This window comes from Apodemus sylvaticus, chromosome 7, assembly GCF_947179515.1.
Source record: "Apodemus sylvaticus chromosome 7, mApoSyl1.1, whole genome shotgun sequence".
In the NCBI taxonomy this organism is placed as follows: domain Eukaryota; kingdom Metazoa; phylum Chordata; class Mammalia; order Rodentia; family Muridae; genus Apodemus; species Apodemus sylvaticus.
The window spans coordinates 24,166,058-24,236,730 of record NC_067478.1 but is presented as its reverse complement, the minus strand read 5'-3'; the positions used below and the strand labels follow the sequence as shown (position 1 = coordinate 24,236,730).

The window sequence follows — 70,673 nt, the reverse complement described above, 5'->3', positions numbered from 1 at the left end:
AGTGTCTTACAGGCAGTGGTGCAGGTTTCCATGTGATTTGGGGGGCTGAATTAATACAATTAGCATGAGACCCAATCCACAACATACATGTATAGACAACACTAAGTGAACTCAGTAGACTAGACCAAAAAAAACAAAACAAAACAAAACAAAACAAAACAAAACAAAAAAAGGATGAGAAGCTGGGAGGGGCATGGAGAGAAAGTTGGAGGGAGGAACAGAAGATTAATATAATCAAAATACTTATATCTTATGTATGCATACAATTCTCAAATAATTGAAGAATAGACATAGTAAAAATGATCCCTTCCCAGATGGTGCTTCGTTGGGACTGCCAGGTCTGCATATGTACCTCACTGTCACCTAAGTCTGTATTTTTTTAAAAAAATGATTTACATTGGCGTTCTGTCTCTATGTCTGTCTGTGTGAGCATGTCGGACTCCTTGGAACTGGAATTGCAGACCATTGTGAACTGTCATGTGGTTGCTGGGAATTGAACCCAGATCCTTTGGAAGAGCAGCCAGTGCTCTTAGTCTCTGAGTCATCCATCTCTCCAGCCCCTTCCTAAGCCTGTATTAGGGTTTACAGTTTACTGTGTATGCTAGGGATTCAGACAAATGTACAGCAATCCTTATCCAGTACATAGCATCATGCAGAATTATTTCTCCAATCAAAAAATCCTCTGTGCCCTGCCTGTTTGTTCTCCTATCCCTCAAGCCCCGACAGCTCTGGAGTTCTTCATTTCCTCTGTATCTCTGTCTTTTCCAGAAGGTCATGTGATTAGAACTAGACACTGGGCAGACATATTCAGGTGTGCAGAAATGTTTTGTTTTGTTTTTGTAGCTGTTGTTTTTGAGACAGGGTTTCTCTGTGTAGCCCTGGCTATCCTGGAACTCACTCTGTAGACCAGGCTGGCCTCAAACTCAGAAATCTGCCTGTCTCTGCCTCCCAATTGCTGGGATTAAAGGCTTGTGCCCCCTCCCCCTCCCTGCAGGTGTGCAGAAACGTTGACATAAGCATTCAGGTCCTATGGGTGAATATCAAGTGCATAATCACTAGACCATGTGTAACAGCCAACTGCCTTCCAAAATGACTGTTCCACTTTCATATCCAGCATCATACTCAGCCACCTTCCATATTGTCAGTGTTCTGGAATCTGGCCATTCTAATTGTCATGCGGTGGAGCTGATTATGGTTCTTTAAATTTTATTTGTTTCGAGACAGCGCCAACACTGGTTTCCTGTTACTTTCCTGCACTTTCTCACTGGTATCAGTCATACGCTTTGCGTTTTCCCCTCTTTACGGTCTGGTCTCTGCTTTCTGCTCTCCCTAGAAGATCTGGGAGCTGGGAGTTCTTGGGGGCTTTGGCGGTTTGCTGACATCCACTTGTATCTGGGGTCTACAGGGATACTCTGTCACTTAGTTTTGTTGCAAATGTTGCTGGTGGCAGTTTGGTTTTGCAGTTTAGTTATTCTGCCTGTTCTGATATGTTGATTTGGATAGATTAAATTAAAAAATATCCTCTTAGGATCTTTCAAGTGAAATGTATATGCATGTCAAATCCTGATTTTGGACCAGTGTCTTTCACTAATGGTTTGATCTCTTTGCTCCCAGATTTTTGATCTATGCCCTGGAGTCCTCTCTTCCTGCTGTTCATTTCCCACTTTCACTCCCTTTCTCCCTTTGCACTTTTCTCTCCCTTTCCCTTTTCTTCTTTTTCCTTTTTAAAAATTTCTGACAAGAATATGTTGCATCCAGTCACAGTTTAAAAAAACTGTTTCCTAATGCTTCATTCATTTCTCTTTATTCCAAGGCTAGGGAAGTCTTTGGAGTTGCTTCTGCCTTCAGTCGCCATTGCCACCATCTGAAGCTGGTATGAAAAGCAAAATGAATGGCATAGCTATCATGGCAAATGCTGAAGTCAGGTATGAGTGACCTCAGCGGCCCAACAATGACTCCTACCTCCCTGTGGCTTCTGACTGTCCCAATTGTCAGAGAGAGAGATCAACTCTAAGTCCTCGAAATGCAAGTATTTATTGAGGAAACCAAATGGTTACTTAAGGGCAAAGGTTGGTAATTACTTTAGGTCTCTTCTGTTAGTTATTTGTTCTCCAGAGAAATAGGTCTAATGGTTGATAGGCATGTGGGTAGATAGATAGATGATAGATAGGCAAACTATAGATAGATGATAGATAGGCAGACAAACATACAGACAGTGATAGATAGATGATAGAAGATAGACAGACAGACAAACATATAGATGATAGGCAGACAAACATACAGATATATGATAGAAGATTGATAGATAGGTAGATAGACAAATATACGCATTGATGATAGATAAATGACAGATGATAGACAAACATACAGATAGAAGATGGAAGATAGATGATAAAGAAGAGGGGACTATCTCAGAAACATGTGGAAATCAAGAAGTCCCACAAACCTTCTGTCTGCAAGCTTTCTAGAATACCTATATGTAATTCAGTCTAAGTAAAATGGACCAACAGTTATGGTACTGAGCTATCTCACTGGTCCCCAGGCTATTTCTTAGAAGCAGTTTTAGCATCCTCTAGAGCTAAAAACCAGACTTTCACAAAATAGATGGAGGCTTTCTGCCATGGCTCAGTCTGTACAACAAAATACCACACACTGGGTGGCTTAAACAGAAGACACTTGTTTCTTAGTACTTTGGAAGTGCGCGTGCCTCCCAAGTGCTGGGATTAAAGGCATGCGCCACCATTGCCCAGCCCTCATAAAGATCTTAATCTGGTTTATACTCTGGGCCCATGTGGAGGATCAACAGTGTATCTCCCCTTTAATCTGTGTAATTATTTCACTTCAAATAAAGTCATTTTGCTACTTTTACAAAAAGAAAAAATAGGGAAATTTAATCTGAATCTAAACACCTCCCCCAAGTTTGACCTCCAAACACATCACATTGAGATTAGGCAAATTTGGGGTGGGGTGCTTTGGACAGAATAGTAGCCTGAAACAGTTTCTGTCAGCGGTATTGAGGTACGTTCAGTCCCTCACACAGTTGTGCTAGGTGGGCGGTGCAGGTAGGTCTAAGATGCTCCCCACTTCCCTTGTGGAAGATGGAATTCAACTCTGAATCAGAGGACTTGGGCCACAAAACCTTAAAAAGTGGTGTCAGTCGGAGAGAGTGACTCTCCAGGGAATTTATTTTATCTTATCTCCAGGCAGCTGTTTTTATCTGCAAATAAATGTTAAAGGAGTGGGGGATAATTACATGCATTGTTAGAACAGTCTCTAAAACAAGCCAAGAAACAGTCTTGATTGCTGAGGAGGGTTTTGTGCACAGGGGCAGGTTAGACATAAAGAAGAGAGAACTGGAAGCACAGGACTAGGACCATTTTACTGAGAGTCTGAGGTAGTTTAAAATACATTGCAAAGGATGGTGGCATTATACACTGACCTCATGACATCATAACTCTTTTTTAAAAAAATATTTATTATATGTAAGTACACTGTACCTCTCTCCAGACACTCCAAAAGAGGGTGTCAGATTTCATTACCGATGGTTGTGAGCCACCACGTGGTTGCTGGGATTTGAATTCAGGACCTTCGGAAGAGTAGTCAGTGCTCTTAACCGCTGAGCTATCTCGTTAGCCTGACATCATAACTCTTAAGTGTGCATCACTTCTCTCATTATTTCTTCATGGGTTTCCAAGCACTATGCTATCTGGTTGTTTCTCACTCCGTGGCGAGATGAGGTCTATGTCCAGACATCGCTACTCCCATCCCACCAAATAGACTTCTGTGGGCTTTGTTTGGGTGAGGAAAGTAATTGACCATGTGGACAAGCTATCGCCTTGGATAATTTGTTTTACACTGCTGGTAGTCAAATGTTTTAACACGTTTATCGGTCCCACTTGCTTAACAAATATGTTAAAAACCGGAACCTTAGCGATAAAAGCCAAAGCAAATAGGACAAGTACTGTTGGCTTAAACATTTCCTTCTCACAATAAATCTGAGTTCAAAGAAGCTACTGAAAGGCAAAGTGTACTTTTTAGGGGCAATTCAAATCAATAAACATTTACTGTTAAAGATCCTTTTAACACTCCAGGCCTGATACAGTGGCTTCTTTATTCAAGAGGGTGCTTAGCTCCAAATCCTGAACTATTTCTAATTGAGATTATCAAAGAGCATGCAGAGGGACAATGAATTGAAAAAGCTCCCTTTTGATTCCATGGTTTTCCTTCTTACTTTGCCTTAAAAAGGAAAAAGAAAAAAGAAAAAGAAAAAAAGAAAGGAAGGAAGAAAAAAGAAAAAAAATAGCTTAAGATCCAAGAAACAGCCTCACAAATAGGAATAGAATTAACAATGTATTCAGATTTATTTTCCTATCTGGTTAATATATTTGGGGTCATACTGATCTACGTTTCCCAAGACTGTTACTCGGGCTCTGTAGTCTGCTGGGTTGACTGGATCTGGCTTACACGCTCGCTAACGGAGAAAGGATTCTTTTACATAAGGCAGAAGTTCCTAGGAAGGCACGTAAGAGCCAGATCCATATGTGACTCTCACCAGGATATCCCAACATATCTGCTGCTCAAAGCCCAGGAGATCTCTGGACACTCTGGACTGGACATCTCTTTCAGATGTCCACACTGGGGGTTCTAGGGATGACTTGCAAAGTTTGAGAAAGCCTGAGATTCTGTAGTGAAACAAATCGAAGACATTTTGAAAACAGTGTCTGGGGACAGGGAGGTTAGTCTCAAGAGCACCTATTTTTGGTGGTGCTGGTGGGGGTGTTAAGTGATAAGTAGGAGAGTCTTGGTAAGTGACATCCAAGTTTAATGCCAATTATAGCCCCCTGGATGACCTCCTAAAACCCATCCTTGCAGATGTTAGGAATCCGTGAAGGTGAGCTATGAGCCTCTGCTGTGTCCTGGGCCTGACTAGACAGACAGACAGACACTGGCTATGAGTGACTAGACGGACACTGGCTGCGTGTTGGCTAGATGTGTTGTCTACTCATCCTTGGAAGTTCCATGGACTGTGACTGACAGGAGGCCTTCTCAGGAAGATGCGGAAGGACATCAAGCAGTGATATAAACATTTCCCAGGAACCTGTGATTGGCTTGTTGGACACACGGCAAGGTTTTTTTTCCCTGAAAGGCTCACTGGGATGCAAATTTCATTCATAAATTAAATTTTTTTAATGCAGCTAGGAGACCGCTTTATGTTTTTATCAAGGAGTCCAAATACCATCTACATTAGTTTTTGTTTTGTTTTTTGAGGCAGGGTCTCATGTCTCTCAGGCTGGCCCCAAACTTGCCTCATGGCTGAAGCTAACTCTTAACTCCTGATCCTCTTGCCTCAACTTCCTCAGCACTGGGATCAGACTCCATCTTCATTAACATTGTCTTTTCTCTTCTCCCTGGTGGGAGTTGCTTCTGTAACCATTTCATCCCTTACAGCAAGCCTGACGTAGGTTATTTTCTGTACTTCCTACCGGTCCTTTTGCTTGTCCTAGAGTCAGCCTGTGGTAGATTAAGACGTCTGTCACTCTATCTGGTTCTTGGTCAGCAGGTCCTACTTTCGAGGCTTGGGACTTTCCTGCATCATTCAAACTCATCTCCATCTCCCGCTGGACAGACCACCAACCACAGTGCTTTACGCCTTGATCATCAGCTCTTTCGTTTAAGCCTCTGTACCAGCTGCTAGATAGATCTACACAGACAGACACAAGGAATATATCACTTCCACAGACCCAGCTCTCTAGTTCTCCCGAAACAAGTAGCAGGAACTCCAATCTTCCTTCTTGTTTGCAGGAAAGAACAATCACTTTTGTACAACTCCAGGATTTCTTGAAAGATGCCAGAGTACCTTAATTCCAGAGCTTAATAATCAGATCCACAGAAGAAATCCACTCCCCAGAGGAGGAGCATGTGGAGATCCAAGAGCTAGTCTTGGGCATGCTCAGACAAAGAAACCTAGACATACAAAAAAATAATAATAAATAAATAAATAAATAAATAAATAAATAAATAAATAAATAAATAAAAAGCGATAGCTTCAGTTCTCTTAATGTAGGACTGGATCCACATTTGGTCTAGTAGGACACCTTCCCAATCATACTGTGGCATCCATGGGGGCCTGTTTTTGCCCTAGAGAAAGCTCTGGACTGAGGGCAGGTGATTCTATGAGCAGAGAATAGTTTAGAAGAGGCTTTTAGAACACTCATGTCAGGACCATGGGGCTAGACAATGGAGGCTGAAGATATCTTGAGGGAGCCCACACTAGTTGTGGGTGATCAAGGTGACTTGTGAGAGTAAGAGGAGGATTCTACTCCACAATGGAACATCAAGGGAAAAAGAAAGACTTCCCCCGCAGCCACTGTAACAGACACTGGAGGAGGTCCGTTCTCATTGTATATCCCTAGGCCTTTAGGCTACTGGAGTTTGTCCATTGCTTTGATGGCACAAATGGTCTTTCTTTTCTTTTAATCAAACCCTTTTCATCATGATTGCAAAGGAGAAATCTTGGTCAAATTACAGATTGTCCCGTGAAGAATCTTTCACATCTCTGCTCGTGAGTTTGATTCTGACTGAACTTGAGCAGGTACAGGATGTGCTGGCACCAGCAACAAGCTCCCAGTTTCCTCCACCTGAGAGGATTCTCTTGGAGCCCCTATGATAGAGCCCCAAGCAGGCTTGCCAAGTGTGTGGTTTATCTAAGAGTTCTTGTGTACTCGTATTGTCCCCACTTATCAACTTTAGGGTGTGTGGTGGTGGTGGTGGAGGGGAGGAGCTTAGGGAAGGGAGGGGCTTCCTAGGGAGTTCTGATGCTTAGTCTTAATCTTCTACCAATAATTTACTCTCCTCTGTGTGGCTGAATTGGGAGATTGGGCAGTGAGTTGTCAGAATGTATACAGGAAAAATGTGTCCTTACTTCTAAGACTTCAAATACTGGCGAACTGCAAGTCTCTGGCTGAAAAGTAAGTTCTGAGCTCTTGGAGCTGAGTTTTCTGAAAGAGTTATGTGGAAGCAAAAAAAGGGGGGGGGGGCTTTTAGGAATTGAGATTCCAGCTGTCTGGGAGTCGTCTTGAGCTCAAGCTACCTTGTGTAGGGGGGTTGGGAGGGGAAACCACTGCAGCCCTACCTGGAGCCTGGACTCTGGTGGCAGATGGTCCAGGTCGGAACCACAACATCCCTGCTCGCAATTTTCTTCTGAATTCTGTTGATTTTGGAACATATACTATATTTAATTTTCTCCATCTGTAGTCATGGTTGGGAATCTGGTGATACTTTGGCCTCCTCTATAGTCGTGATTTTTATCTCTTTTTCTTTCATTGACTTGGTTAGATTTGTTAGAGGAGTATTGACTAACTAAAGTGACAACAAGCTTTATAGGAATACCTTGTGTGAAGAAGGCTGATCGCTCTCTACTGTTATCTATAATATCTTTATATTACCATCTAATTCCATCTGTATACTACCTTTATAGTATCATCTATGTGTTGTTATGGCAGGTAACATTTGTCAGATTAAGAAAGCTTCTTGAATTTTTTATTTCAAAAAAAAACGACGAATGTGTGTCAAATTTTCCCACGTGTCTGAATACTCCAGTGATCTCTTTCCTTCTCTTCTGTTAAGACAATCGAGTGTTGCTAGCATGTATATTAACCATTAATTGTCGGCTTTTATAAAACTAAATCTAAGATGAATTTGCTTTTAATATTGTCAGGCTTGACTTGATTATATTTCACATGGGATTTTTTTTTCATCTTAATCGGTAAGTGATATTCGTATTCATTTTCTTGCAGGTTGTCTCTGTCAGGATCACCGGAGTGAATTCTAATGAACTCTGTTGCTTGAAGGAGAGGCTGGAAGGGCGGGAGGACATGCTGAGGGAACTTTATCTCTCCCTGTCCCTGGTCCTGGTGTTTGCCTGTGGCCTGCTCTACCAGCTGACCCTGAGGTCTCAGTGCTTCTTTGCTTGTCTGCCCCTTTTCACATCTCCACAGGGGCTGGAAGGCCTCCCGAGGAGTGGACGAAGCATCGTGTTTATAGAGACCTCTGAGAGAATGGAGCCACCTCCACTGGTCTCCTGTGCTGTGGAGTCTGCTGCGAAGATCTACCCTGAGCAGCCCATCATTTTCTTCATGAAAGGGCTCAGCAACTCCACACAGTTGACTTCAAACACCAGCTACCCAGCCTTCTCCCTCCTCTCGGCCATTAACAATGTTTTCTTTGTGCCTTTGGACATGAAGAGACTGTTTAAAGACACACCCTTGTTTCCGTGGTACACCAAAGTAAGTATTAAAATCATCGAGAAAGTCTGTGTTTCGAGAAAGTCTGTGTTGGGAGGGAGAAACAGAACATAATGGGTCCAATACACTCACTGTAGACAGGCAAACTGAGGGCAAGGACTCAGAAAGAGTCGAGCCTAGCAGTCAGACTACCGGGTTCCTACTTGCCCTCTGTTCAGCCTGTGGCGTTCTGGTTCAGGTAAATGTCAGTCTTGCTGTTGATTGGATTGGTTCCCTTTGCATAGAGGCGTCTTTCTTTGAGGCTCTTTGGTATCGGAGGCTTTTTTTTTTTAAACTGAATGAATTTTTAGTCTTTTCTAGGTATATAGAGACCTTACTTTCCACTATAACTTAAAACCCATTTATGTTAAACCTTTTTGACACCAGAGGCAGAAATGAAGCAATATTTAAAATGAAAGTGATGTAGGTGGAGAATTCAGGAAGGATTGGTGTCATGGTGTTCCATGGGATTGGGTTGTATTGAGATAGAATGGAGAAGCCCCCAAAATCCCTAGGAATCTGATGACCCTCCTCTTAGCAGTATGCTGTAACAAGAAAATAATATTTCAGTGTGATGTTGGTCTCACAGAGAATGCCCAGTTGGGTGGTGCTTAAGAGAATTAGAGAGCAATTCTCCATTAGACAGAGATTAGCTGAACATTTAACTGACATCATGTGGACAGTATAAGACAACCCAGAATGAGAAACTCCTCTCCATTCAGCTGTTTAACCGAGTCCAGCATTAAAAAGGTCTGAGAAACCCCTCGTGGGGGATGCACCAGTAAACCCATTACTTGAGAGTCAGAAGCATGGAGACCAGGGATTTAAAGTTATCTTTCACTTCATAGCAAGTTGTAGGCTAGCCTGGGCTACTTGAGACTCTGTCTCAAAAAGCAACAACAACAATAAAAAATTATAAAAACCAAAGACAAATCAAGCCCCCCACCTCTGTGCTGCAACAAACAAACAAACAAACAAAAAAACTAAAGAGACTGTATGCTTACAATAGACACTCAAATATGATTGAAATAGAAGCGACTTTCAAAAATGTTGAGCTCATAAAGAAAATTATTCATAAAAACAGAAATATTTTTAGACATTTGGGTCATAACAACTACTTGCCCTATGAAATTCTATCTAAATTCTAACACACCCTGGACCAAATGTCTGCAAATATTTAATCTTTGTGAGCCACGTAGCAAAAGAGAGATTATTGTGTCTGTCGCCACGTTAAAGTACAAGGGCTCCTCTAACAATTGATCTCAGACTTGTATTTACCCTCTCAGCTCTGGAAGCCACAGTCCCAGCAGGGCCTGTGCAGAAGGACAGTTCCTTGTTTCCCCTAAGCCTCTGGTAGCCAAGCCATTCCTTGGCCTGCAGCTCATCAGTCCACTAGCCTCCTTCTTCAACCCTCCCCCATCACCCCACCCCCCACCCCCGTTTGCCTTTGTCTGTGTGTAGAGTCTCCGTCCACCTCACTCTTTAGCTGACATCTGTGATATTTCCAAGGACCCATTAGGGTAACCCAGGGTCATCACCCATCTCATTTGCAAAGATTCTCACCCCATATTTGCAGGTTCCAGGAATCAGGGTCTGATGTCTTTGGGTGGTCATTATTCAGCCCACAATAGCATAATCATAATAGGGGAGAAAACCCCCTCCTCTCCCCTGCCCTGTCTTTCCCCGATAGCTGGGCTCTGGTGAGTGGTATGTGGCTGGCAGGCTTGAAGCTAGATGCTGTCTTTTGGAAGCATTTGTCAGACTAAGCTGTAAGTTTGTTGGGACCCTTCTAGTAGATTAGGCTGGCAGGGGTTGGGGTGGAGGGCAGCTTCTGGGGGCCAGTTTCTCTTTAGACTCTAGTGACTTTTAGATGCTAAGATCCCATCTGTTTTAAGAACCTGGAAAGGTCAAACTAAAACTGGCCAGGAGGAAGTGGATCAACTCTAATGTATTAAGAGCTCTTCTGTTGCTAGTCTTGGCAGTTGCCTGCAGCTGGGGTTCCTGGAAAGTAGGTATCATTGTCCTGGCAACAGCAGGGTATGTAATAGGCCAGGAAGGCAGGTGCCAGGAATAGAGGAGACAGACAGCTTGGTCCCTGTGGCTCTAAGCTGCTGGAGGATGCCCCAGGACTGCACAACCTGCCCTTTACCTCAGCTAGACTGTTTTCATCTGAACTGTACTTTGCTCCTTGGGAAAAAGAAATCTCAAATCTTGTTATTTTGGGGACTGTTGCACACTACATCTTCTTCTCACAGATGAATTACTCAATAAAAATAACAAGCCAGACGGTGGTGGCACATGCCTTTAGTAGCAGCACTTGGGAGGCAAAGGCAGGCAGAGTTCTAGGCAAGTCTGGTCTACAGCTTGGGTTTCAGGACAGTCAGGGCTACATAGTGAGACCCTATTGTTAAAAGGAGGAGGAGGAGGAGGAGGAGGAGGAGGAGGAGGAGGAGGAGGAGGAGGAGAGTAAAATCTCATGATGCAGGCTGAAGAGATGGCTCAGTAGCTAAGAGCACTGACTGCTCTTTCAGAGGTCCTGAGTTCAATTCCCAGCAACCACATGGTGGCTCACAACCATCTGTAATGAGGTCAGATGCCTTCTTCTGGTGTGTCTGAAGATAGCAACAGTGTACTCATATATATCAAATAAATTAATTGAAAAAAAAAAAAACCTCATTATGGTTCTGAACCAGGAAATCTTAGCTCTATTTAGAAACTTCTTTCAGTGTGATACAGAATTAACATCTTGGAACTAAAATCCCTTGGAGCAAACCTTGGGTTGTGCTAAACTAAAATGGACCTAGAGTTTGTGTCATGTTAGATTTTTAGGAGCAAAGTGAGCCCTGAGGTGCAGAGCCTTTAAGCATCCACTCCATCAGAGTCTGTAGGGCTCTGTACTGGAGTGTGTTACCTTAGCATTCACGCCATGATACTCTTGAGGGAACTGGGTCATGGCATGCTCTGTCCCAGGTGAGCCTCCACAGGAGACAGATGGGGGTGCACGTTAGAGCAGATCCCTCATGCCATGGTTTCCTAAGGGCCGCTGGGTTTGCTATGTGAACACTTCAGGCACTTGGAACTCTTGAGGAACCAGTCCGGAACCAGCATGGCCGCTGCTCTCAGCCCTTCCTCAATTACACTATCTCAGGTGGACGGCAGTCTAAAGCTCACATCCAGGCAGAGGTCCTCTTTGGCCTCTCTGAGGCTTCTGGTGTCCTATGTCTCTTTGTCCAGCCACAATCCTTACAGTTCCAAGTTATACTGATTTTTACCAAAATGTAGTCTCTGTGAATGAGTGAATAGCTAAAGAGAAGATGCTCAGGCTCAAGTTCACCCCGTGACCCCGTGACCCCGTGCCTAGAAACAGATGACAAGAGCATCAGATCCTTCAGTTTCTCATTTGAAACTTAGAATGAGCATGCATCCCATCTGTGAGGATTTGCGTAGATGACAAAGTGCTCTCAGAATGATCGTTGATATGTGCTGGCTATTACTGTTTCTGAGGTTTCAGGAATTGTAAATGACCAGATGGTTTTCAGCAGCTGTGAGGTTTTCTACAAAGATTTTAGTTTGCTTCTGTTCTTCATAGTAGAATCTCTTCATTCACTAATTAGTTAATTATTTAATGAATTCAGGCTACACCCTGATGATAACTCCCCTCCCTCCTCTCTTCCCAATCCCACCCTCATAACCCTCTTCCTCCATTTCCCCCTCCCCTTCTCCTCAGAGTCATGGAGCCCCCTCCCCCCTCCATGGGTACCAGCCTGTCCTGGCACGTCAAGTGTATAACCTCTCTCACTGAGGCCTGACCAGACAGCCCAGCTAAGGGAAAGAGACCCAAAGGCAGGGAATAGGGTCAGAGACAGCTCCCACTCCAATTGTTAGGGGATCCACATGAAGACCAAGTTGCCCATCTGCTACATATGTGTACGGGGTCTAGGTCCAGCTCCTGCTTGCTCTTTGGTTTGTGGTTCAGTCTCTGTGAGCCCCCATGAGCTCAGGTTACTTGACTCTTGTCTCCTGTGATGCCCTTGACCACACTGGCTCCCCAACTCTTTTTTTTTTTTTTTTTTTGGTTTTTGAAGACAAGACTGGCCTCGAACTCAGAAACCTACCTGCCTTTGCCTTCCAAGTGCTAGGATTAAAGGCATGCACCACCGCTGCCCAGCCCCCTCTTCCCAGCAACTCTTCTACAAGACTCCCATAGCTCCGCCTAATATTTGGCTGTGGGTCTCTACATCTGTTTCCATCTGCTAGTGAATGAAGCCTCTCAGATGACAGTTGTGCCAGGCTCCTATCTGCAAGCTTAGCAGAGTATCATTACTAGTGTCAAGGGTTGACTTTCTCCATGGCATGGGTCTCAACTTGGGTCAGTCATTGGTTGGCCATTCTGTCAATCTCTGCTCTGCTCCATCTTTATCCCTGCACATCTCATAGGCAGGACTAATTTTGAGTCAAAGGTTTTGTGGGTGGGTTGGTGTCCCCACTTCCTCCACTGGAAGTTCTGACTGGCTGCAGGAGGTGGCCACTTCCGGCTCATAGTAGAATCTTAACAACTCAGTTTTTGATGAAGACCAAAGGTCCTTGCTTATTTTTTTTATTTGATATACTTAAATTCAGAAAAATATATTTGTTTTTTTTTGTATTTGAAATCTTAACATGCCAAAGAGAAACACTATTGACTTATATTGATTTATTTTTATTCCTCTGGGTTCCACCTCCGTTTTCCTTGTATCTTAGCATTTGCGCTCATTCTCTTTCTACCCACTCATCCATCTTTGCTAAACTTAACCCATTTTTATCTGAAATATGGACCATGACCACTTCTGTCACCCCTACCAGATTATCACCCTGGTCCAGGTCTGGACTAACTCAACAAGCTCCTAGCTTTCTTCTTTGGCCCTGTTCTCCTCCATTCCCACCATCATCCCAGATTCTTGTCCACACAGCAGCCAAAGGGAACCTTGGAAAACTCAATCAGATGACATCACTCTTTTCTCTTCAACCTTCCAAATAATTTTAGATCTTGACCCCAATGGACATGATCTGATGCCCTTTCCCGTACCCTGCTCCGTTCTCATTGCCTACCCTTCTCTCTGCCACTCTGCTTCTGCCTTAGGCCCCTTGCACTTGCTGACTGATTCACTTAGAACTTTCTCCCAGATGTGTCTGAGGGGCAAACATCTACATGAAAGTTTTCCCTGAAACCGAATGTTACATTGTGCACCCTCTCACCCCTCGATCATCCCCTCCCCTGGTCTATGTTCCCTTCATAGTCCTTATCAACACCAACACAGTATGTGTTGTTCATTGTGGATTTCCTCCCAGTGGGGATGCTTGCCCGTCTGTGTGCTGCTGTGTTTTTAGCAGTGCTCCGTGCTCAGTAAAGAGTGCTCAGTGAGCTTTGTTGAAGTTTCAAGCAAGCAAAGACACATGCATGCATCTTCAGATTTTTCCTTTCATCAATTTCTAAACTAGTGTGTTGAGTTTCTTCCCCCTAAGTACCAATCTTCAACATTTTGAGGACTTAAAAAAAAAATCCATCCTTCTAGAGGCTGGAGAGATGGTTCAGTAGTTAAGAGAACTGACTACTCTTCCAGAGGTCCTGAGTTCAATTCCAGCAACCACATGGTAGCTCACAACCATCTGTGATGGGATCTGATGCCCTCTTCTGGTGTGTGTCTGAAGACTTACATTAAATAAGCGAACAAACAAACAAACAAACAAATAAATAAATCTTTTTTTTTTTGAGAGAGGGTTTCTCTGTGTAGCTCTGGCTGTCCTGGAACTCACTCTGTAGACCAGGCTGGCCTCAAACTCAGAAATCTGCCTGCCTCTGCCTCCCAAGTGCTGGGATTAAAATAAATAAATCTTAAAGAAAAAAAATCCACCCTTCACAGTTTTGTATTTGTGGAAGAATGGCTCACGCTGCTCTTTGTGAAGTTCTCACCAAATTTTGCCTCTACTTTCCACTGCTTTGATGAAAGAGAACCATTTTTTGAAGTCTTTAATGGCTGCTAAAAGTCTTTGCTGTACTGATTGCTACAAACTCTACCCTTCAAGGATAATTCGGTGGGTAGCGCGGTAAAGGTATATTGAGAGTCTTACAATTTGGCTTGCAGTCAAATAGGTTTTGGGGAATCAATTGTCATATTCCTTCCTAGCCAACTTTCATGCTTGGGGGCTCATTTGTTACCTGTTCCTATAGGTCAACAGCAGTAGAGAGAAACACTGGCTCCATGTCAGCTCTGATGCATCCCGCCTGGCCATCATCTGGAAGTATGGCGGCATCTACATGGACACTGACGTCATCTCTATCAGGCCCATCCCCGAGGAGAACTTCCTGGCAGCCCAGGGCTCCCGACAATCCAGTAACGGGGTATTTGGGTTCCTTCCCCACCACCCCTTTCTGTGGGCCTGCATGGAGAACTTTGTTGAGCACTATAACTCAGCCATTTGGGGTAACCAAGGTCCCAATTTGATGACGAGGATGTTACGGGTGTGGTGTAGACTTGAAGACTTCCAAGGGTTGGGTGACCTAAAGTGTTTGAATATTTCCTTCCTTCATCCCCAGAGATTTTACCCCATCCCTTATCATCTTTGGAGGCGCTACTACCAAGTGTGGGAGACAGAGCCGAACTTCAATGACTCCTACGCACTGCATTTGTGGAACTATATGAATCAAGAGGGCAAGACTGCGGTTAGAGGAAGCAACACTCTAGTGGAAAATCTCTATCAAAAGCACTGTCCTAAGACTTACAGGGTTCTGATTCAAGGTGCGGGAGGGACAGTGTCCAGGGAGCCAGGCACAGGTACCAGATAGAGAGCTGCTGCTGCTGCTGCTGCTGCTGCTGCTGTAAACTAGGTGTTTCCTGGGCTGTCTGACTCTCTCTTGGTCTACATTGTCTCTAGGGGATAGGTGCTAATCTACATCTTCAGGATTAACTTCCTCTGGTTATAACAGCAAGCTTCCAAAGGAAAGCAGCTGTAAACATAGAAGTTGATTTATCCTTTATGGAATGGCAAGTCTGAAGGCAGATAATTTAGGACAGGTAAATTAACAGTGGCCATTAGAAGCCCATGCTAGAAACTGTTTTTTTCTGCTATCTGTAGTCCATGCTCATGTGACTACTGGACCTACAACCCACGGCCATCATCTCACTATTCCAGACAGTAGGATGGCAGAAGAAGGAAAGAAAATGCATTTCATATGACTTTATGCAAGTACTGTATAAGTGCAAATACCATGTATCCTTGTATCTCCTTGGCTAGATTGTAGCTGCAAGAGAGGCCCGGAGTTAGCTAATAGGTCTGTTTACTGTTCTGCTTTAGTAAATATTGTTAAGATTAATTTTAACACCTGTCAGTCCGAAGGGACCTGGTTGCTGTTGTTGTTTTGATTTCTGAGACAGGGTCTCACTATGTAGTTCAGGATGGCATCCAGTTCCTAGAAATCCTCTTGCTTCTGCCTCCCTCATGCTGGGATTAAAGGCATGTGGCATCATATCTGGCCCTTGATTTTGATATTAATATATTAATCCACTTTCTGTCACTGTAACAAAATACCAGAACTGGGAAACGTAGTAAGAAAAGAAATTTATGTATCTCATAGATTTTGACTCTGCTTGGCATCTAGAGAAACCATCATGGAGAATGGCATCACCATGACAGGAAACAGGTAGAATATGATCACATGGTGAATCAGAAAGACAGAGAGGTTCAGGAGCCAGTCCCTTCCCCCCATCCCTAAGGGGGCTTGGTGTCAGCAGGAAGGTCTTGCTGTGTCTCAGTCAGGTCTCAAACTCTCAATCCTTTTTCCTAAGCCTCAGAGGGCTGGGATTACAGGTATGTACCACCATAGCCCACCCAGGCTTCCTCTTTTTATAGAACTAACTGGAATCCCATCAAAAGCACATTAACTCCTTAGGATGGAATCCTCCCACAACCCAATTACACTCCACTTCTTTAAATATCCTACTATGTCTCCAGATTGTCACATGGAAACTGGGCTGGGAATACAAAAACCATGTATAAATTACAGACATGTTCATTAATGCATTGATGCAGTAGATACTAATTGATCTTCCTGTGTACCACTAATTTAAGGGCCAAAGATACAGGTACACCAAGCAGTCTTGGTCCCCCACATGTATCCCAAGTACTGGCCAGTTGTCTTCAGGATACTGTCCTCTCCCCACAGCCTGCCTTTCCCACACTGCCCCTTTCCAATGCACACATTTATCCTACTACCCCAGCTGTTGGTTAAGAGCAAATTTTAAGCTCAAGCTATTTTAAGCTGCTTTGTCCATAGATTCAAATGAAACTGACCTCCTCCAAGCATCATGTTGTACACCATAGACACATGTGATTTTTATTTTTAAATTATAAATAGACTCATTTCTGATTTTCAGGAGGCATGAAAATATTTTTTTTCTGTAAGCAGTTTTCAGCCTAGATTTTCTAGAACGTTTCCCTTGGTTGTTTGCTTTATGGAAAAATTTACGTTTTTTTTTCCAAACACAAAATTGAGATGATTTCTTATGAAACTATGTCCATCTGCTGCCTTTCATTCTTAAATTTTCCTTTTCAAGAATCATGGTTCTAATAGTCTGATTAAAACAACTGGCGATCTAGGGTATGCAGAGAAACCCTGTCTCAAACAAACAAAAACAAACAATTAAACCCCCCAAAGAGAACAGCCCCTTCCTCCAAAATCCTTTGGTGAGATGGCTCACTGGCAAAGGTGCTTGCTGTCAAACCTGAGGGCTGAGTGTGAGCACTGGACACAGACACTGGAAGGAGAGAACCTACTCTTGCAAGTTGACCTCTGACCTCCACATGTGTGCTGCGGTGGTGTACAGGTGCACACACACACACACACACACTCCACACACACACTCCACACACACACTCCATACACTCCACACACTCCAAACAATGCCAAACACTCACAAGCCCTGTGTCCTGGCTCCGGCTTGTTTATTCCATTACATGCTGGACTCTGGCTCCTCTGTCGGGCCGCATGCCCCTCTCCCCATGATGTCTCTGAGACACTGAACCCTGGCGTTCAGCTCTTCACAGATGAGAATTTCTCAGTGAGCCCTGTTGGGAAGGAGCAGGGTCATATATGTTGACTCTTACTGCTGTATCTTAGGAATGTTTTCCAACGAACATCCCTGAACACAAAAGTCTGAGGGACTCAAGGGAAAAACCACTTTAAACTTCTCAAAAATCTATACTGTTTCCAGGGAGACCAAAGAGGTCAACAGCAATGTCATATGAATTTCTTTATACTGAGTTGTACTTGTATAGAGTTTTAAGGCAATAATGATAATTCGATGTTTATAGAGAGTCCTTTGTTTTGCCGTAAAATGAGTTTTTGATTAATAAGTATAGAAAATAAACTGATAACTTAAATAATAAGTACATACAGTAGAAAGGAGTGAATTTAAAATGCTGTAGTGATGGTTCTGAGGAAAACTGAGCAACGCAAATTTCCTTGTTCCTTTTGGAAAGGTTGATTGTCACCTATGTTTAACAAGATATATATTCTTATTCTTATTATGTAATAGCATGCAATAATAGGTTTTTTTTATGTTGGAGTATTTTTCTATTTTTATTAATTTGTAACCACTCTATATGTTAAGAACAACAATACTTTAATATTATGCTGCATTTTTAGTCTGTTATTTTTGATTTTACTATTTATTTAAAATTAAAAAATTATTCTTCAGTAATTTCACACTTGAATACAATGCATTTAGATTATATCTACCCTCTGTTGTTCTCCTCTTCTTCCTCCTTCTCATCCTTCTTCCCCTTCTCTTCCTTCTCCTCCTACTCTTTCTCCTCCTCTTCCTTCTCGTCTTCCTCCTCCTCCTCTTCTTGTTTTTCTATCCCCTGAATCCAATTAGCGCTACCCATACGTGCATGGCTTTGGGTGGCATCCACTGAAACATGAGCAACCTGTTACAGGTCATACGCTGAAGAAAACAGACTCTTCCCTATCCCAGAATCCACCAACTGACAGTAGCTCCTCAGATCAAGCTGAGGCCTCACGAGGTCTTGGACCAGCAACTGCAGTTCCTGTAAACTCATGAATGCTTTGGCCCTGTCATATCCAGAAGACATTATTTCACAGCAATTTTCCCTGATCTCTGGTTCTTAAAATCTTTTGGTGCTCACGAGGCAGAGGTGGGTGGATCTCTGTGAAGTTGGAGGGCAGCCTGCCTGGTCTACACAGTGAGCTTCAGGTGATCCAGGGCTACATAATTAGACCATGTCTTAAAAATTAAAGAAATGAGCCGGGTGGTGGTGGCGCACGCCTGTAATCCCAGCACTTGGGGAGGCAGAGGCAGGTAGATTTCTGAGTTTGAGGCCAGCCTGGTCTACAGAGTGAGTTCCAGGACAGCCAAGGCTATACAGAGAAACCCTGTCTCAAAAATCAAAAAAAAAAAAAAAAAAAAAAAAAAAAATTAAAGAAATGGGGCTGGAGAGATGACTCAGCAGTTAAGGGCACTGACTGCTCTTCCAAAGGTCCTGAGTTCAAATCCCAGCAACCACATGGTGGCTCACAATCATCCATAATGAGATCTGATGCCCTCTTCTGGACTGCCTGAGGACAGCTACAGTGTACTTACATATAATAATAAATAAAGCTTATAAAAAATGAAAGAAATGAAAAAGAATTAAGTATTTGCTTAAAAGACATTCTGATACTATGACCCTTTAGCAAAGTAATCGTAGTCGGGTGTTACTTCTTAGCCAAGTTTGCAGTGCCAGGTGTGAGTGCCCTCCTCTGGAGTGTATCTAAAGCATACTAAATCCAACTGAAAAGTTGTTGGCTACTTCCAACATGATATATTCGTGCCATTATTGCACCAATGGGCATATCTTGCCAGACTGATCATTATTGCAATTCATAGAGCTACCATAGGCATAGCTGGGTAAGACGATTGAAGGGTTTTCTTCCCCAGCAGTCTGAAAAGCACCTTCTGGCACTCTGAAGTAGCCAGCAGGCAGGATTCTTCAGATCAGTACTTCCTGAGTTCCCCTATGCACTAGGATTAGATTGTGGTGTTGCAGCAATTGTGTCTTTTACTATCAAGTTCTGGTGGGTAACCAAGAGCGCTGTCAAGCCCTTCCACAGAGGCCTGGCCAGGCTATGCTCAAACATAGACAAGGTCCTAAGTGTAATTTCTGAATTAGTAGTAGGTTTGGTATGGTCTCCTTGATCATGCTGGCACAGAGATTCTTGATTTGGGAGTTTAAGACACAAATGTCTTTATTTTTTATTAACTTTTAGTGTTTATAATTCTTTACAATTATGAATATAGACCATAAGACAGAGCAGTATTGATAGCATTGGGGCATCTATATCTTGTCATTTAACATCCCTGCCACTTTGATATTGTGTCAAAGTCATAGATATATTGAAATATCATTTACACTCTTAGAAATTTTCATCAGATGCATTTAATGAATCAAATGCTATATTTGCAATGCAAAGCCACCCTCAAGCTGGAAAAGATGAATTTCCACCTAACAGACAGAAGTTCTATGCGGGAGGTCACTGAAATGGGTCTGATCTCATCTCCATCACAGGTCAGTCAGCACTCTTCCTGGTCTTTTAGGCTTCTTTGAACCCTGCACTTCCATTGTTCTTTCAGAAGACACCCTTTTCCCTGAGAAAAGAGGTCTCTCTTGGAAGGGAAAGAATCTCTTCAAAGTGATGTTTTCAGGGAAAGAGCTGGAGTATAAGCTCTATCTAAGGAAGAGGGCCCCCCCTCAGCTCCAGCCACTCCAGACAGGTGAGCATGCAGGCCTATTGTCATATTTTTTGGATTCTTGTTTTTTGAGACTGAGTTTTTTTTTTTTTTTTTTTTTCTGCAACAGACCTGGTTCTCTTGGAACTCCCTCTGAAGATCAGACTGGCCTCAGACTCACAGAGGTCAGCCTGCCTCTGCCTCCCGAGTGCTGCGATTAAAGGTGTGCACCACTACTGCCTGGTCAGATTCTCAAATTTTTCAAGAGAAATGACCAAACTAGGGTAACCTCTCCCTCTGACCACCTGTCTCTACATCCCTGCATCAGCAGTATGTCACCTCAACAAAGCACCTTTGACCTAAAGCAACCTCATAGATCATTAATGGTCATGCTAGAGGTTTGGATGGGTGCTGGCTTCTTTGTTATAATGGCGGCAATTTTGGGGGCTGCTCAGGCATTCCTTACTGTTTCCTGCGACCCCTGTGTGAGGTGTAGGGCAGGGTATATCTGTGATAAGATCTAAGTTGGGCCAAGCTCTAGGCTGAGGAAATAAGAGCTGCAGAGCAAGGTGGGGATCACAGATTTTAAAACCCACCCCTCTTCTCTTCAGTCAACAGTCATGACCCCAGCAGTTGAGGGTGGCAGTGATCTCGATTGAGTCTCCTTTCCCTGGACCTAGTCATGGACTAACCAAGGTCCCCACTGAGGCTGTCATATTGGATGCTGTGGCAGCAGAAGGTGACAGTTATTCACTGCTTGTGATTTCTCACCAAACAAGCAAAAACAAAGAACCAAACCTCACACATGCTGTGCAGTCAAGACTTTCCTGTATCAAATGTTGAACTGAGACCCAAGGAAAAGAATATAAATGCCTGAGCATCTCCTGTATGGGTGCCTTGGTCAGCTGAAGATGGGGCTTTGCCTCTTAGTCAAGGTTAATCTGGATGCATATCAAGTTTGCCTTAGCAAAGGAAGGTAACTGGTTTATACACGGGGAAACTGAGGCAGGTGGAAATCACACACACACAAATGTACACACAGGCACCATCAGCTACGCTCTGTAAACTCTGATGATTATAGTGAGAAGATAGCCAAGAAGCCGATGTGAGCCCAGAAGGACATATCACAAATTGCCCAGGCCTGAGCTGATCCTAAGGATATTTTAGCTAATTTGATGTTCATTAACAACCCTGCTAATTTGAGTCTATTTTTCCTACTTTACAGCTAAGAAAATGGAAGGTCATCGAGGTTAAAGGTGACACTTCTGGGGTTACACAGTTTGGGGATGAGGAATATGGACTTGTCTTTAATTTCAAAGCCTGGACCCTTCACTTTCAGCTAGTGAAGAGGGTATCCTGGTCAAAATAGAGGAAAAGTAAGATGTCCCATTGGAGGACCTGACTTATAGACAGCCTTACTTGTTCCTTTTGTCTGATCCCATTTCCCCACTTACATGTAAAACATTGTGGTAAAATATATGCGATATAAGATTCACTGTTTTAACCATTCTAGTATAAAATTCAGGACAGTAAACATTTGCATTGTCATGTAGCCGTCCCTGCTGGCATCTCTGAACGCTTCTCACCATTTCTTCCCACCTGCAACTTCTCGCTCATCAAGAGCCTCCTTAGCCCCCATCTCTATGGTTTCCAGTAACCATTCTCCAACATTTGTCTCTGTGAGCTGACTCTTTTTGGTGAAGCCCTGTAAGTGGAATCACATCCTTTTCCCTTTTATGAGTAGCTTCTTTTATTTTGTATATCGATTAGCTTTCTATGAAAGAATCTCCTGACATTTTTTTCTTGAAGCAGGATCTGGGATCTCACTATCTGCCCTCAAGGTCTGTATCTAATAACTGAAGTCTCCCTACTAGGCCTCATCTCTTAAAGGTCCCACCAAACTCCCATAGCACCATCTTGGGGACCAAGACTTTACCACATAGACCTTTGGGGACTCTTAACCAAACAATAGCAGTGATGTTATTAAGAATGGGGACTCCAGGAAGTGATGCAGCTATGAGAGTAGAGCCCTCACAGCTGGATTCAGAGCCAGAATAGAAGCGTCTTTTGAGAATTACTAGATCCGTCTACCATGTTGGTCAGGAAATAGGTGCTCAACAAAGTTGGAATCTGCCGATGCCTTGATCTTAGGCTTCCTAGCTTCCAAAGCAGGAGGAAGGGGTTTCTGTTTAGTCTGTAGTATTGTATCACAGTAGTCTAAATGGACTAAGATAAACCTGGTGTAATGACACACGTCAGTATTTCATCATTTAGGGTGAATGATATTTCATTGTATGTGTTAACGACTATGTTCTTAGCCAATCAGCTGCCAATGGGCACTTGGATTTTTTCCACATTTTGGCTGTTGTAAATAATGTTATTTTATTTTACATTTTTGCGTTTGTGTGTGTGTGCGTGCTCATGCATGCACACATCTGTATGCACAGCTGTCAGAGGACAGCTTTCAGGAGTTGTTTCTTTCCTTCCACCACACCGTTTGGGTTACAGGAATTCAACTCAGGATATCATACTTGGTGACAAAGCCCTTTACCTGCTGAGCCATTTGATGCCTCATTAAACACAAGTGCCCAAGTGTATGTTTGGAGTCTTGCTTTAAGGTTCCTTGGATATAGATATAGACCTGTGTCTTATTTATTATTCTGCTGCTGTGAAGAGACCCCATGGCTAAGGCAACTCTTACTGAAAAAAAGTACTTAACTAGGGGCTTGCTTACAGTTTCAGAGGCTCAGTTCATTTATTACAATGGCAGGGATCATGGTAACAGACAGGCCTGGTGTTGGAGAAGTACTTGAGCGCTACCTGGTTCATAATGGTGGGTGGGGAGACTGGGTCTGACATGGGCTTTTTGGAATCTCAAAGCCCACCTCCAGTGACACACTTTCTCCAACAAGGCCACACCTCCTAATCCTTGTAATATTTTCAAATAGTGCTGAATCGGGACAAACCATTTTGTTTCCTACGGTGGCAGTACCGGTTTGAATTTCCATAAACAACGTGCAGAAATTTGAGTTTCACCCCACCCTTGGCCAAGCGTATTCCCAGTAGTTTTGTCCTTCCTGTCCCAAGATGCAGAGCTTGGCATATTGAAGCGGGTGTTGAGAGAAAGGCCCTAAGATACAACAAAGTCTCACAGAACTTAAAAATTATGAGAGATGAGACTCCCAATGAGAAGGGAGCGGGGACCTATAATCAGGAGAGAGAAAATAATACCCCCAACTCCTACCCGAGCTTTCTGGGCAACGTTAACGAATTAGGGAAGCTGGAAGCTGATTATTGTTTGATCAAATCTGAGCACAGCTATGGGTCTCCTAATGCGGCTCGGGTCAAATTCCTTTAGTTTTGCGGGCTTGCCGACAGCGGTTGCATCCTGCCACGGGCGAGACATAGAGTGAAGGGATGGCGACAGAGTCTGTCCGGCCGCATCAAGGCCTGGGAACTCGGATGCTGGATTTCCTTAAGGGATTCAAAGCAGCACTCCCTCCTTTTCACCCCCATCCCTTGCAGCTCTAAAAATAGCTGTTCCCGGGCGCTGGGGAGAGGCTCCGCCTCTGCTGCGGGTGGATGTGTTGGGGGTAGGGGTGGGGGTGGGGGTGGGAAGTACCACAGACCCCAGGCCTGAGCTACTGGCGCGGAGAGAGGCGAAGGGTCCGCGTGGCTGGCTGCATCCCCGGGCTGCACTGTAGGAGACGGAGTGAGTCTGGACTTGCGGATGGGGTGAGTCGGGGCATGGGGACCCTCAAGACCTCCAGTCACCAGCCCTTGCTCTGGGTGACCCCCCGAGACTGACCCAGGCCTCCCAGGAAAACTATGTCTGGAATCCAGCCGGGAGCCGCGGGAGGGAGCGCGGTTCCAGGCGGAGCTACTCGGCCGCTGCGCGCGCAGGTTAAACATTAGTGGCTGCGGTCGCCAAGTGAGGAACCGAGCTGCGTGGCTGAGGGTGCCTCACGACGTCCCACTCCCTGTGCCTCCATCCCAGCGGCTTCGGATTGTTCAGGACTGAGGTACCCTGCGGGGGAAGAACGCATGTTTGGAGGCACGGAGGCGCGGAATGGGGGGTGTCTGACACCCAACCCACTGTTTGTTCAGCAGTGTGGTCTTGGGAATGCAGTTTTTGAAAACAGTAAAGCGATCTAAGGGACTGCAGATCTGAGTTCTGTTGGGAATTGGGGTTCGGTTGCTAACAAGATGATTTTTAAATAAAGATTGGCGTTTCTAGGTTCCTCCGCTTCCGGTCCCGGGCTGAAGTTTAACAGGGGCACACACAGCATTAGGGGTGGATGTGATTAGAAGTCCACAGGGCAAGAATGTACGAGGCAGGAGCAGAAGACAGGGCCCCCGGTAGGACTGTGTTCACAACGGTCTTGAAGGGCCCAGGGCCGGTACTGTCCTGGCCATGACTCCAGGAATTGATTTCTAACAGGATTAGGAGAGGCCTAGGGTGTGTGAGATGTTCTAGCCCTGCTCTTCCATCTTTAAGTGTTCAGCAAGATGGTTACTTCTTCCTTCGTCCTTCTTCCCCAAGGTGTGGTCTGGAAGGTGAAAACCCTGCTGAGAGAGGGTTGTCTGTCTGTCTGCTAGCACCAAGGGTCTGCTTTCTCCTGTGGATATGGCTTTAGATAAGAGATCTAAAGTACAGAACCTTCCTAATTCTGCAGGCCTTTAAGACAGTTCCTCATGTTGTGGTGACACCCCCCACCACCATAAAATTATTTCATTCTACTTCATAACTATAATTTCATTACTGTTACGCGTTGTTAGTGTAAATATCAGAAAAGATATCTGATATGCAACTCTGAAGGGGTCGCGACCCACAGGTTGAGAACCACTGCAGGCCTTAAGTTGGCGCAGAAACCTTGTGCACTTGGGAGCTGAACTTTTCTCACAGGGTCAGTTGTGCCACTCAAAACACCAAGCGGAGAAGGGGGTCACTTGGTAGGCAGTTCTGAATGTTCTGTGGTCACTTTGCAGAAAGGGGCAGTTGTGGCCAGCAGGGCTAACCAATCACTTGCCCCAACACTGGCCAATCACGTGTCTGGTAATTAAAGTGAGGGGTCTGGCCCGGAATAAAGACGGAGAAGCTCTGTTAGGAAGCAACAGTGCTTTAATAGACAAGAAACACCAGTACAGTCTCTCGGTTTTCTTTCCGATGTGAAGCAAGTTTTGTTTGTTTTTGACACTTCTGGGCCTGGGGATGATTATAATAGGTTATGCTAGGCCATATTCTCTAAGATAGTCCCATGAGTCACCAGTCAAAACCCACCTCCATATTAGTTTTAAAGAAAAAAAAAATTTGTGACACTAATTCATAATAAGCGTTTATAATTTTTTAAGAATTCTTTGAGAATTTCTCCCATGTAATCTGATCATACCCCGGCCTTTAATTCCCTACCTCCAAACTTTGAGACCCCTCCCCCAGTCCAGTTTTCTTGTCTCACTACTTTGTTAGTTTGTTTGTTTGTTCTGATGTAGACCTGGCTGGTCTGGAACTCACAGAGATCCACCTTCTGCCTCCCCAGTGCTGCAATTGCCACCACTGCCCAGCTGTCCTAGCACACTGTGTGTAGGGCCTGCCCTGGAATGTGGTTGATCTACCAGGGGTCACTTAAGTCCTTGGAGCTGGAGATGTAGCTCAGTGGTAGGACTCATACTTAGCGAGGCCCCGCATTAGGTCCCCACCAGCACTTCCCCATGAACAAGCAGTCAAGAGGAAGCTGTTTTAAAGTCGCTAGGCAGAGCGGGACTCCACACAGCGGGACTCCGAGTGTGAATCTCTCTCTTGCTGCTTGGAAGTTCTGAGAGCAGATGCAGGTCACAGACTAGACAGTCAGGAGTAGAAATAGATCCTCCTTTTTAATTTTTAAAACCATTTATTCAATCAAACAAGAAGGTCTAGAATCAAGACCAGGGTCCGGAAAAGAAGTGTTCTGGAACATCCCAGATTCCTCTCATTTCCTGAAGTCCCGTCAGGGGCTCCAGGGCTCCCTTGCCTCTGCTGTGTGGAGAGTGTGTTTGCAAACTGTGGGAAGGTTTCCTTGGCAGCCCTGACAATTAGCTCTAATGACGAGCCGGAGTTCCCCAGGGCAGGAACTGTGAAGGGAGCTGGGAAGCCAGGGCAAGTCTGTAAATGATTGCCCACAGCCCCTTAGAAAGAAGGCTGGCACCTTCCAAACTTTCCTCTTAGTTTCGTTTTTTGAGGAAGAAAAAGAGACAGTAAAATATGGAGATGCAATTTAAAGGAGAGGGAAAAAAACCCTCCAAAACAGATATTTGGACGATGTTATCTTTGGCAGGATTCAGGTGAGCAGAAGAGCCGGGACTTGTTTCCCCATGGGGCTGGTGACTTGGGAGGTAGGGACACTGCTGCTTTTTTTTTTTTTTTTAACACTGAGTGCGGAGTCGCTGCAGGGGTAAATGAAGGATCTCAACAATGGTGCTCGCTCTCTCAGTAGCAGTAAGCTCCATTTGAATCACTAACTATACCAAGTAAAACAGGATTAGGGAGTTCCCCTGGACCCCATCAGAACCTGTAGAGGCAGGTAACACAGCCTCAGCTTTCTTAATGATGGTGAATCATCTCTGCCTTGTGTTTCTAGTCCCAGATGTGGGAAAACAGTTTGCTGATAACGCATGTCGGGAGAAGGCTTGCGTTCCTGCCCCTGGGGTTCATGGTTTCTTGGTAACCAGCAACACACTCTCGTGGCTTTTGTCTTCTGCCTATTCCTACCAGGAAGCCAGCTTTGTAGCCGAGATACCTTGAGGATTTATGGTCTCCAGCACTGACCCTGTCATGATTTGCTGTGAACCCCGGCAGCCCTTCCATTCTGCTGGAGAAATCTCAGGTACCGTATTTCCACAATCACACAGTCTTGTTATCATTCCTATGCCACCTCAGCCATTGTTGGGAGGGCGGTCAGTCGCTGTGACTCGGAATTGTGGAGTCAGACAGAAATAGCATCTTTTAGGTCTGGTGCTGTGCCTGGCATGTAGGTGCTTGATAAATAATAGCTGCTCTCATCAGATCATCACCTTTAGCAATTCCCACCCTCCTAATCTACCCTTTGAAGCCAGAAGTCCCAGACATGGAGGAACCAGACCTAAGCTGAGGCTTAGGATTCATTGGCTGACATTGGCCAGAGTGCTCCATGCTCTGGGCTTCCAGAGAAGACCCAGACAGTCTGGACACTGGTCATAGTCAAAAGGAACAGAGCTTTGAAGCATGTGTCTATCTTCTGAGGAGGAGCAGAACGAAACACCAGGGGGCTGTCTACACTGAGGGGCAGCAGAAACAGTGGCTGACAGCCCAAGGGCCGGGAGTTGTGTTGCTTGGGTTTGAATCCAACTTCTAGACCTTGGACAAACATTTTTTCCCCCTCTGTGACTCAGAATGTGATGGCAGCTCTTTAGGAACTGTTCTTTTTAAATACATTTTTATTTTATGTGTTATATAGGTATGTGTACCACATTTCCTGCCTAAAGCCTGCAGAGGCCAGAAGAGAGTTTTAGATTCCCTGGAGCTGCAGTTATAGACAGTTATGAGCTGTCATGTGGGTGATGGGACTCGAACTCGGGTCCTCTGTAAGAGCAGCCACTCCTCTTAACTGCTGAGCCACCCCTCTGGCCCCTGGGAATTGTTTTGGGAAATAGTCTCCCCATTGCCATAATCCTCAGCATGCTACTGCAGAGGCTGCTTTCTTCTATTGCTCTCTGCCGTGGTGTTTGGTGTGTGTGTGTGTGATATGTAGATGAGGCGGTATATGGCATGCCGTGGAGGTCAGAGGAAAATTTCATGGAGTCAGTTCTCTGCTCCCACCTTTATGAGGGTCTTTGGTCATCAGAATTAGGTGGTATATACTTTCCCTGATGAATGCTCTTGTACGCTCTCCACCTTGGTTATTTGGGACCGAGTCTTTTGCTGAATTCAGAGCTTACTAATTGGCTAGATTGGCTGGCCATTGCACTCCAGGGGTCTGCCTGTGTTTGGTCCCCTACCTAGTGCTGGGGTTACAAGCAGGTTCCACCATGCTTGGCTTTTATGTGGGTTCTAAGGAATGCAAATGCAGACCTTTATGCATCTGGGGGCTGGCACCTTGCCAACTGTACTGCCCTCTAGCCCTGGTCCTGGCTTCCAACCCATTCTTGGTGACGCTACTGTCGCTGGCCAAGGAAGTGGAGGTCTTTGAGAATCTTGGTTTTACTGAGTCCTAGACATAAAGGCAGAGAATCAGTCTGTCATCGAGCACGTGCTGAGGTTTCTGTCCTACCTGGCATTTCATGTATTTAATGCTACTTTCTAGGTACTGTTGGAAGTTGGGTTTGAAATATAAGCCGTTGTGGGACTCAGAGTTGGGTCCAAAAGTCTCAGGAGGCAGAAAGGACCTGAGCAAAGAAATTTGGGGGTAGTCAAGGCTCAGTCAAGAGCAGGCCCAGAGCAGCTGAAGCAGTGGGTATATGAGCTCATCCTCAGGAGATTACAGGAGGGAGAAACGGTCCACAGGTGAACAGTGGATGAATGTCAGACGGTGCCTGGATCCCTGCCTTAAAGGAAAGGAGGAAGAATAGTCATTGCTTATGTGAAGGCTGGCAAGAGCGACCAGAGGTAGGGGGAGCGTGGAGCGAGCTGGTGATGGAGAGCTGTGGCCTTATCATTAGAGGGAGAATGGTTGGCACACACTGGAGGCCAAAGCTTAAATAGTTAAAGAGCGAGGTTCTCGGGCCCATGGGGGCAGGAAGTGGGTGTCCTGTTACCCTTGTATGCAGCATGCCTGGTTACCTGCTGTTGTCAGAGGCATGGCTTGTTGTGAGCAACTGTCTCTGAGGCTCTGGTGGTGAGGCTGCAACCTGGAGCTAAGCATGGTGAGTGCCGTGTCAGCCAACTCCTGTTTTGTTGGCTACCTGACGCTTTGGATGGGGTAGAAATGTACTTGTCTTCTGCTGACCACGCGGCATGCTTATGGTAGATGGCGTTGTTTTGGGAGGAGTGTCTGAGAAAGGAAGGAGAGGGTTAGAAACTGACAAGCTAGGCTTAGGGCAGCTGAGCATTCTGAACTGGCCATTCTGAGGAGCATCCAAAGAAGTCTGCAGTCAGTACCATGGCAGGAGTTACACTGAAGCCCAAAATGGGGGGTAGGGGTGTGGTTAATACCTCACACAGACCTACAATACAGACAGCTGGGCTAAGTCCAAGCAGGAATACAGTAAAAAGGGAGATTTTTATGAATGGATGAATTAGAGGCTTAAGGGAAAAGGGACGGGCCTCTGGTCAAAGCAAATCTTCCAAGAGGAGAGGCTTACCACAGCTGAATAGTCCAGGTCTACAAACTTTGGAGGCAGGTGCTTGCTTAGCTGCAGTCAGCTCTGGTCTCCCTAGTGGGGGAAGACCATACTCCCCATCCAGATTCCGGTTTGGTTTATGGAATTGGGATAAAGGCATTGTATCTATTTGTAAATGCATACTTAGAGATTATGTGTAGTATGCCAGTGTTCCCTCTGAGCCCCTCCCCTGCCCCCACTCACTCCTTCTCACAGTCCCCGGGAAGCAGGCAGAGCTGGCCTGGCCATTGCCACTGTCTTTTCCTGAGGAAGGCAGTTCAGAGGGGACAGGGCCTTTCCTTTCCCCTCTCCTCTGCCTACCTAGACCCACTGTTTCTTCAAGGCTTTTTTCTTTCGTGAGTTTTGTGACCTTTTTATGTTCTTACCTTTCTCATTGTTGTACTAACTGACAAGAGCAAGGGGTTGAGGGTCTCTTTTGGCTGATGACTGAAATATAGTCTGTTATGCTGGTGGGGGCATGATGGTGGTAGGGGTGTGAGGTAGCTAATCACTGCTTCCACAGTCAGGATGCAAGAGAATTCTGCCTTACTCAGTCCTGGGACTCTAGGGTCTGGGATGGACCCACATCTGGGCAGGGCTTCCCTCCTGGGATAATCCTCTCTGGAAACTCCCTAGTAGATAAACTGAGAGCTGTGTCTCCTAGGTGACTCCAGTCCCAGTCAAGGTGACAAGGAAGATAAACTAAGACACTTTTCTTCTCTGCCTTTGGATTGAATTTAAGTGACAGGGTTGTAGAGGCTGGGAAGAACTTGATAAATGGGGAAGTGTGCACCTTTTCTCATCCTAAATTCAGTCTGTAAGGGCAAAATCTATTCTTGGGGGAACACTGCTTACTGGCTTGCTCCAATGGCTTGCCGAGTTTGTTTTCTTATACACTCCAGGACCACTTGTCCAGAAGTCGTACCACCCACAGTAGGTGGGGCCCTTCCACATCAATCATCAACTAAGAAAATGCCCTACAGGCTTGCCTCCAGACCGACCTCATGGGGACATTTTCTTAATTGTGTTGTTTCCTTACTCTCAGATGATTCTAGCTTGTGGCAACTTGACCAAAAGCTATCAAGCGTATCTACCTAGCGTATAGGAAATAGAATCTGGGTCTTTTGGCAACAATAAGAACAACAACAACAACAACAACTACAAATCAAAGCTCTTTTTTCTAGTCCAGTGGTTTCCAACCTTCCTAATGCTGCAACCCCTTAATACAGTTCCTCATGTGGTTCCCCCAAACATAAAATTATTTCATTGCTACTTCATAACTATAATTTTGCTACAGTTATGAATTGTAATGTAAATATCTGATATTCAGGATATCTGATATGTGACCCTTAAAGAGGTCATGACTAACTGGTTGAGAACCACTGCTCTAACCTGTTAATGGACTTGGAATGAAACTTCCCATTAGAACATTTGCCTAGCATGCATAAGGCCTTGTGTGTAATCCACAATGCAGGGGGAAAAACAACAGATAAACAAACAGGTCCATCATAGACTGAGCACAATATGTGTAGAGATATAGCAGCTTTCTTAAGCCACTCTTGACTGGACTGGACTTTGTTTCAGTTATGATAGTCCAGAAATAGCTTAGTCATGTGATCACACTTTGCTGCAAAGGATGCTGGGAAATGTAGTCCACACATAGTCTACTAGAATGGGGTATACCAGAAGGCACTGCTGTGGTCATTGGTGGCTCTGCTATTCCCGGAGAGTTGTTGGACTTTGTCCCAAGTAACTATAGTATAGCATTCCAGAAAAACCCTCTCTACATTTGGTAAAATTCTTTGCCAGATGCTACCACAGTTGCTTGGTAGCACCACATTAAGGCACTGCATGTGTCATGGGGTCCCCCTTCCTCACCACAGTTCTTTCAAGTGGACTTCTTCCTCCCCAACAGACTCAGGAGTTTTAAGAGGAAGAGATTTGTCCAAGGCAGAGGATTTAGATATGTTTCTATGCAATGGAAGGCCCACCTTTCCTTCCCACAGTGCAGCCATATTGGCATAGCATGTCATGCTGAGTCACTGCTCTACAGACAGTTCACTGTGCCCTCCTTTAAGGTTTTGTGTGCGGGTATATGGAAGGTACAAACACCTGGACTTTCTGTAACTTGGACTCTTCCATTTTCCAGGTCCTTTTTCAGCTCCTTGGTCAGTGGCCCTGGTGGCATTCTACCCCTGTGGTCAGCCCAGAGCCTCTCCTTCCCATGCAGTACCCAGCAGCCACCACTGATGGCCTTAGTGGCCTGCTGTCCGGGGCCTACACACTTCCCACCTTCAAGTTCCAGCCTCGCCGCGAGAGCATAGACTGGAGACGCATCAGCGCCGTGGACGTGGACCGTGTGGCCCGGGAGCTAGACGTGGCCACTCTGCAGGAGAACATTACCGGCGTCACCTTCTGTAACTTGGACCAAGAGGTGTGCAACCATTGTAGGCAGCCTGTGGACCCGGTGCTGCTCAAGGTGCTACGCCTGGCACAGCTCATCATCGAGTACCTGCTGCATTGCCAGGACTGCCTGAGTGCCAGTGTGGCGCAGCTAGAAGCACGGCTACAGGCCAGCTTAGGCCAGCAGCAGCGTGGCCAGCAGGAGCTGGGACGCCAGGCTGATGAACTCAAGGGCGTTCGGGAGGAGAGCCGGCGTAGGCGAAAGATGATCAGTACGCTGCAGCAGCTGCTTCTGCAGACAGGTGCCCACAGCTATCACACGGTGAGCACTCTTGGCTGAGGGGAGCCGGAGCTGGACACCTTAGGGACCGACCAGGCCAGCTGAGTGGTACTGCCTTGGACCACGAAAGTACTGGAGGCCATTCTCATCAGTTAGGAGCAGATTTTAAAGATGATGTTCTGAGAGTGAGGATTCTTTTTGTTTTTTGTTTTTTTTTTTTGTTTTTTTTTGTTTTTTTTGTTTTTTTGTTTTTTTTTGTTTTTTCGAGACAGGGTTTCTCTGTGTAGCCCTGGCTGTCCTGAAACTCACTCTGTAGACCAGGCTGGCCTCGAACTCAGAAATCTGCCTGCCTCTGCCTCCCAAGTGCTGGGATTACAGGCATGCGCCATCACGCCCGGCTGAGAGTGAAGATTCTTATTGGGTTCTGTGCAATGTAAGCATAGAATGGGTGTGCAAGAGGAGTGTATAGGGTGTGTGTGTATGGGTATGCATGCATGTATAGTGTGTAAAAGTATGACTATATGATGTTTGTGTCTATGCATGTGGGTGTGTTAAATGTGTATATACAAATGCTCGAAGGGTCTACGATATTGGTGTTTATAGGATATGTTTTGTATTATGTGTGCTTGTACTGAATTACCATAATGGACCCAGTTAAGAAGTGTAATAGAAAGATATATTTATGGTGTGTGTCTCTGAGGCAGAAGACATATAAAGACTGTATGTAATGATGTATTCATGAATGGATGAAGGATATGTAGTATAGGTCCTTAAGGGTGTGAGTATGTATGGAAGGCACGTGTGTTTGTACTTGTATAAGGATGGAGAGTTTGTAGGCGTGCAGAGTGTGCTGTGGAAAGGCATGTGTGTGGAGACATGTGGATGATGACTAAGTGTGTGGTGAGGTATACGGAGGCAGGCTCGCTTTAGAAAAACTACTTCATAGTTCAGACATAGTTCGTGACTCCACTGCACCAGAAAAGGAGGCTGAGACATCTACCCTGGCCAGGCTCTCGAGCGTAGTTACAGCCCATGCTAGGTCTTCAGGGGATTCCTAATTTGGGTGCAAGGCTGTGGGACGGGACAGTAAAATGGCTTGCATGATACCCCCTGCTCCAACCAACTTATATTCCTCTCCCAACTAGAGGTTTATTTCTGTCATGTTAAGTCTCCAGTGGGCAGTCTGTCAGTGCAGGTGCCATCTATTGCGACTACTGCCATCGGTGGCAAAGGTCATATAGAAGCTGGCTGTAAGCCACCCAGGACTGGTATGGAATGTCAATCACCAGTGACCCAGTTCTTTATCTCTTGCTTTGCCAGTCTTATTATGGGTCCCATGGCCTGACTCCATCCTTCAAGCCCACTAACTCTGAGCTATGTCCCTTACCAGCTTTGTTTTAGACAGGATTTCATGATGTAGCCCTGGCTGGCCTGGAACTTGTACATTTATCAGACTGGCCTTAAACTCAGAGATTTGCCCGTCTCTGCCTCCTAAGTACTCCAGTTAAAGGTCTATGCTCCACTAGGACATTTTTTTAAAAAAGCCATCTTCTAGATATGTACCATTTCTGCTTATATATAGTGACTAGAACTTAGTGACATGGTTATATTCGGTTGTAATAGGGGCTGGGACATATGCTGGTTATTTCCATTGGCCTCCTATTCTACTAAAAATCAGGATTCTTGTTTTCTTTCCCTTCCCACTCCCACCATTCCTTTTTTCTTTATGTGGTGCTGGGAATTGAACCCAGGGTCTCACGCACTCCCAACCCTTCACATTCTTTTTATTTCTGAGGTGGTCCACGGACCCTGTGGAGGCAGAGTTTCACTACAGGATATTTCCATGCTCTCTGGGGGGGATCTAATCCGGCACTTCCAATTGCTTTTCTTCTGTGTAGTGCCATTTGTGTGACAAGACATTCATGAATGCCACCTTTCTCCGAGGCCATATCCAGCGCAGGCATGCAGGCATGGCAGAAGTCGGTGAGTTCAGGCTTCATCTGGGAACTGCTGGGCAAGGACTCGGTGAGTGGGGCCCATGCACGTGAACCTCCTCTTAGAGCTTCTTGAGACCCCACACAGAGCCCTGTGCCGTCTTGTCTGTGTAGGGAACCAGAGTCACCAGACGGGTAGGTTTAGTTGTCGCTTTGTTCCTTTCCATGCACAGTGGTCAGCGCTTTGCCTCTGACTTGCTGTACCCTTCACTGTGTGTGGAGCAGGCTGTGACTCAGAAGGGCCTTTAGCCTCCCTGCCTCCTCTGCGGCAGTCCGAGGCTGGCCGTATAAATGGGGCAAATGAGCAGTCAGACCAGTTCTTTGACTGTTCTGTGTACTGGAGTTTATCACGACTTAATCACTTTATTTAATTTTACCATTTCAAATTCCAAAAGGACTAACAAGGCTTTGTGCTGCCCTTATACAAAGTTATATGTACTTTTGGAGTTCAACAGAAGTATCTATACAATGAAATAACCATGTAATACACATATAAAATTTTCAATAAGGGAAACATCATTATTTCCTATCATTGCAATCCTCCTAAATTTTTTTCTTTTTCTTTTTTACAGTTGAGAATGTAGCTTGGTAATATAGGACTTGCTTGTATGCAATGTAGTTCTGGTTTCAGTCCTTAGACAGACAGATAGACACACACACACACACAGAGGAGAGAAAGAGAGAGAGAGAGAGAGAGAGAGAGAGAGAGAACGCTTAAAGCAATATCATTTAACTGTGTACTTTTATGTATCTCTTCATAATTCTATATTGGGGATTATTAAGGAAAACAGTTTCTATCTTAAATATTGGTTTCTCATTTTCTTGCAAAAATATATCTTTGATATGAAAACTTTACTATGTAATGATATATAGGTAAAGGAAAGATAAAACAATGGACATTATCACAGCAATTATTATTTTGATATTTTTTCTGCATATATTTGTAAGCATATAAAACCTCTTTTGAGTATACCATATTTCTGTTTTTTGTTTTGTTTTGTTTTTGATTTTTTTGAGTTAGTCTTGAATTTGCTTAGTGTAGCTGAGGCTTGTCTTGACCTCCTGCCCCCCTTTTTGGGTACTGGGGTATCCGTGTATGCTGCTCTGCCTGGCGTATGCAGTAATGGGGGTCAAAAGCAGGGCTGTGTGCATACCAGGCACCGCCAGCCCTAAACCATCTTTGAAAACATGATTTTTAATGGCTGAACAGAATTTCGTGATGTAACCATCAGTTTCTTTCCCATTGTCGAACAGAATATCTGAGTAACTCAAAAATTTCATTATTAGGTAGCACAGGATGGATTAATATTCTTGTATGTAAATCTTTGTGTGTGTCTTTTAATATTGTCTTAATAGGAGAGGGAAATGTGTTCTTTTTCTCTTTTATGATTTATTTTTATTTATTTTATTTTACTTTTTAAAAAGATTTATTTATTTGTCTCATGTATGTGGGTAAACTGTCACTGTCTTCAGACACACCAGAGGAGGGCATCGGATTCCCATTACAGATGGTTTCCCACCACGTGGTTGCTGGGAATTGAACTCAGGACCTCTGGAAGAACAGTCAGTGCTCTTAACCACTGAGCTATCTCTCCAGCACTCGATTTATTTTTATTTATGCATATGTTTCTGTGTATATATGCCCTGTGTGTGTGAGCCTACAGAAGCCACAGAGGATGTCAGATCCCTTATGATTGGAGTTATAGGCAGTTGTGAACCACACAACATGGATGGATGTTGGGAACTGAACTCAGTTTTTCTGGAAGAGCAGCAAGTGGTATTAATCACTGAGGCATCTCCCCAGCACTGTGGAAATGTGTTCTAAGGGGCAATTTTGGCTGCATTAGTGCTAATGCCTCTTCCCCTTTCACTCATCCTTGTGTGGACCCCAGGAAAGCAGAAGCAGGAGCCGCCACTGGGGGAGGTTCTGGAGGAGCTTCGGGCCAAGCTCAAGTGGACGCAAGGGGAGCTAGAAGCCCAGAGGGAGGCGGAGCGGCAGCGGCAGGTCCAGGTGAGTGTGCAGTTCCAGAAACGGCTAGAGAGGCTCAGGGTGCTGCGCCCAGCCACGCACCAGACTCCCACGGGGCCCACAATCCTACCGGTTTCCCCAGCCTCAAGTCAGAGAGAGCAGGCTACCTTCTCCGGTGTGGAATTATACTTTGTCTGGATGGGGCGGTCAAACTATTTTGCCAGACCTGTGTGGCCAAATGTGCAGCAGAGTGTCATGGTCTTCTGCATAGCGATGCTGAAGGCATCTGAACTTGAACATAATGTGTTGGGCCACACTGTTACTCGGCTCGCCGAGGACAAAGACTGGGTTAGGTTTGGAAAGCTCCAGAATTCTAGGCTAAGGGGCATATGCTATAAATATAAAATTAAATACATTTACAGAACAAAAAAATGCTAGCCTTCTCCACCTCTCCATGTAGTCGCTAGTCACTTATTACCTTAGCAGGCATTTATTGGGGATTGAAAAGAAAGAGAAAATGAGTCTTATCCTCAAGGGAGTCTACAGTTTAGATAAGTCGTGTCTAGCACTCTGGGTCTAGACGGCAGGAACTGAGGGTGGCGTGCTCTTTGGATTGCCATAGAGTTACGCATGTGTAGGAGGCCTTAGCTGGTACTCAGCAGACGTTTGCTATAATGTGGAAGTGATGATTATGCTACTTTTTGTTTTTTGGTAGGAATTAGAGATGACACGTCAGAGGGAAATAGAAGCTAAAAAAAAGTTCGATGAATGGAAAGAAAAAGAACGGAGCAAGCTTTACGGGGAAATAGACAAGCTGAAGCAGCTCTTCTGGGATGAATTCAAAACTGTTGCCAACCAGAACTCTACGTTAGAAGAGGTACCTCACGCAGAAAGCGTTTCAAAATTCGTTTGCTGCAAACCTATTTGTTCTTAAAAGTTAATTTTGTGTGTGCACATGCATGCATGCATGTGTGTGTGTGTGTGTGTGTGTGCATGTGCAAATGGGCTTAGCCATGCACATGCATATAGAGACCAGAGATGGACATATGATGTCTTCTACCATCTTTCTGTATCTTAGTTCTATATTAGACTTATTTTTATTTGAGTGTGTATATGTGTGTATGTATGTGTATTCACGAATATGTGTGGGTGCCTGTGGAAGTCAGCAGAGGCCATCAGATTCCCTGGAACTGGAGTTACCCGCTATTGTGAGCTGTCTCGTGTGGGTGCTGGGAACTGAAATTGGGTCCTCTGTAATAGCAGTAAGTGTTCTTAGCAGCTGAGCCATCTTTCCAGACCTCTCACTTTAGGTTGTTTGTTGCTTTTTTGGAGATAGGATCTTTCCAGATAGCCCTGGGTGTCCTAGAACTCAGCTTGTAGACCATGCTGACCATCAAGAGACCCACCTTCCTCTGCCTCCTGAGTGCTGGGATTAAACACATGCACCACCACACTTGAATCCTCCACCTTAGTTTTTGAGACATGGACTCTTACTGAGGAGGGCGTACCCCATTTTGACTTGAGTGGCTGTCCAGTCAGCCCTAGGGTCAGCTTGTCTTCAGTTCCAGTCCCTGGCTTTACAGATGTGCCTAGCTTTTAAATAGGGGTTAATGATTGGAACCCAGGTTTTTTTTTTTTTTCTTTCTCCGAGACAGGGTTTCTCTGTATAGCCCTGGCTGTCCTGGGACTCACTCTGTAGACCAGGCTGGAACTCAGAACTCAGAAATCCGCCCGCCTCTGCCTCCCAAGTGCTGGGATTAAAGGCGTGCGCCATCACTGCCCGGCTTGACTCAGATTCTTACATTTGTACAAGCACTTTGCCCACCGAGGCCTCCTCTGTCCCTCAGGATTCATTACTTAGTCCTCACTGGTCTTACTTGTGTTGTTGGGGCTGAGGGGCTGACACAGTATAAGGTTGGACAACAGAGGCCTGTGCGCAGGGAAACCCACACTCGCTGTGTGATCTCGGGTGAGTTAGTTTACATCCCTGTGCCTTAGCTTCTTTTGTGTACGATATATTCGTAACAGCTTTAAGCTATCACAGGTGTAGTACTTAACACCATCTGCCATTTAATTAGAACTCTTTAGAAGAGTAATCAGAGTAAACTCCACCCCCCCACCCCCCTCCCTCCCCCAGACAGGGTTTCTCTGTGTAGCCCTGCCTGTCCTAGAACTCACTCTGTAGACCAGGCTGGCCTTGAACTCAGAAATCTGCCTGCCTCCCAAGTGCTGGGATTAAAGGTGTGTACCACCACCGCCCGGCTGAGTAACCTTATTTTTACAAAGTGTTCTCAACATTGGCAAGAAACGTGGTAGAACATAAATGAATACATTTTTCTCTCGACTTCTATCTGGTGAATTCTGGCTATATGTCAGATACTCTGGTGGGGTCTATTGTAGTTGTGTATAATAGGTAACATTCACTGGGTATACTTACTGTTCCTTGCCTCTGTGAAAAACTCTTTTCTTTTTTCAGACAGGGTCTCTGTCACCTGGCTGGAACTTGTCATGTAAAGCAGGCTGGCCTCACATTCACAGCAGTCTTCTTGCCTTTGCTTTGTGAATGTTTGAATTACAGTATGCACCATTAATGCCCAGCCACAAAAACTTACCACATTGTCTTAGTTAGGGTTTTACTGCTGTGAACAGACACCATGACCAAGGCAACTCTTATAAGGACAACATTTAACTGGGGCTGGCTTACAGGTTCAGAGGTTCAGTCCATTAGCATCAAGGTGGGAACATGGCAGTGTCCAGGCAGGCACCATACAGGAGGAGCTGAGAGCAGACTACTGGCTTCCAGGCAGCTAGGATGAGGGTCTTAAAGTCCACACCCACAGTGACACACCTACTCCAACAGGGACACACCTTCAAATAGTGCTACTCCCTGGGCCAAGGACACACAAACCATCACACACACCGAGCTTTTTATGCGGCCCAGGCAGGCCTTGAACTTTCAGTCATCCTGGTTCAGTTTCTCAGAGCACTGTGATTACAGGACCACGCCACTCTGCCTGGCTAAGTTCCATTTAGATGTGTATGCTTGTGTGCATGCGTGCACACACATGCACTTTGTTTTAAGAATATGTATTACATTCCTTTTTACAGGTGAAAATCAAGACCATGTGATTTGTACACGTTCACACTTGTAAGGGATGGAGGTGGCGTTTGAACGTAGCTTTTAAAATTCCCAAGGTCCTGTTTTCTGCTGGCTGCATTAGCCGTGCTAATACAGAGAGACCTTGTTAAGATCACTGCCGAGTCCTATCTTTTCGTATATGCACAGGAGAACCATTTTAAAATGTATTTATCCCCGATTGGTCCTCCCTCACATCAAGAGAATCTCATTTTGAAGGTGAATTGTCAGCAGTTTTTCTCACCACCATTCCCATGTTTCGCCTAAACACACAGGCAAGTGTTCTTAGTGGGTTGTCATAGGGCAAGCCTGGGACCTGGCATGGAAACACAGAGGGAGCCTGTGGGGATGGAAATGAGAGCTTGTTCTGTGTCTCTGTCTCTCTGTGTCTCTCTGTATGTCTCTGTCTCTCTCTGTATGTCTCTGTCTCTCTCTGTATGTCTCTCTCTGTGTGTCTCTCTATCTCTGTGTCTTTCTGTATGTCTCTTTCTCTGAATGTCTCTCTGTATGTCTCTCTGTATGTCTCTATCTCTGTCTCTCTGTATGTCTCTGTCGCTCTCTATATGTTTCTGTCCTGTATGTCTCTCTATCTCTGTGTCTCTCTGTCTCTTTCTCTGAATGTCTCTCTGTATGTCTCTCTATCTCTGTCTCTGTATGTCTCTGTCTCTCTCTGTATGTCTCTCTGTCTCTGTATGTCTCTCTATCTCTGTGCCTCTCTGTATGGCTCTTTCTCTGAATGTCTCTCTCTGTATGTCTCTCTAGCTCTGTCTCTCAGTATGTCTCTGTCTCTCTCTGTATGTTTCTGTCTCTGTGTCTCTCTGAATGTCTCTCTATCTCTGTCTCTCTGTATGTCTCTGTCTCTCTCTGTATGTCTCTCTGTCTCTGTGTGTCTCTATATCTCTGTGTCTCTCTGTATGTCTCTTTCTCTGAATGTCTCTCTCTGTATGTCTATCTCTGTCTCTCTGTATATCTCTGCCTCTCTCTCCCTCTCCCTCTCTCTGATTTTTCTGTCATTAGTCACGTCCTCCATCACAGGCTCCCTGCTGGGTTAGGGACACTGTGGAAGGCCAGCTGGCACTCCATGGTGTGGCCTTCTGCTCTCACCAACAGCTTTATAGCCACTGTTCCCGATTTTAAATGTCCCCGACTCTGCACTTGGCAACATGTTGCTTGTTGAGTAGGCATGTGTAAGTTGTGTTGATCTGAAGCAGACGCCATTGTTCAGAGACCACCTCAGAGGCCACCGGGTTACTCGGGGGTAGAAAACCTTGAGTTTCAGAAACCGAGGCCCCGCCCCTTTACCAGCTCCCGTTCTGACTCAGATCCCATTCTTGTACCGGAATAGCCGAGGACTGTATTTATCTATGGCTTGTCTGCCTGTAAGATTACTCATGTTGTGTTTCTATGTCTCCTGACTCCTTTCAGCATTTTATTATTTTACGTTATTAAAGTATAGGGAGCAAAATTGGATACAAGACTCTCTGTATTATTCAATGACTATTTTGTCAACTCATTCTTTTTAAATTCTCAGGGAGAAAAGGTAAGATTCTGTTTAGAATGACTGGAAAGTAAGTACTGTGAGATAGTCTTCAAAACCAGAGGCAGCATCCTGATGTGAGGAGAACCGCGGAGCCCTCGGTATATCTTGAGAGCGTTTCTCCTTGCCTGGTACAGAGGTCTGAGCGCTTACTTGGGCCATGACTGCAGCGAGAATAATGTCAGCGGGATACGTGGAGTAGGTGCAGCGGCTGGAGGATTTGCTAACAGGAAGAACAGGCCATGGGGGTCTGTGGTGCAAAGAGCCAGATGTGTGATGCTATAGCACTGGTAGAGGGAACACACCAGAAATCCCCAGTTTCTGCTAATAGGGTTTCTCCAAGCCTCTGCTAAAAACATTTGCCAGCAAAAATACTCTAGCGGGGACATTAACATCCGGTCCTGGTATTGCTTAAGCAGTGGCTGAGAAAAGTTATTAAGAAGAACAACGCCAAGTTAAACTCAGGCTTGAAGGTTCTTAAAGCTGCACTAAGGTTTATCAGTTGCGTGTCAGAATAGACATGGGCTTTGTTAGTATGACATGGGTAGGTAGGAAGGGAGTCTGTCTTTGATCCAGCCTTCTCCTCTGGTCACAGTGCTTGCTCAAGGACCAGGAGCTGTAAGTGACATCGCTCTGAACACTGCACAAAAACAGCTGTTTCTGGAGTGTGTGTGTGTGTGTGTGTGTGTGCAAGAGCAAGAGGCAGGAATCTTCAGGGTGTGGCTTGAGGGAGTCAGAGGTTCTTACGTGGGCCCTAAGTGTGGATCTTTTCAGCTTATTCCAGACCTGGGAAGAAACTGGCCAGCAGCTGGGCAAGTTCAGGGTTTGGGGACATCAGAATTTCACTGGGATTGAAATAACACTTGAATTGTGTTTTCCACGGGAGCTTACTTTTACTGTGCAGGGGCTGAGCCGCGGGGGACTCCTCGGGAGGGGGCTGCTGACTTGTGCAGACTCCTCGGGAGGGGGCTGCTGACTCGTGCAGATGCTTGCAGGAACGTAGGGGTGGTGAGGGCAAACCGGGGAGGCTCTTGACTGTTGTGACTTTCACTCTTCTGGTTCTGTATTGGGGTGAGGCACAAAGCCAACGTCCCGTCTAGGACTTCATTTAATAAAACCGTTCTTGGGTTTCAGAAGCTGAAGGCGCTGCAGACCTACAGTATGACCGAGTCCCACCTTGGGTCTCTGCGGGATGAAGAGTCAGAGGAAAGACTCAAGCATGCCCAGGAGCTCCAGGCCCTTCGAGAAAAGATGGAAGTTCAGGTGAATTGATGGGCACTCCATGCCCTTCTGTCCAGAGCAAGCCAGAAATCTAGCTGTCCCCACTGAGGCTTCTGTTTTGCTTTGTGGATTCAATGAAGTTGAGAGACATCAAATCTCTGTATTTTCAGGCTTGATATATTGATCAGTATGAAAGCAGAGAATAAGATTCTCGGGCAAGACTGGTGACGAGTTTAATCCTAATATTTACCTGATATGTATACATATATGTAAACATTGATGGGCCTTTTTGACATTTTTGTCTCGAACTTTCATTCTAACCAAGAATTTAGAAAGAGCAACAGTGTCCTGAGATATTTCTGACAGATCTGTGGTGTGGTAGTAAATCCTTAGCTGTCAGCTCGGAGCTAAGAGTTCCTGTGGTGTGCAGGCTCCTTTCAGGCCACCGCTATGAAGTCACTGAACAGAGCTGGCCACTGCTGGGAGAAACTTGCTTAAGTCCAGGCAGAGGAGGTGGATGTCACTTATAAGGCCACAGCAGGGACAGTCAGCAACTGCAGCCCAAGGATGAGCGAGCATTTCTGTCTGCTCTTCAAGGGTGGCTGAGAAAGAAACTCAGAAATCCGCCTGCCTCTGCCTCCCTGAGTGCCTGTCTGCCGCTGAGGCTGCCTTCATGGTGTCCCATTGGCTTTTTACTGCCCACCAAGACCAAGTGCATCTTGAGAGGAAAGGGGTTATCTGGCTCACACTTCAGTGTTACAGTGCGTGTCAACGGAAACAACTTGTTTTCCTCAAGGGCCACCGCAGGGATGCCACCGCAGGGATGCCACCGCCCACAGTGGGCTGGGTCCTTCCGCAGCAATTATTAAGAAAGTGCCCTGCAGGCTTGCCTACAGGCTGGTCTCAGGGGGTGTTTCTTATTGAGGGTCTCTCTTCTCAGATGACTCTAGTTTGAGTTAAGTATACAGACAAACAAACAACCTGCAAAACTAATCCACAGAGAGGTTCATGGATTTTACGTCATAAAAAGGTCATTGTCTTGGGGAGAGGGCTTGGCCAATAAAGTGCGTGCAATACAAGCATGAGGACCTTAGTTTAGATCCCCAGGGCCCACATAAAAAACACGACCAAGAGCGCAGCAGTCTAGATCATTAGAGCTGGGGGGTGGGGGTGGCAGAGACAGGTTTCCAGGCTCATGGCTCACAGCCCAGTCAGTGTAGCCAATTGGTTTAGCGAGAGACCTTGTCTCAAAAATAAGATGGAGAGTGCCACCTGGCCTACACACACACACACACACACACACACACACACACACACACACACAAGCATGTATAAATACACATGCACACATATGTGTTCATGTGTGCGCACACAGACACCACCTTTCTTTTCCTATAAACTTGAACTCTGTTAATATCCTTTCCTCTCTCTCTCTCTCTCTCTCTGTCTCTCTCTTTCCCCCTTTTTTTTCTTTTTGGTTTTTTTGAGACAGGGTTTCTCTGTGTAGCCCTGGCTGTCCTGGAACTCACTCTGTAGACCAGGCTGGACTTGAACTCAGAAATCCACCTGCCTCTGCCTCCCAAGTGCTGGGATTAAAGGCGTGCGCCACCACTGTCGGGCACCTGGCTTCTTTCTTCCTTCCTTCCTTCCTTCCTTCCTTCCTTCCTTCCTTCCTTCCTTCCTTCCTTCCTTCCTTCCTCCCTCCCTCCCTCCCCCCCCCCCCCCTCTCTCTCTCTCTCTCTTTCTTTCTTTCTTTCTTTCTTTCTTTCTTTCTTTCTTTCTTTCTTTCTTTCTTTCTTTCTTTCTTTCTTTCTTTCTTTCTCCCCCTTCTCCTTTTTTTTTTTTCTTTTAACTTTTTGGGATGGTTCTCATGTAGCCTAGGCTGGCCTCTATTTGCTGTGTGTCTGAGAAAGACTCTAACCTTGAACTCCTGACCTTCCTTCCTGCTTCCAACTTTTAAACGTGCGAATTACAGCCATGAGCCACTGCACTGGGCTTTTTTGCTTCTACCTTTTTTTAAAAAAAGATTTTATTTATTTATCTTATGTATGTGAGTATACTGTTGTCTTCAGACACACCAGAAGACCAGAAGAGGGCATCCTATTACAGATGGTTGTGAGTCACCATGTGGTTTCTAGGATTTGAACTCAGGACCTCTGGAAGAGCAGGCAGTGCTCTTAACCTCTGAGCCATCTCTCCAGCCCAACATGTGGAAATTAAGCCTTTTGTTATTATAGTTGCTTGTGGCTGATTTGTCTCCACTCTTATATTGGCCTTTCAATTTTGCTTTATTTGTTGTCTGGCTGTAAAAGCATAGTTTCTGTGGTAAAAGTTATTAAGTAGTCAGCCTTTTTAAAAGAGTCATTTTCATTTTTATTTATCTGTTTGTATGTATCTCTGTATATATATATGCGCATATATATATATATATATATATATATATATATGCATGTGCGAGGGCGACTACAGAAGCTAGAAGAGGGTGTTGGATCTTCTGGGGCTGGAGTTACAGGCAAATTGCAAGCCACCGGAATCAGGTGCTAGGAGCTGATCTCAGGTCCTCTGCATGAGCCGCAAGCTCCCTCACTGCCGGCGTGTCTCTGTCTCTTCTTGACTGTTGTACTCACTCTGAGATTTAAAAGGAAAATATTCCTGTGTTTTCTTTGAGTAATTCTATGGCCTTTAATTATTATTATTTTTAGTGTTTTAATTTTTATGTGTAATTATCTGACCTGTCTATAGTTGGCTTTGGTTTAAAACAAACATTTTACATTGTTTGTTTGTTTGTTTGTTTTTCTTTCTGGTCAATAACACCAGTAGTCAGTGATCTATGCCCCCATTCTTTTTCACGCTGTTTCCATTTCCCCCCCCACATGGTTCAGGTCCTCTATTCTGTTCCAATAGTCTCCCTGTCTGACCAGGAGCCAGTACTTTTTACTTTTCATAGTTTTGTAGTTTATATTTATTACTACCCAGAGGGCTCCATTTGACAAGCTTCTGTTCTTTTTCAGAAAACAGAGTGGAAGAGAAAAATGAAGGCCCTGCATGAAGAGCGGGCAGCCGAGAGGAGACAGGTAGCTCTTGTTTGGCAGCAAGGGTTTGGCTCCCCGTGACCTCTCATCATCGCCCCCCCCCCCCATCCACCGTGCCACCCACCCCCACCCCCACCCCATTCCCTACCTAGAATTGGCTATCTGGTGTTTCATCGTCAATACTGCTCATGGCTGCCGGTCCCCTTTAATATACAAATGGGCCATTTGTCTATCCCACAGCTGCCTTACCCTGCTGTGCAGCCCCAGCCCCACCCCCGCCAGCCATGGTCTGGATCCCATGCATCCTGCACTAAGTGGTACCTGCTTTCAGGCTCTCGTGTGCTGTTAGCCTCAGATGAGTCATCAGTCCTATTATGTCCTTCACGGCCAGGGAGAACCAGGTAGATCAGATCTCAGTGACATTTCAGAGGGAGTCTAGTGCAGGGCTCACATACTGAGGCCCAAGCACAGGGAGCACAGACCTCGGGACTCAGAGCGTGCTTCTGTATAGATGCCCAGGGAACAGGCAAGTTAGGGAGGTCGTTGGTTACCTTCCTCAGGCTCTGCTGGCCCGTGGTCCAGAGATGCCATGACGCATGGCGGACGGAGCTTGTCCCATGGGACACCTGCTCCCACTGCATTGTAGAGTTGCCCAGTCCCTGTGCGTGCGGTGGTTTTGTTTCGTTTATATTCTCTGGAGTATCTTTGCCCAAGTATTAATAAATGGCCACATTTCACCTCTGCTCTTACATCAGAGGTGGCAACATGTTTTTCTCCACTTGTTTTTTTTTTTTTTTTTGGATTTTTGGATTTGGTTTTTTCGAGACAGGGTTTCTCTGTATAGTCCTGGCTGTCCTGGAACTCACTCTGTAGACCAGGCTGGCCTCGAACTCAGAAATCCGCCTGCCTCTGCCTCCCAGAGTGCTGGGATTACAGGCGTGCACCACCACCGCCCAGCTTTTTCTCCACTTGTTTTATCTGAAGATGAATTTGATGATTTTTGAGGGGTCGGTTTTACCTGAGTGTCCTCAGTGGGTGCCTTCATCTGACAGAACCTTTGTCCGTCCCCGTTCTTGGGAGACTGCATTCCATTTTCGCTTCCCATTTCTTCCCCAGCACAGCTCAGACATGTACCCAAACTAGAAGGCAGCTAGAATTGTTAGAAAGTCACCTGCGGGATTTGAGAGATGGCTCAGAAGTTAAGAGTGCTGGCTGTTTCAGAGGTCCTGAGTTCAATTCCCAGCAACCACATGGTGGCTCACATCTATCTGTAATGGGATCTGATGCCCTCTTCTGGCCTGCAGGTGGAACACTGTATACATAATAAATAAATTTTAAAAAAAAGAAGCCACCTACAAGCATTTGGCTGTAGGGCCTGCCCTTCTCTCTTGGGGTCCTTGGGCCTCTAACAAACATCTCACTGACCAACCGTCTCATGCCCACCAGCTGCAGGAGGAGAATGAGAGGCTCCACGTCACCCTGTCTCAGGATCAGAAGAAAGCAGCTGCCCAGTCTCAGCGCCATATCAATGCCCTCCGCGCCCAGCTTCAAGAGCAAGCCAGGCTTATCGAGTCCCAGGAGGAGACGGTAGGCCCATCCTTTCCCTCCTCAGGGATCACAACTTCCAGGCCTCTTCTCTGTGAGGATGGCTCTGCAGTTGGTGTCATTAGGCTCCACAGGAGAGTAAAGAAAGGCAGGAAGCAGGATATGGAATATGTGACCCTCCCCATGGGGGTCGTGACTGGCAGGTCCATGGATTTAATGGCTGATGAAACTGGCTTGTTTAAGTCTGCACGGGGGGTTTTCTGTGACAGTGACTGAGTGGGACACAGAGCTGTGCTCCTTATAGTGCGTTCACAGATGTAACTTACCAACCAGCCCCCTCCCCATAAAGGAACGGCTTCCGAGGAGGTTTTCTAATAAGTCAGTGAGAAAGAAGTTGCTGGCTGGGTGCATGCTCTTCACCTGATTTGGTAATTTTCCTAACCAGCCGTACTCAACTCCCCTTTGGAAGGCCAGAGTTGGGGGAAAGCTGTCCCTCTGCCTGCCGAGCCCCACCTGTGGCCTCAGGTTCCTGTTCTCCACATAACCCTGGAGTTACTGCCACTGTCCTCAAGCCCCTTGTTAGGTACACTTTTCTGGTGTCTAGTCACATCTGTCAATCACTGTATCCACCTGTCACAAAACTTTTCCTGGGAGAAAACCTGCAGATCTACTTACCCTGGTTAGGGAACCAGGACAGACCAAAGTACAGATACTGCCAAAGTCCAACTTGGTGAACCAGTGAGTTTTTCTGGGGTTACTTACAGAGGTATGGCTGAGGAGCTACTTATGAGAGTGTAAATGTGATAGCTGTGTCACCAAAGCCTGCCCCAGCATGGGTGACACCTCACAAAAGCTGGGAACCTGGAGCACACCGCACAGCCTGCAGGCAGCTCGACAGGCTGGAGAATGTCCTCTCCAAGAGACTCAGTTGGTCTTGGTTTCTTCCAGGCAGCTCACCTGGATTCCGTTTCTTGTAGGCAGCTCATTTGGTCTCAGAGCTTTCTTGCAGCATAGCTTGTCGGAGTCTCCTTGTAGCTTAGCTTCCTGAGAGTGGGACCCTTATTCTGGCAGGGAGGGGCCGAGTGAATCTGGTCAGTTTCAGGGACTTCCTGAAACTGGGAGGCCTCTTCCCCAAACATTTAAAAAGTAATTATTTATCTCAGGTGTGTGTGTGAGCATGCGTACACTACAGCCCGCATAGAGAGCTAGCTCATAGGGCATGAACTGTGGAGTTCATTTTTCCTTCTACCTTTATGTGGATTCAGGAATCCAATGCAGGTCACCAGGCTTGGGCGGCCAGTGCTTCTATCCACTGAGCTCTCTCATTGGTTCAAGACTTTGGAGATATATGATTGGTCAAAGCTAAGTTGGTGAGCAAATATAACTTTAAAGAAACTGGGTATACTGGTTGGTTTTGTGTGTCAACTTGACACAAGCTAGAGTCATCAGAGAGGAAGGAGCCTTAGTTGAGGAAATGCCTCCACAAGATCCAGCTGTAAGGCATTTTCTCAGTAAATGATCAATGGGGGAGGGCACGGCCCATTATGAGTGGTGCCATCCTTGGGCTGGTGGTCCTGGGTTCTGTAAGAAAGTAGGCTGAGCAAGCCATGGGGAGCAGGTCAGTAAGCAGCACCCCTCCATGGCCTCTGCATCAGCTACTACCTCCAGGTTCCTGCCCTGCTTGAGTTCCTGTCCTGACTTCCTCTAATGATGGACTTTGATATGGAAATATAAGCCAAATAAACTCTTTCCTCCTCCTTGCTTTTTTGCTACAGTGTTTTATCATAGCCCTAAGCTAAGACACTGGGGGAAAAACATAATTTTTAAAAAGGGTTCTTCCAATTTGTTGGTTGCCGTTTTGTCCTTTTGACAATGTCCTTACAGAAACTTTGTAGTTTTATGAGGTCCCATTTGTCAATTCTTGATCTTAGAGCATAAGCTATTGGTATTCTGTTGAGGAAAATTTCCCCTGTGCCCATGTCCTCAAGCGTCTTCCCCAGTTTCTTTTCTATTAGTTTCAGTGTGTCTGGTTTTATGTGGAGGTCCTTGATCCACTTGGACTTGAGCTTAGTACTAGGAGATAAGAATGGATCAATTCGCATTCTTTTGCACGCTGACCTCCAGTTGAACCAGCACCATTTGTTGAAGAGGCTATTTTTCCCCCCACTGGATGGTTGTAGCTCCTTTATCAAAGATCAAGTGACCATAATTCTGTGGGTCCATTTCCGGATCTTCAATTCTACTCCATTGATCTACTTGCCTGTCACTGTACCAATACCACGTAGTTTTTAACACAATTGCTCTGTAATACTGCTTGAGATCAGGGATACTGATTCCCCCAGAAGTTCTTTTACTGTTGAGAATGGTTCTCTGAAGGCAGTCCTGGTCTCTCATCCCTGAGAGAGCTGAGCAGACTGTCTGTCACCCAGGACTGCTGAGTACCACTCTTCCTTGGGGCGGTGTCTTTCCACATATGCACAGTGGGAGATGACATGTGCATGGGGCTGGGTAGGGAGCTCTGAACGGGTGATGTGACAACAATGGCTGCCCTTTCTTCCCTATTCTGGGCAGATCTACTGCTCAGAGCAGAGCAGAGCAGAGTCCCTCCAATGTCCTCTGCGGGCTGTATAACCTGCTCTATCCTGCCTTTTGCAGATCCAGACTTTGTCCCTCAGGAAGGTGGAGGGTAAGTCTGCTGTGGGAGCTTAGTATCAGAGTTTGGGGGTATCCTGGGCTCTTTCTCTTCCACCACCCAGGTGATTTATGGGTAGAGGGATGGTGATAGCAATCCATGGGACATGCGGTGTGATGTTAGGTTTTTGAACTGGGCAAGGGACAGGGCTTATGGGAAAGAGGGTATTTGTGCTGAAGGCCTACCATCAGCTCCCAGACATTCATGCCTGGTCTGTCTGATTTTGTCCAGTGGGAGGGAGGGGGTGAGGGTCTTGGGCCTGGTGTTGATGAAGCTGGTCCTTAAGTAGTCTTTTTGATTCACCATGTCAGTAGCATGACGTTAATGACAACGGTGCCGGGCCAAGTTCTTCTTGCCTGTCTTCATATTACGCTGCGATTAATGTGGGGTGGGGGTTATTACTCTATTTTCCACATAAGAGAACGGATGCTGAGTGAGGTTCAGGGGCTTATCAGCTCCCCTGTGTTTGTGACCTTTTCCCATTCTGCCCCTCTGGTAAAGATGAATCTGTGGAGGGCTGACCCTTACAGGCCAGCACTCACCTGGGGTACTTACTAAACCTTTCTCTGTGTCGGGGGTGGGCTGTAGGGTTCTGGTGTCACTAATTGTTCCTGTCTTCTCAGAAGTCCAAGAGGTGCCAAAGGTGCAGGCTGTAGTCACAGAGGAGGACTCTTCTGAAGAAGGTGGGTCTCTCTTTTTCTGTCAGTAAAGAAAGCAGATAGGTTGCTCTCTCTCTCTCTCTCTCTCTCTTAGATTTCTTTACTTAATGTATTAATTAATATATGAGTTCTCTATCTGCATGTACATGCATGTACATGTACTTGCCAGAAGAGGGCGTCAGATCACACTATAGATACTTGTGAGCCACCATGAGGTTGCTGGGATTTGAACTCAAGACCTCTGGAAGAGCAGTCAGTACTTTTAACTGCTAAGCCATCTCTCCAGCCCCTTTAGTATCTCTTTAACTGTAATCTGGACACATGAAGCTGTGGTGGAAGGACACAAGGACACTGGGTAAATATTTCTTCAGCACCTTGTGTGCACCAGGTGTCGTGCTTAAAGGTACTAATGTTCGGTCTGCAGGATCAGTGAGCCACAGGCTACAGGATGCCTGTTCTACTGACTTCTAGCATGATTGGTTTTCAAGGGCACAGAACTTAACAGAATATGTAATTAACCTTGGCATTAGAAAATTTCCTAGTAACAGCAGAAACATATGAGAAAGTTCCTTATAATGGTAGGGTAGCCAGGTAACAGTTACCTAGGCCTTAACATTTTACCTAGGCCATAACATTTTATCTAGTCCTTAAAATTTTATGTAGGTCCAACAATACGGCTGGGGTTGACTTGGGAGGGGCCAGGTATGTGCATTTTTAGGTCAAGTAATTCCAATACATACTACACTGTAAGAGGGAAGATCGTCACCCAGAGAGGGAACTTGAGGGGAAGACATTATTTGGGGTTTAATCAGGTTCAGAACAGGACCAAATTCAGTGGTAGCAGAGAGTTCAGTGGCAAGAGATGGTATCAGGTGGAGGCTGGGCTGAGGCTGGAGCTGGTCTGGCATCTGAGACCAGAGTGGAGCCCAGGGAAGAAGTTATTTTCAAAGCTTAATTCCAATCCAAAAGCTATGAGTTGACCCGACTCACGACTGACTGAACCCAGACCTTCGAGGTCCAGGATGGCAGGAGATGGGAATATAGGTGGGTGGGGAGTCTGAGACAGTGACACCCAGAAGGAAAACCGGCTCATCCTCTAATGGGAGTGGTCTGCTGTCTACTCACTTGGAGGCAGGAGTTGCCAGAGACAGGAAGTCACCAGCAGGTGCAGCAGGGCTCTGGGGCTGAAGGTCTCAGGAGGGAGTTCTGACCTTGCTTCCTGTCTCCTCCTGCAGAGCTGGAGGCCTCCCGGGAGGAGCGGCAGGAGCAGCAGAAGGTGTTAGCGGCTCTCAGGAAAAACCCTACTTGGCTGAAGCAGTTCCGGCCCATCCTGGAGGACACCCTGGAAGAAAAGCTGGAAAGCATGGGAATAAAGAGGGTCAGCTCCTGGGTGGCCATTGAGTTAGTCATTTGATTATGTGTTTAAAAAGACGGGGGCTTGCTGTGCAGCTCAGGCTGGCCTTGAACTCACACCAGCCTCCGGGGAGCTGGAATTAACCTAGCATGACATTACACCAGAGACTGTTTTAAGGGCTGAGTCCTACAACAAAGACCGAAAGTGTTGTCACCTAGAGAGGTGATTTACTGTGCTTTATCTTACAGGGTCAGTTTCTTCCTTAGCTCACCGCCGTCTGGCCAGCTTCGGTCTGCTCTCTGCAGCGGAGAAGTCTCTCTGCTCTTTTATAAGTCTTGGTTCCTCTCACTGCTCTTCACTCATTGGCTACTTCCCCCCATCTCTAATCACGTGACAGAGGGCAGTCAACTGGCTGAGTCTGGTCTACGGACCAGTCCAATTTGCAAGAGCACCTATGGGAGTCCGCCCGCCGTCTATGTGCGGAACAGGCGGCTGCTCCTGGGTGTGTGTGAACAGGGCGTCAGGGACATCTATTAGTAAGTGAAGATACATTATGTTTTATCAGAGCAGCCCAGCAACATAGCACTGAACTTCCATTCACATTTCAATGAGTAAGATTAGAAACGCAAGGCAAACAAATGCAGACAGTTTTGCAGAGATGTTCACTGAGATTGCTCTGTCTTCATCTGCTGCTTAATCCAGGTCGTATTTAAAAAATGTCTAATTCTGATCAATCTTCACCTGGGATTCGGATGCCTCCCAGACCCTCTCCTGGGCTCCGGCTGGGTGGCTGATGCCCAGGAAACTTCTAGAAGTGCACACTGCTATTTGTAGTCCAGTTTTCAAATACTGTTAAGCAGGAAGAACATAGCAGTGTGGAGAGGAGTGAAGTGAAGCGGGCCGTGCTCTCCCCCTGGGTTCAGTTGTGTGCCAGGAAAGCCCTGTCCAGGTCCCTCACTGTGTGAACCGTGACGCGGCCCTTTGCTGAAGCCCGTGTAGTGCGTGCTGATAGAGCTCCCAAACCCCGAATCCTCAGGATTTCTGCCGTGTGTAGAGCTCATCCTCTCTCTTCTCATGTCACCTCCTCTGATATAACACACCAGACGCCAGTCACAGTAGTAGTAGCTCTGCGTCAGCAGCGATTGGGAAAGGAGGAGGGTCTGTGTTCACAAAAGTGAACTTTTGTCTCCTCCAGGACACAAAGGGAATTTCAGCTCAGACTGCCCGCCGCCTGGAGCCCCTGCTGAGAACCCAGCGGGAGCAGATAGCCAGAAGCTTCCGAGAATTTCCTAAACTGAGGGAAAAACTCAACAAGGAAGTGAACAGCAGGGTGAAGGAGAGGTGGGAGAGTACGCCTGTGGTGTCCCAGCCAGACGGCCGGCCTCCAGGTAAGCCGAGCCCACGACCCGAGGGGAGGATTCCGCCCTGCCTGAGGTGGAGGGTGCTGCTCCTCCTTCCATCAGGATGCGTCTGATGAATTGACCTTGTGGGTTCCTCCAGAGTAGGGCTGAGTTGAGATCCTTGTGCTTCGGGTGGAGGATTAAAGGATACACAGCTTCCATCATTTCATCCATTGTGGGCGTGCACGGCCAGAAGGATGCCAATCTCCTGTCCTGCAGCTCAGAGTTGAGCAATTTGTGTAACTAAAGTTTGCCGAGTGCAGCGTGCATATCTTTGGGGGACATTAGAGATGATTTTAGTTGGTACATGGACCAGTTGTTTCACAACTTATTCTTTTTTGATACATGAGTTTCGGGGGGAAAAAAAATCCCGGCATAGCGATCATGTTGGGTAATAGAATTATTTCTCATATACATATAAAGCCAGTGTTTTACATGTTATTACTTAATGCAACATGTTAAAGAGATAACAGGGCAGGTGGTATAAGAATATGGTAAAAAGCCTGGCAGCGGTGGTGCATGCCTTTAATCCCTTTAATCCCAGCACTTGGGAGGCAGAGGCAGGTGGATTTCTGAGTTCGAGGCCAGTCTGGTCTACAGAGTGAGTTCCAGGACAGCCAGGGCTACACAGAGAAACCCTGTCCCGAAAACCAAAAAAAAAAAAAAAAAAAGAATATGGTAAGAATGATGTGGTTATCTGAGAAACTCCAGCCCAAGTCATCCCCACCTTAACCTTTCTAAAGGAAAGATAGTTCCAGGCCTTGCAGACATCTCTGTCTGAAGTGGCTCTCCGGCTTTGATCTGTGCTTGGATTCCTTCGCTCATTGGCCCAAACGTCCCTACACTTAGCCCAGTAAATGCTTTGCCTGGCTTCATGCCAGGACCTGCCCTGTCACGTGAGAAAGCAATGGGGGCTGATGGTGGTCAGCCAGACCCGGGAGTGCTGGGCACTCAGGAGAGGCAGGCCAGGAAGCATGGCATGGTCCTCGAAGTCCTGGCTCTCAGGGAAAAGAACGGTGTCTGCTGTTTCTTCTAGGTCTTTCCCCCATTGCTCTTGTCAGAAAGCCAGGAGGAAGCCTCTCCTTTCCCTGTCGCCCTGTCCCTAGCTATGGGATTCAAGTCCTGAACTGTGTGAAGAGACATATTTTCACGACACTTTGTGGACCTTTCCTTCCTGCTCTGAGTTCATTTCCCCTCATTCCCCATGAGCCCCGTGACAGTGCTCACCTCTACCTGCTAAGAGTCTGAGGGGTTCTCAACACGTGGGTCGTGAGCCTTTTGGGGGGTCAAACGACACTTTCCCCAGATATCAGATACCCCGAGTATCAGATATTCACATTACAACTCATAACAGTAGCAAAAAAATACAGTTATGAAGTAGCAATGAAATAATTGTATGGTTGGGGGTCAGCACCACACGAGGAACTGTGTTAAAGGGTCCGAGGTATTAGGACGGTTGAGAGCCATGGCTTAGGTCACGTGTCTTGCTTGGGAGCTTGCTTTGGGATGCAGCGGCAGTTGGACGACCAGGTTTGCACCCGTCCCTTTGTTCTGTGGAGCTGAGGGCAAGTTCCTTCATAGCTTAAAGTCTCTGTAAAGCAGGAGAATCACTGTCTGAGGATGTGCCGGATGTTGGACATTGGACGGAGATCTATGCAAGGAGCTCCGGCTAGTGACTGGTACACGGTAGCTGTAAGCTGTCCTTTCCTCTTTGCAGGCCTGTCTGCCTTTCACCGATTTTCAGCTTACCCCTTCCCACTTAAGAATAAACAGATTCTCTGAGAGCAGTGTATTGCAGACAGTTTTGACCTTGAGCTACAGCAGTAAGAAACACTTCTCGATGAACTCTGTGCAGACATGTAAGTTTCACGGAAAGCACTTTAGCTCCCTGTGAGACACTTCCTCTCCTGTTTGCTTTCCGTGAATAAACATCACTGGGTGCCCTGTCTCCCAATGAGTCCCAATGCAATGTGGAACACAGAGGAGTGGCCTGCCTTGGGCACAGCAGCCTTGACTGCGAATTGAAAGGGTCTGGAAGCTCTTGGCAGTCATGTGGTCCTGCAGCGACCTCTGGTGGCAGCAGGGTCTTCCTGCAGGGCCTCTCGTATTTGAGGTTGTGAGTCGTCAAGGTTGTGAGCAAAGTTGGTCTGGATCCTCAGACTGACTGGCTTCTCTGGTCTTCTGTAATGATGGTGTGACCCTGAGACACTGAATACACTCCCAGCGCCTGACGAAACTGGATCTTTCTCCTAGCAGAGGGACTCATGATGTAGGGCAATGGTCAATGTATTATGGCTTAATCATCTGTGGTGTTAGACTGTCTTCTACATTATTTCGGGACTACAGGCCCCGCATTGGCACATTCTGTGTCCTTTCTGTATTTCCAGTCAAAAGCCAGCGGATCACACTGGCCAAAAGGGAGGTCCGGCCAAAAACCAGGACTGTGGCACTGCCATCCAAACCAGCAGAACCTTCTACGCCAACTCTTCAGGGCCACAGCAGTCATGGCCCCGGCCTCACCCAGGTGTCCACCCCCATTCCACGCCCCAGAGTGCATGGACCCTCCAGTACCCCTGTTTCCCCTGGGCCCGGGCTGAGGTGAGCTCTAGACTTTGGCCTCTTGTAGGGTCGGAGGTGGTGGTGCTTGGCCTCAGGAAATCTATCCTAGACCCTGACAGAGCTCTGCATTACAGGGGAGGGAAGGGGACAAACACACACACAGGAAGTACCTTAGGTAGTATCCCTCAAGAGCTTCTGAGAAGAGACTGGGAATCCTTTACTCCCAGTCCAGGAAGGCCTCCCTCCCCTTCCCGTCTCTCCCTCCAACCCACAGCTGAAGTGGAAGTTTGGGGCCTCAGACACTGTGAGTGTCTGTGCTTTGCCTAGGAGAGGAACGGGGCTGGCTCTGGGAAAACCAGAAAGTCCAAGTCTGGCTTTTAAGTGTTTCTTTCTGGCCCTTGTTCCCTTCATTTTGCTTCTCAGCAGCACCTCACCTTTCAGTTCTGAAGAAGAGCCGGAGGGAGATATCGTGCAACGTGTGTCTCTTCAGCCTCCTAAAGTTCTCTCTAGGTCAGCACCCCAGCCTGAGGACACCTGGGGCTGGTCTGATTCTGAGACCTCAGAGGAGAGCGCCCAGCCCCCCGGGAAGGACTCAGGCGGGCTGGCTTCCTCAGGTGAGCCCTTCTCCAGCTCCGGGTTCTTCGTGCCCTGGAATGATGGTTCTGGTCTGGCACTTCTTTGTCTCAGCCATGCCAGGAGACTTGGGTGGGGCTTATTTAACCCCATGTTTGTATCACTGGGTGTCTAAATTTTGGAGGTTTGGGGAGCCCCCTCACCTTCTTCATGTTTCATGGTCTTACCGGCAGAGCAGGCCATCTAAGGCATAGCTCCCTTTGGGGACATATGGGAGAAATGGCCAGCAGAAGGTAGCCAGAAGCCTCGAGCAAATCTCCACCAACAACAGCCTTTGGGCCATAGCGCCATTTAATCTGTGTAGGGAAGAAACGGTTGTTTGACATTTGCTTCAGAGACAAACGGGATGCCAATTGTTGGTGAAATGGGTTTTATGGACTGAAGCTAAGTTTTCTTGCAGTTGGAGTGAATTGTTCTTTAAACTTAACCATGCTCTATCTCCTATGATATCTCATGATGAGGAGTTGAACATTTCTCCTGTCATAGTAACAGCATCTGCTCCCAGCCTTCAAGGTTCCCTTATAAGACCCACCGAAGGAAGCCAAGCCTCGGGTTCAGGTTGTGTTTCTCGGTCCAGGTTGAGCTGGAGAATGTGGAGCTTACAGTTTGGACTTTGTAAAGGAGAAACAAGGGGACCCTGCAGTTTGCAGTCTGAAGTGCTTCTCTTAATGGAGTCTGCAATGCTTCTTCAGGCCTGCAGCATAGTCTAAGCCTGTCAGCCATTAGCAGCCACTGGATGGAGAGTTAGCTTTCTGGATGGAGGCTTGCAACCTCAGCAGGTGCTGATAGGCTGGCAAGATGATGGAGTGTTGGCTGTGTTACTCTCTGCTTGTCCTTGTGCAAGGATTCTGATTTCTTTGTTGTAAAAAAAAATGACATATTTTAACAAAACAACTAATAAGGGGTGGGGGTCAAGCAACTCAGTGCTTGGCACAGAGTAGGAATTTAATAAATATTTCTGTCTTTTAAAGACTCATTTTAATTATGTGCAAGTCTCTGTGTGTGGGTATGTGAAGTGACGCAGAGGCCTGTGGATGCCAGAAGAGGGCGCTGGAGTACTTGAAGCTGGAGCTCAGTGCTTGTGAGCTGACCCATGGCAACCAAACTCAGGTCAAGCAAGCTAGACCCTCTTGACTGCGGAGCCGTTCAGCCCCAGTACCCACAGTGATTAGTCATCCAAGGGCCGTTACAGTTCCACAAGCCTGCAGGGACTCTTAGCATTTGAATCCAGGGAGCTGGACGAAGTTCGAGCTAGGCTCCTCAGTCAGCTTGGTCTTACCATGAATCCGGGGCCCGCTGATAATCTGAGTTTCTGCTTGCCACCTGTTTCCTGCATGGAATTCACAGGAAGTTGTTCCTGTGATACTAATATTTGGTCTCTGTGTTTGTCTGTGGGTGGAGGTGTTGAAGGAAGACATGGGAGACACTTCTAAATCATGGTGACTGAAATACCCAGGAACAGCACAAAGAGAGAATTGTTTATTTTGGTGCTTGGTTGCCAAATGCCATCACTGAAGGGGTCTCTGGAACAGATCATATCCTAGCAGACAGGAATCCAGAGAGAGGAGTACAGGGAAAGGCCAGGACATGCCCATAGAAAGCTGCTTCTTCCAACCGGGTCCCACCTTCTACCTTTCACCACACTTCCAGAATGTCACCCCAGGATGAATCTTTCAGGGGATGGATCCAGTAATCCACTGATCAGATCAGAGCCCTCACGACCTAACTGCCTTTGATAATGTCTCGCAGGCACGCCCCGAGGAGGTGTGCTCTACAAATTCCCTAGGCCATTCCCAATCCAGTCAACTTGACAAAATTAACCATCACACATTGCCTGACATACCAGTCTTTGTAGTTAATGAATTACAAAATTAAATGAATTAAACAGAAGGCTGCCTCTGCCTTGGATTCATTAGAGGGACGACCTTTCCCTGTTGCCTCCACCGGCAGCCACGTCGTAACTCAGCACAGTTCCATGATGAAGGCATTCTTTTTGTCTGTCTGTTTGTTTTGTTCTATCTAACACCTATCTATCTGTCTGTCTGTCTATCTATCTATCTATCTATCTATCTATCTATCTATCTATCTATCTATCCATCCATCCATCCATCCATCTATCTATCTATCTATCTATCTATCTATCTATCTATCTATGAAACCAGGCTAGTATTAACCTGGACCTTCTGTCTTCTTTTCCCTCTTTGGGGGAGGGGAGGTGCGAATTCTGTCTTTCCTCTTGACTCTATCCATCTGTCCCCGCTGGAGCCTAGACGTGGTCCACAGGGACTAAGTGTCCATTCTCCAGGCGTGTTCCACTGACATGGCTCCTTGTCCCCCTTCCAGGAACACTGGTGCAGTCCATTGTCAAAAACCTCGAGAAGCATCTTGAAACCCCAGCAAAGAAGCCTTCTGGAGGGGTTGACATGTTCTTAAGGCCCAACGCTGCCCTTCAGAGGTCTTCCACACCAGCAAGAAAGTCTCAGGTAGGACGCTTGAAGATGACTCTGCATCCCGTAGAGAGACAGCCCCAAATATAAGGGCTCTGGAGTGAAGGGTTGGGGAAAGACTGAGCAAGTATCAGTTGGATGTTTCCTGAGAAGGCCATTGCACGTGACAGTGTCTCCTTTGTCGCTATAGACACAGAAAGATGACTACTTTGGATTTCTTTTTTCTGTGGCCCATGTTTAAAAAGCCCTTTGGTTCATTATATAAGTACTTCCTGAGGAGGTCTAGGTCCTAGTCTCCTACCCCCGCGACCCTCCTGTTGTGGTTGCTATCTTCCTGTGCTGTCTCTTCCATGGTCCAAGTCTCCCCAGCCCTCACTTCACAGAAGACCCCAACCCAGGGCTGACACAAAGCACTGTCCACCAAGGGCGGGCATCAGAGTGGTGCCACCCAGCACATCAGATGGAGGAGTGTACACTTGTCCCGAGTATTCAAGGTGGTAGGTGCCTCACCACTACACCTCCTGATGGCCTGGCCTTTCTCAGGCTGTTCTTGTCACAGGATTTGCAGACTTAGCACTCATGTGAGCACCAGATTCTTTTGCTATCCTCTCCCCCCATCAGGGGACAGTTCCCACTTCCTGTTATTTTCTAGGGTAGAAAAACAATTCTTTTTACTTCACTTCTTTCAACCACAAAGGTTTTTTTTTTGGGAAATGATTATGATGTTGCCCACAACAACAACAACAACAACAACAACAGTAGTAGTAGTGGTGAGCAGTTTGTCATTGAGCAGGCCCCTTAGGCCCTCACTCTTTGTTTTATAATAGCACTGTCTATCTACTTCTTTTTTTTTTTTTTTTAAATCACACAATCTTGGAGTTTATGTAAAGAGCCCCAAGTTCTCCTGTTCTCCATTTGGAAAGAACACCAATAGGAAAAACAGATGGAGGTGGTGTCTAGGCCCTGGATGCTATCTTCTTACACACCAGGATGAAATACATGGGATGTCATATGTCAAAACCCAGGCCCAAGCAGCCAGCAGAGGTACAGAGAACCAAGGACAGGAACTCCTGGCCCGGACTGTTACTCCTGTCTGGATGTAACCTAGCCCAGCAGCAGACTTCAGTCTTCCCACTGGCTGCAGCCCAGACCCATTCCAGGCTCCCCATCTCCTCTCACGTTTAGTGTTTGCCAGGCAGCTCTGAGCTCCAGCCCTCAAGGAAGGGTCCTTTCTATTAAGGTGCATTTGTCTGAAGAGCTTCAGAAGTTCAAGTTCTGTTGATGTGAGGAGTTAAAAAAAATCTGTATATAACATTACTCCCATCTCCCTTTTTATTAGATACTGTGTTGGTTTCATCTTGGAGCCCATGAAAAGATTTCTAAGTTCTTCCTCTTCCTCTGTTGTGAATGAACATTAACAGTCTAACATGGATAGATGATACTGTGAGCATGCGTGCTGCCCAGGTTGAAAGGCAATCGTGAACAATCAGATTGACACATGCACCTCCCCAGGGTGCTTGCCTTGGCCTAGTTAGTAGGATACCTGAGGATCCCATCGCTGTGGCCCTGAGTCTCTGGAGCAGGTTTTCGGAGGCCGGGAGCTTGAAAGGCAGGGCTCGGAGTCTCCTCTCCCAGTTACTTGTCTCTGCCATCACTTCCCTCTGCTTCTGAACTCTCTGCTACCTTCCTGCATTTATCAGTGTCTATTTTCTCCTCTTCTACCTCTGCAGCTTTCAGAAGATGAGAGTGACTTGGAGATCTCGTCTTTGGAAGATCTCTCTCACGACCTGGGACAGAGAGGGAAGCCAAAGCCTTTGTCCCACCCGAAGCTCCCAGAAAAGTTCGACGCCAGCCCTTGGAACTCTGGGCCACGGCCCAGGATTCCTGGCTGGTGATTCTGCCTATGTTTGCCAGAGGGCTTAGCCTTGTTTTTTGGCTGGTCTCACCCAGATGGAAGAGGCTGTCAGGCCTTCTGCTCTTACTAGCAGCCAGGAAGTCTTTCCCTTGAAGAGAAGAAGCAGAATGGAGATAGACGGGACCACTATCCATTCCCTGACTGCTACCCCAGAAAGCTGGGTCCTGGCGCTGTGTCTTGTGTAAACGTGAGAAGGATTGTAACAGGACTTCCAAGTGTTTCTTCCATGATCTCCATGTTCAGGCCAGACTGAAAGTAGTTATTGTTTGTAAGTTTTTGTCATCTGCAGGTCAACGTGGAGTTGGATCCTGAATCAGTTACCAGTTAGGGAGTCTATGGTAGACTCTGCAGCTTCTCACTACTGAGTTGGGGTGCAGACAGAGGTAGGAGGTACAGAGTGCCTGCCTGCTGCCAGGGCCAGGCGTGGTAATCGAGTACCAGGCATAGAGGTTGTGGTGGTGTGGGAGAGGCTGGCTGCCCTGCTTTCCTTTCTGTTGCTGTGATAAACACTCCGACCAAAAGCACCTTAGAGGAAGCAAGGCTTTGTTAGACTAGGACTGCAGATGAAGGCTGGAACGGGGAGGTAGGCCCGCTTGCTGTTCCACACAGCACTACCCCTGACCAAGGACTTCACTTCACAGCCAAAGAAACACGTTGGGAACCGTCGAGGCTACTGCTTGGTAACTGCAGCTGTATGTGCTCACCTAGCTTTTCTCTACCTAGTTCAGGCCCACCTGCCTAGGGATGGTACCGCCCACAGTGGGCTGGGTCGTCACACATCTGTGTACAATCTAGACAACCCCTCACAGACATTGCTCCCAAAGCACTTCCTTTTCTCGGTTGTGACAAATGAATTTTTAAAACTAACCAGGACACCATTCCATCCAGCCCAGGATGACTTCAGAGCAAGCCTCAGAGTTGTGTTGTCAGACGGAGTTTGGTCATGGGCAGTGAAAAAGAGCAATCTGGATGACGCCTTTTGTCCCCATAGAACCACGAATTTAATTTTTGAGATCGTTTCTGAATGAGTTGTTTATATATTGACTGTACTTTTGAGCAGAGAAGGGTTGTTTTTGTTTTGTTTTGTTGTTGTTGTTTTGTTGAGTCAGGGTTTCTCTGCGTAGCCCTGGCTATCCTGGAACTCTCCCTACAGACCAGGCTGCCTTTGAACTCAGAGAGCTACCTGCCTCTGCCTCCTGAGCGCTGAGATTAAAGGTGTGTGTGATGGCATGTGGCTTAGATTGTATTTTTTTCAGTGTGAAAACATTTATTTATTATAGCGAACATTTAAATATAATGATGTATATGTCTCATGTCATTCTCTGTTATTTTTTTCAAGCTTTGGGGAGACTGAGGGTGGTGAAGAGGGGGTGAGGCAGCGGCCACCTCAGTTGTGCGAGCTTAATGCCTTTTGGGATGCCCCAATCACGGGGTGGCAAGACAGCCAGCTTTACTGAGGCACTTTTCCTGGGCAAGGTAAAGGTGGCGGAAATGGGGTTTGGCAGAGGAAGACTGCAGAGTAGAAAAATGGAAAAGGCATGTTCTAGTCAGTGCTCTAGTGCTGTGAAAAGACACCATGATTGTGGCCAGTCTTACAAAGGAAAACGTTTAGTTGGGACTGGCTTATAGTTTCAGAGGTTCTGTCCACTGTCATCATGGTGGGGACTGCCAACAAGGCCACACCCCCACCAACAAGGCCACACCCCTGCCAACAAAGCCACACCCCCGACAACAAGGCCACACCTCTGCCAACAAGGCCACACCCCCAACCCCTAATCCTTTCAAATAGTACCACTCCCTGGTGACTAAGCTTTCAAATCTATGAGCCTGTGGAGGAGTGGGGGCGGGGTATGCTTATTCAAACTCCAACAAGGCAGAAACAGGGAGAACCCAGACAGCAGTGCAGGGTTCTCACTGGAGAGCCAGGAGTTCCGTGTGGCTGGGCTTGCCAAACCTATGTAACTGCACTGTGCTTTGTCATTGGCTGGGGATCCTGGGGTCCCATGAGACCTCATGTCAGCCAATTACATTCCTTGCATTTGAAATGGCAATGCTAATATCCTAAGAGGAAAACAGTCATCTTAAATATTCATGTTTGTCACAACTATTTTTAACGACTATGGAACATCTCGGACATGTGCAAGGGAAGGGAGCATATGGTGAGTCCATGTCCTCATCGCTGGCCTCCGGCCATTAGCTACTTACTCCGTTGCCAGCCATCGTTCCATTCGGCCTTCTGACCTCTCAGTGGCCCCGAAACTTGGGCTAGGTGCTGATGTTCTTACAGGAGGCGCACAGAAGCAGTGATGGAAGACACTCACTGCACCGTAGAAAGAGAAGGGATGTGGTTGGTAGGGGGAGGGCTGGGGCCATATTGATGTAAAGGAAACAGTTTGGTGAGGTTAGAGCTGAGGACTCGTCATGGACACCAGACATGGTTGGGCAGGTCATTGTCAGGGACCCCAAAGGCTCCAGGCTTGCAGGGGGACAATCCACAGGACGTAAAGAAGGAAATTCAGCATCATGTTTTAGGTGCTAAGTCAAAACTTCTAGAGTCTGACCTCTTGGTTTATTCTTACACATTTAAGCACAGTAAAACTTTGGGGAAAGGTTTTTCACCGGACAGTTATCACAGCAAAGCTTTAGGCAGAGCTACGTAGAAACTCCCTGGCAAAGTAGCAAAGCACCTGAGACCTTTACAATAAGGATGTGTTCTGTTGCTTGATACACAGAGCTCAGGGCCAAGACCTAGAAAGGAAGGTTTTGCAATAAGCATGAGGGTGGGTTTTATTGGTGGAGGATGCAGAGAACATGGGACCTTTTTTATAAGGATGCGTTCTAGCCACCGAGAGGCAGAGCTCAGGCAATTCCCAGGATTTGGGGTGTGGGAGGAGTAGGTGGAGGCTGTCTCTAATAGGGTAGCAGTCATTAGGTTGTTTGGCTAAGTCTGCTCCAACATTCCAGGTGACCGAGCAGCATTCATTTTCCTTCCTTTGACAAGCCCGGTTCCTTCAATATTTTCTTTAAACTGAGCCTCCTACGGGTAATTCCCCCTGACTGTCTCATACCATTAAGAGCTGACACGTCTGATGGCTATCCCAGTAGCTGTGCGATGAGGAAGGAGGATCGGGTGTCTGCAGTGGTGGAAGCTCCCTTAGATTCTGCCGACATTTACTCGGCTGGAGAAATGAGATGCTTAGGGTATATTATATCTTCCCTGTCTCTCCAGCATACTCTGACCTCACAGAACTCTGAGCAGCAGCGCATCCTATTGCGAGCCTCGCCGACACATGTGCTCCGGGAGCCGCTCTTTTGACTCTGGGTTATGTCTGTTCCTGTGGACGGCCGTGTGTAGGGCCAACTAGAAGTGCGAGAAAGCCGAGGCTGGCGGAGCAGAACCTGTTAGGTGTAGAAAGGGATACAGAGAGGGCATTTATGAGGCATGGTAACTCCTGGAAGACAATGGTGTGGTTCGACGCAAGAGTTCAGGCGTGGGAACCTGGGGAACTCGGAATGCAGCTACCAGTCTACGGTCGGGCCTGAGGACCTGTGAGGCGCAGTTTCTCAGAGGCCTGTGGCGAGAGAGTCTGGAGAGATGACGTTCAAGAAAGGGAAAGTAAGGCAGAGCCATAAAACATCAGCACTTGGCCCAAGTTCTCTATGCACATTGACTGACCATCACCACAGCCTTCCAGGCTGATGCATTCATTTTGGGGCCTAGGGCGCCATTTGAGTTTTGTCATCAGTAGGTGGCGCAACTGGTCTGTGACCTGGTCAGCCATGTCCTGCAAGTCACCGCAGCACCATCTTTTTCTTACAGAGGGCCACATGTGCTCTAGAAACTTGAGCCAATTTAGAGCTTCAGTGCTCGAGAGAGTTCCCCATGCTTGCTTTTGATACCACGGCCAGCATTCATCCTTCACACCGTGTTTTAGCGTTGTGATCTATGGAAAATGCAATCACCGCCCCCCCCCCCAAGGTTAGATTCTTTTCTTTTTTCTTTTTTTGAAAGAATAAAAGCAGGTTGTAAATTTTCGTCTATGTTTAATGATATTTGGAAGCCCCTTGAAAAAAGCTAGTGTAGTTAGCTTCTTGTTGCTATTTTCTTCATTATTCTGGAAAACGTCAAACATTTATAAGAACCATAGAGCAAATGGGATAAGGACCCTGATGCCCCCATTACTCAGCCTTAACGGTTATCAGCACATTAAGGAAGATGCTTGCCCACAGTACCTCACTGTGGCCTTTTCAAGTTATTATACCAGCATATCTACAAATATTTCTCTTTCTGAAAGTCACCGCCTTTCTAAAAGTAACCAATCTACCAGCACCACAATCCAGCAAAAATTGTAAGATTTTCTAAATATTGTAGGACATTTAGTATCCCCAATTTCTCTCTCTCTCTCTCTCTCTCTCTCTCTCTCTCTCTCTCTCTCTCTCTCTCTCTCAATGCAAGAATCTACAGGTGTCTTTTTTATTTCTGTTTCCTGGGACTAGCACGACACAAGTTCCCATCCATCTAATTTTTATTGTCACAAAAACATACAACACATTAAAATGACAACTTTAACAATTTTTAAGCGTCCAGTTGTATCAATTATTTTTCAATACCAAGGTGACCAAAATACCCAACAGAAACCATTTTTAAGAGGAAAGACTTTTGGCTCCCAGTTTCAGAGGGATCGCAGTCCATCATGTGGAAAGGTGTGGTGAGTGGTTGAGTCTGAGGCTGGAGTTTGTAGTAGAAATTTTTCATATAGTAACAGGAAATAGAGAGCTCAGGCTGGAAGCAGGGACAGGTGGAACCTTGGAAAGCTGGCCCAACTATGGTCAGTCAGGCCATACCTCCTAAAGGCTCCACAGCCTTCAAAAGTGGGGATCAAGCACTTAAAACAAGAGCCAGTAGTAAGGGACTTCACAGATTGAAGAGATCAGAATGGGGTTTTGGACACTAAATACATTCAGACTGTTCTGCAGCCTTCATCATCATCATCATCATCATCATCATCATCATCATCAACATCATCATCAATCACCACCACCACCACCACCATTCACACCAAAGAAGGCTGTCATCTTCCTAAACTGAAAGTGTGCACTCATGGATGGTAAAAATTCCACCCCAATCTCTCCTCTCTTCAACTCTTGGCAGCCACTTAGTTTCTGTCTCCATGGATGTGATTACTCAAGGGAGTATCAAATAAAAGGGATCATATAGTTAGTGTCTTAGTCAGGGTTTCTATTCCTGCACAATCATGACCAAGAAGCAAGTTGGGGAAGAAAGGGTTTATTCAGCTTACACTTCCACTCTGGTGTTCATCACCAAAGGAAGCCAGGACTGTAGCCGCCAGCAGCTACATGTAAACTGGGTTACCTGTTGAGAGAATTTTGGGGTCATAGGGAAGAGCGGCGAAAAGAAAGTACGGCTAGGTCAATGTTCACTGATCGAAGCCGTAAACTTTAATGGCGCCGGACCTTTTAACAGTTCGGGCAAACCCCTTCCCCCCAGACTCCAGGCTGAGTTCCGGTGGAAGTTGTCTAGCTTCTCTTGGAGGTCTTCGTCTTGACTGCTCCGGCAGCTGGGTGGGTCACCTGTTTAATTCAGGAATCCCTATACCAGGAAGAACAATGAACTTAACCTTTACTACGTGCGCTCCACCCTAAGTGGAGCAGAATCCTGGCTAACTGGGAGAAGTTAACCTTGACCAAAGTCAAACTCTGACCAAGTGCAAGACTGCCCCAATATGGCTCTGTACATGTCCTCCCTTTTTTTATTAATTTGAACACGAGGAGGTAGAAAACAAGTGGATAAATATCCTTCATAAGAAGGCGGGCCTTAACCAGGAGGGGAAGCATTGACCGTAATTCCTCTTAAATATTGTATAACGTCTTTTTCAGAGGAGGGGTAATAGGCTCCCTTATTATTTTAAGGACAGCCTCTCGACGTTAACCCCTATGCAATTAGGTGTACTTCCTGGGGACTCAGAAGCAGAAATTCACCTCCCCATGCAGTGCTTTGCCTCGCACGTCTCGCTGGTACCCATGTTTGTTCAAAAACAAACACACATAGATCTGAGTTCTATGTGGCTCCCTCTTTGGAGATCCACTTGTGTAAGTTTTGAAGCCAGGGGGGTCTGCAAGTGTCTTTAACAGACATGTAATCTCTCCATCCAGGTGAGCCTGGGTGGAGACAGCCAGTCTGCTTAACAGACAAGGTCAAGAGTTAAAGGTGGAATAGGATTAACTTGTCCCAGAAGTATCCAATTCAGTTGTAAATCAACAACTTTAAGGACCCAAGGCTTGGCCTCTGAGGTGGGAGAGGTAGCCTTGTGAATCAAGAATTAAGCTGTTACTTCTCAGGAAAAGTGGAGACTATATGTTAAATTAACACAGCTGGCTGAAGATTGTTAGCCATCTTCAAAATTGGAATCTTCAATATTGGAATTATTTCTAGACCAGTCTATGGTTGAGTCAGCTGAGCACAATAAGGAGAAGAGTCATTTTAACTCTTCTAATTAATTTTTCCTAAGCTAGCTTAACAGTCTCCATGTTCTGTCCCACAAAGTCTAAAAGCTTGAAGCTAGGCAATTTATCTAACCTGGGACATTTAACAATTGAGGTAAGTCAAGAACATATATCCAATATAGCTCTTATGTTACCATGGTCTGGGCATTCAGCAAGCACAGTCAGCATATCTTCTGCAGCATTCTGTGGAAAAAACAGAGGACATGCCTTCTCCCCCAATATTAAATCAGGATCATGGCATATGTTAGTAAGTGAATTCCTTCATTTCACCTAGACATCAATATGTCTAATTACAAGATGTCATATACATTTAGCAAGGAGTTTCTTGGCATCCAATTTTAAAATTTTAAAATTTTCTTAAAAACATGTAAGCATAATTTAAATTATATGTACAGGGACACGATTTCCCCTCTCTTCTTTCTTCCAAGAAGATATTGTTTTATTAATTTAAGTTGGAACACAAAGTATAACCCATAACATAGGCAATAACTATGTAATTATATAAAATATAGTTGCTTTTTCTGTTAGAGCAGTTGCAACTAGACAGCCTAAAAATGAATCATTAGTCATATGTACATATTTTTTAATCTTCTAAATTAGAAATATGAATATCATTTATCTGTAATAACTAAGTCCTCTAGGATTAACACCATTACGTGGTAGAGGTAGAAATTGAGGACATCAAGAACAAATCTTTATAATTTGATGTGTACAAAATATAAAATTATTTCAAATACCTAAAGGACAGTCATTTAGAGAACATATCCTTTGTTCTTAGAAATTTGAATCACATTTGTACAAACTGTAGAAATTAAGAATTAGCAGTATTAAAAATGGACCAATTTTAAGCAATTATAAACCATGAGCTATGTATATCTATTATTATTAAAAGCTTGACCTTTAACATCTTAAAAATAGCTGCTATAGCACCCAATTCAGGTATCTGTGTTGAAGCAGGGAGAAACTTAAAGGAATAAACATGTGATCTGATAGTACAATTATCTTTTGGATAACAATTATTAATTTTGCCTAAAAATGCTTGTCATGTAATAGACCCACCATTAATAATAAATTTGATTGTTGCTTGAAGCAAGGAACAAATGTTTCCTACCTTGAAAACAGAGGTTTAAGACCTTTCGTGGCAAGCTTAAAATGAGGTAAATAAGATAAAGCCAATTAATATATCTTAACAACTTTTGAAAGCCATTTACCTAAAAATTCTAAAAGTCTATAGGAGCAAGGGCCTGTAACAAACATTCTATGAACATTATACACTGAAATTTTTAAGATCTTAACTTCTGTATTGAAAGAGAGACAAAACACTTTTTCTCACAAGACATAAGGCTGTTAGCCATTCCTTGAGGCAAAACTTTCTAATGAAATTGTTTTGTTGTCTCTTTAAAATTAGAAGCAAATGCTTTTATAATTATCAGAATGTAAAGCAAAAAACCAACCCTTTAAATTTACAATAATTTTGTAGGGAGTAGACAGGCCAAATGTTAATGCTTTTATAGCCTCCTTGACCTTTCATAGATTTGAACTGCATTTTAACCCACACCTGGATAAGTCAAAAACCTTTTTTTTTTTTTTTTTTTTTTTTTTTTTTTTTTTTTTTTTTTTTTTTTAAGCCAAACACTCCCTAGGTGGGGCCTGTAAGGCAGAAACAATTTCTCAAAACTTCCTCACTAGCTTCCCCTGAGGCAGCTCTAAGCTTTGCATTAACTCAAATGTAAAAATTCTGCCCTAGGATCCACCCTGAGTCCTTGGCAAGAACATTGTATGAGATTACTGGAAAGTAAATATCTTCTAATCTGAGCCTTTTATCTAAGACCAGACCCAAACTATCTGTCCTGCAAGGACATTTTGAGGATTAAACAAAAGAAACCTGTAATTCCATGGTCAAAGGAACCTACTTGATATCAAATACATTTCTACAGAGATATCCTCTTTAATCTTGGAGGGTTAAATTTTGCTCCTACCATTGTAGCCTATAAACTTGTGGAAAAGAGGCAATGGGCCCCTAAAACCCATAGCTGTATCACTCTCAAAATTATCTTAATTACAAAATGTTAACAATTACGAGCCTGCAAACTGAAAACTGTAGCCAATGACACACTGATTTTTATTGTAACTCAATGTTTTCTTGCAATATTAGAGCACAATTGTAATTTTGGAAGCAAATCTCAATTTTAAACAATCTATTTTCTTTAAAATTAATGGCAAACACATATTTACAGCACAAGGTTTGTATGCCAGTTCTTATGTTCAAGTGTATAACAGTGTAACTTATTAAAGAGACAATATTTTAAATCTTAATCTTCATTAAGTCTAATCTCCAGGCCAAGATTCACATGAAACACCATGCCAATTTAGGAGCGTCCCAAAGGCCTGTATTTCCTGGATTGCGTCATGCCATGTGGTGTTCAAAATGGCGACTACCCTAAACTACCAGCCTTAACCATCATGCCACGTGTTCAAAATGGCGACTACCCTAAACTACCAGCCTTAACCATCATGCCACGTGTTCAAAATGGCGACTACCCTAAACTACCAGCCTTAACCTAACTTTTGTTAATAACATTATACCTTTTAAATCATGTGCAGTGACTTAAGCCAATACTCTATAGTCAAGACATGCAAAATATACCTTTAAATCCAATTATAAACAAGAACAAGGCATGAGTGGCGTTAGGCCACGTGTAGTTAGTTAAGATAGCTCTAACACTGAATCACCAGTTTTAAACTAACCTTTTCTTAATAACACTATACCTTTTACATAATAACCAATTTATTTATAACTCTTTAGTCAAGAAATGTAAAGCCTTATATCATTAAAACCAATTAAAAACAAGTATAAAGCGACTACATGAATTTCACAAGCCAAACCAAAGTCTTCCCAAATCTTGAGGTTTCTGGGCTTTAAGAGCGGCTTTTTCCCCAGCCATGTTTCTGTCTTGGGTGAGTGAGCTACGCTGCTGCAGCGTGGCTTTGAATCAATCCCCACACAAACTGTGGCTAGCTCAAGAGGTTACCAGCAGATGTAATCTTTACCAATTTTTCTTTTTAACATGAAACAGTCATTCACACAAAGACACAGAGAGGGCATAAACATACACATAGACAGTCGGTGCACCGGGACAAACACGGAAAGATACACAGAAAGTTAAGCGTGCTTGTTAAGCAATTGCATCCATTTTCCTCTTTAAACAGCTCTTAGAAGCTGTGGACATATGCCTATTTTTAAAAACCCCTTTCTTTTCGCCGAAATCAGCTCTTACGAGCTTTGGGCAAATGCCTACCAAATTCCTTCCCCATATTTCCCTATCTTATCAACCCAAGCAGTCCTGCGCTGGGTCCACGCAGTATGCTTGAAAAACTGTATCCATTCCTGCACTCACAACCATAGACACGAATTCACTAGCGCTAGTTTTGCCCTCTATGTTGCTTACCGTGCGGACACCATTAATTTTCACCTTTTCTCTGCGAAGCTTCGCTGGATAGGGCCACCTCAGGAATTCTCTCGTGCCAGGTCTTCCCACGTTCAGGCGCCACTATGTAGCCGCCAGCAGCTACATGTAAACTGGGTTACCTGTTGAGAGAATTTTGGGGTCATAGGGAAGAGCGGCGAAAAGAAAGTACGGCTAGGTCAATGTTCACTGATCGAAGCCGTAAACTTTAATGGCGCCGGACCTTTTAACAGTTCGGGCAAACCCCTTCCCCCCAGACTCCAGGCTGAGTTCCGGTGGAAGTTGTCTAGCTTCTCTTGGAGGTCTTCGTCTTGACTGCTCCGGCAGCTGGGTGGGTCACCTGTTTAATTCAGGAATCCCTATACCAGGAAGAACAATGAACTTAACCTTTACTACGTGCGCTCCACCCTAAGTGGAGCAGAATCCTGGCTAACTGGGAGAAGTTAACCTTGACCAAAGTCAAACTCTGACCAAGTGCAAGACTGCCCCAATATGGCTCTGTACACAGGACTGGAACTCAAGCAGGAA

At 45.7% G+C, this 70,673-nt stretch overlaps 2 protein-coding genes across 4 annotated transcripts; both read left to right on the top strand.

Annotated features, from left to right (window-relative positions):
- Positions 1-7,874: 7,874 nt before the first annotated feature.
- On the top strand, positions 7,875-15,105 carry A4gnt (alpha-1,4-N-acetylglucosaminyltransferase). Its single transcript, XM_052188634.1, has 2 exons — positions 7,875-8,285; positions 14,491-15,105. Exons 1-2 carry the CDS (start codon positions 7,875-7,877, stop codon positions 15,103-15,105), a joined length of 1,026 nt encoding a protein of 341 aa, XP_052044594.1.
- An 8,581-nt stretch (positions 15,106-23,686) lies between these two features.
- Dzip1l (DAZ interacting zinc finger protein 1 like) lies at positions 23,687-61,471 on the top strand. 3 transcript variants are annotated; one of them, XM_052187549.1, is made up of 17 exons: positions 23,687-23,782; positions 26,796-26,907; positions 31,527-32,102; positions 33,959-34,043; positions 35,947-36,065; positions 36,739-36,900; positions 41,831-41,959; positions 44,929-44,991; positions 46,396-46,536; positions 49,150-49,180; positions 49,810-49,869; positions 51,081-51,223; positions 52,395-52,587; positions 54,987-55,197; positions 55,582-55,772; positions 58,135-58,274; positions 59,969-61,471. In XM_052187549.1, the coding sequence occupies exons 3-17, from the start codon at positions 31,602-31,604 to the stop codon at positions 60,131-60,133; spliced, it is 2,334 nt and encodes a 777-aa protein (XP_052043509.1). In that variant the 5' UTR covers positions 23,687-23,782; positions 26,796-26,907; positions 31,527-31,601; the 3' UTR covers positions 60,134-61,471. The 3 variants fall into 3 exon arrangements, with proteins under 3 accessions (XP_052043509.1, XP_052043510.1, XP_052043508.1); XM_052187550.1 differs by lacking the exon at positions 23,687-23,782 and adding an exon at positions 23,964-24,069 and having other exon boundaries at positions 55,585-55,772; XM_052187548.1 differs by lacking the exon at positions 23,687-23,782 and adding an exon at positions 23,964-24,069.
- The last annotated feature ends 9,202 nt before the right edge of the window (positions 61,472-70,673 follow it).

What these genes read in the sequence shown, in the direction of transcription:
- A4gnt (XM_052188634.1), top strand. Translation starts at nt 7,875, where the DNA reads ATGCTGAGGGAACTTTATCTCTCCCTGTCCCTGGTCCTGGTGTTTGCC. An exon ending in TGTTTCCGTGGTACACCAAA is followed by an intron (nt 8,286 to 14,490) that starts GTAAGTATTAAA and finishes CTGTTCCTATAG; the next exon opens with GTCAACAGCAGTAGAGAGAA.
- Dzip1l (XM_052187549.1), top strand. Translation starts at nt 31,602, where the DNA reads ATGCAGTACCCAGCAGCCACCACTGATGGCCTTAGTGGCCTGCTGTCC. An exon ending in GTCCCTCAGGAAGGTGGAGG is followed by an intron (nt 49,181 to 49,809) that starts GTAAGTCTGCTG and finishes CTGTCTTCTCAG; the next exon opens with AAGTCCAAGAGGTGCCAAAG. An exon ending in TCCCCTGGGCCCGGGCTGAG is followed by an intron (nt 55,198 to 55,581) that starts GTGAGCTCTAGA and finishes TTTGCTTCTCAG; the next exon opens with CAGCACCTCACCTTTCAGTT.